Source organism: Medicago truncatula, chromosome 2, assembly GCF_003473485.1.
Source record: "Medicago truncatula cultivar Jemalong A17 chromosome 2, MtrunA17r5.0-ANR, whole genome shotgun sequence".
NCBI lineage: Eukaryota > Viridiplantae > Streptophyta > Magnoliopsida > Fabales > Fabaceae > Medicago > Medicago truncatula.
In genome coordinates, this window is record NC_053043.1 from 19,993,824 (window position 1) to 20,065,912 (window position 72,089).

General features: G+C 33.4%; 6 protein-coding genes, 2 long non-coding RNA genes and 1 pseudogene across 9 annotated transcripts; all 9 read right to left on the reverse strand.

Annotated features, from left to right (window-relative positions):
- Nucleotides 1–7,986: 7,986 nt before the first annotated feature.
- LOC112419371 (protein FAR1-RELATED SEQUENCE 5-like) lies at nucleotides 7,987–8,418 on the reverse strand. The gene has a single exon (XM_024776996.1). It carries the CDS (start codon nucleotides 8,416–8,418, stop codon nucleotides 7,987–7,989), a length of 432 nt encoding a protein of 143 aa, XP_024632764.1.
- A 4,208-nt stretch (nucleotides 8,419–12,626) lies between these two features.
- LOC11411728 (spermidine hydroxycinnamoyl transferase-like) lies at nucleotides 12,627–14,046 on the reverse strand (annotated as a pseudogene).
- Nucleotides 14,047–16,229: 2,183 nt separating this feature from the next.
- Nucleotides 16,230–19,281, reverse strand: LOC112419051 (light-inducible protein CPRF3). 2 transcript variants are annotated; one of them, XM_024775842.2, is made up of 9 exons: nucleotides 19,209–19,281; nucleotides 18,310–18,381; nucleotides 18,162–18,209; nucleotides 17,868–18,034; nucleotides 17,733–17,787; nucleotides 17,593–17,641; nucleotides 17,353–17,441; nucleotides 16,780–16,905; nucleotides 16,230–16,486 (listed from the first exon to the last, which is right to left on the reverse strand). In XM_024775842.2, exons 2-9 carry the CDS (start codon nucleotides 18,346–18,348, stop codon nucleotides 16,421–16,423), a joined length of 639 nt encoding a protein of 212 aa, XP_024631610.1. In that variant the 5' UTR covers nucleotides 18,349–18,381; nucleotides 19,209–19,281; the 3' UTR covers nucleotides 16,230–16,420. The 2 variants fall into 2 exon arrangements, with proteins under 2 accessions (XP_024631610.1, XP_039686053.1); XM_039830119.1 differs by having other exon boundaries at nucleotides 18,162–18,212.
- Nucleotides 19,282–20,180: 899 nt separating this feature from the next.
- LOC112419372 (uncharacterized) lies at nucleotides 20,181–20,666 on the reverse strand. Its single transcript, XM_024776997.1, has one exon. The coding sequence runs from the start codon at nucleotides 20,664–20,666 to the stop codon at nucleotides 20,181–20,183; it is 486 nt and encodes a 161-aa protein (XP_024632765.1).
- Nucleotides 20,667–25,529: 4,863 nt separating this feature from the next.
- LOC120578044 (uncharacterized) lies at nucleotides 25,530–26,395 on the reverse strand. Its single transcript, XR_005643993.1, has 3 exons — nucleotides 26,338–26,395; nucleotides 26,109–26,234; nucleotides 25,530–25,685 (listed from the first exon to the last, which is right to left on the reverse strand). It is a non-coding gene; the product is annotated as an uncharacterized lncRNA (long non-coding RNA).
- Nucleotides 26,396–27,053: 658 nt separating this feature from the next.
- Nucleotides 27,054–28,001, reverse strand: LOC11422904 (uncharacterized). The gene is made up of 4 exons (XM_024776998.2): nucleotides 27,910–28,001; nucleotides 27,715–27,789; nucleotides 27,288–27,454; nucleotides 27,054–27,207 (listed from the first exon to the last, which is right to left on the reverse strand). The coding sequence occupies exons 1-4, from the start codon at nucleotides 27,913–27,915 to the stop codon at nucleotides 27,054–27,056; spliced, it is 402 nt and encodes a 133-aa protein (XP_024632766.2). The 5' UTR covers nucleotides 27,916–28,001.
- A 6,586-nt stretch (nucleotides 28,002–34,587) lies between these two features.
- Nucleotides 34,588–38,349, reverse strand: LOC120578045 (G-box-binding factor 1). Its single transcript, XM_039830120.1, has 10 exons — nucleotides 38,240–38,349; nucleotides 37,475–37,566; nucleotides 37,327–37,374; nucleotides 36,689–36,855; nucleotides 36,554–36,608; nucleotides 36,391–36,439; nucleotides 36,155–36,243; nucleotides 35,529–35,606; nucleotides 35,187–35,312; nucleotides 34,588–34,786 (listed from the first exon to the last, which is right to left on the reverse strand). Exons 2-10 carry the CDS (start codon nucleotides 37,532–37,534, stop codon nucleotides 34,721–34,723), a joined length of 738 nt encoding a protein of 245 aa, XP_039686054.1. The 5' UTR covers nucleotides 37,535–37,566; nucleotides 38,240–38,349; the 3' UTR covers nucleotides 34,588–34,720.
- A 6,629-nt stretch (nucleotides 38,350–44,978) lies between these two features.
- LOC120578046 (uncharacterized) lies at nucleotides 44,979–45,839 on the reverse strand. The gene is made up of 3 exons (XR_005643994.1): nucleotides 45,732–45,839; nucleotides 45,448–45,573; nucleotides 44,979–45,177 (listed from the first exon to the last, which is right to left on the reverse strand). It is a non-coding gene; the product is annotated as an uncharacterized lncRNA (long non-coding RNA).
- A 292-nt stretch (nucleotides 45,840–46,131) lies between these two features.
- LOC11422905 (uncharacterized) lies at nucleotides 46,132–47,554 on the reverse strand. The gene is made up of 7 exons (XM_039830988.1): nucleotides 47,472–47,554; nucleotides 47,323–47,370; nucleotides 47,163–47,225; nucleotides 46,745–46,911; nucleotides 46,610–46,664; nucleotides 46,379–46,427; nucleotides 46,132–46,229 (listed from the first exon to the last, which is right to left on the reverse strand). Exons 1-7 carry the CDS (start codon nucleotides 47,529–47,531, stop codon nucleotides 46,132–46,134), a joined length of 540 nt encoding a protein of 179 aa, XP_039686922.1. The 5' UTR covers nucleotides 47,532–47,554.
- Between the last annotated feature and the right edge of the window lie 24,535 nt (nucleotides 47,555–72,089).

Below are 72,089 nucleotides of genomic sequence, written 5' to 3' on the forward strand. Positions count from 1 at the left end.
TTGACACTACAATATCATCTAAGTGTTGTCCTTTGGTTATTGTATAGGTTAATAAAGTTAGAGGGATTTTCATCACATGTGTCATGTTACTTCAACAAGGTCAACCCACGAAAAAAAACATGACTAATTTTAATAAAGAACTTTTCATGACTATTGTACAAGTTTTTTATTTTGACAAAATTAAATTGATTAAAAAGTTATGATTTTAAGTTACACCTATATTTCAATTTTCTTACTAGTTACACCTGTATGTCAATTATTGATTTTTTGTTTGTTTGAAGAAATTAGTGACTTTATTGTTTTTAAATTTTGAGTATTGTGGCGTTGCAATGCAGTAGGAAGATTATTCCGAGTAAAATTGTTGCATACTCTAGCCATTGATTTCATTGTATTAGAAATTTGTAACGGAGAAGTTGATGAAACCCAGTGTCATTCAATTTTTGGCTGTGATTAGGGGTGCGTTTCTTTCGGCTTTAAAAAAAAATAGATTTTGAGTTAAAAAAATTTAGAGATTTTTAAAAAAATCTAAAGTTATTTCTGTTTGTTTACTATCATAAAAATCATTTTCTTAAAAATATGAAACCCTTACAATTGAGTTCCTTGCATTTAGAAAAAAAAAAAAAAAAAACAGATTTTGAAAAAGCTACTTGAAATAAATTTTCATTTTGAGGCTAAAAATGATTTTATTAGCAAAATGGATTTTAAAAATCTAAAACAAACACGACAAAAATTAAAAAAGTGATTTTTTAGCTAAGGAGATGCACATATGTTCCGTTTTCCATTACATCTCCTCACGTCTAACACTATTAGGCTTGGTGCATGGATATTAATAATGGGTGAGCCGAAGTCGTTACATAATGATGGGCGAAGGAAAATGATTAAGCATTCAAAGCAGAAGCTATTACACAGACTATAACCATAACAACTCATTACACTCTTGATTAGTAGTTTTTCTTTTGGGCACTTGATTTTATTTTTTTGTGTAATAGATGTTCAATCTTAGACTTTTGATGTAATGCACGAACTTAGTATGTACTTACCTATAGATATAATTGAGTTCTCTTTGGTTTGACACGACTTATCACCAAATACTCTTTGTACTTGCATTGTTATTTGAATATAGTTTTTTTTTTTGTCTTTACTTTGTGCATTCACTTTATTTTTTTAGTTAAGCTCATCCTTATGATGAGTGAGTAGTTAGTTTTTCTTAGTCTTCGATCATGGAATGCAGTCTTATGATAGTCTTTTCATAATCTCTATTTCTTTCTTTTGCTTAGGAAATGCATTCACCTGATTTAACTTTATTGCTTTTTGAATTATGGTATAGTTATCCAAGTTATGTTGGTCTAAGCACAACAAGAACTAACACGCATTTTGTCAATGTTATCAACAAAGGAACAAAAATTGTAGTTGATAATGAGAGGATTGAAAGATCTCAGACGTCATAATTCACTAAAATCATAGACAAACTTCCGAGGTACGAAAGAGAATGGAGATTGCTAGAAATATAGAATTCTGCTCTTTATCAAAACAGTTTTGCTTATTCCTAATGTAAATGACCAAAATATCCTTGCCCAGCGTGAGTTAAGTCACGTTAGTTGAAAATTCACACCGAAATTCAACGTGAGTTAACTCACGTTATATTTGCTTTTGTTTTGATGATGAACTGCTGCTATTTCTTTTTCCTTGTTCCTTTGAAGCCTAGTATTAAAAGCAAACTTGAATAAACAAGGCATCGATTTATGGTGTTTCCTCCATAGAAACCTTCGATTCAAATTTTAAAAAGAAATGAGATTATTAAAAAAAATAGAAGGAAAAGATGTTGTTGTAATTACAATGCACATGGAATACAAAATCATGTTACAAAATAATAAGCAATCACTATAATTTCCATTTGTTTGTTTCTCTTCATCGCATGAATTGATTTCTTTCTTAGTTAAGGGCAGATAACATTGGAAAATCAATTGCACTCTCTATGTTGATTAAACATAAAAATAAAGAGGACTTGAAGAAAGAAGTTTGTGTGGCAATCATATTTCACCATCAACAACAAAAGCAAATATTGAAAAACAGTGAGTTTTTAACATGATTGCGTGAGTTAACTCACGCAGGGGTATTTTGGTCATTTACTTTAGAAACGAGCATAACCGTTTGGGTAAAGAGCAGAATTCGAAATATAAGGTTAGACAAAATGTTTGAAGCATGAGAATAGCCCAAGACTTTTCGGCATATAAAAATGGGTATTCAAGGGCCCATTGGGTCGCACCAACATGGTTAGCCACGAGAACAGGTAATATTGGTTGTAAGATACTTCTCTAGTACTAGAAATAGAGTAAATGATACAATAGAGGATACTTCATCCTTAGGCATGTATTACTAAAGCAAAAGAAAGGAATATGATATTGAGCGCTCATTATAATGATGAACTCCGATGATTCTGAGACACTTTTAATTATTGCATATTTTCAAAACAATCATCAAATTGTTTTTCAATCACCTTGCATCCTTTATAAAAAATACATTTTTTTTTCTTCATTTGCTTACCTAGGATAGAAAAAGGCTACCTTGAAGTGATATTTTTATTACGATGATAAAATCGTGCATTTGAGGTGATATCAAAGTCATATGTTAATATTATAGCACAAAGAGACAAAATAGAGACAAAATAATGCGTTGAATTAGTGTTTAGAAGTTAGATGTGTTCAAATGTCATTCTTAAAATTATTTACCCTTGATCTAAATAAACTTTGTGCATTTTTGGAATCAAACCGTAAACCTTCTCAAAACTTTTTCAACGCCTTTGCTCATCAACCTAAGTTTGTCGATAAATAAAACCAATTATTAATTAGTTGTTTTTGGTTGGTTTTTATAGATAGACGAAATAACAAAAATCATTAAAAACTCATATGCACAAATGGTGAAGCTGAGGTTTGAACCCCATTTAAGACATCCTATCTAACAATTTTGAGATATGATTTATGGACAAATCAATTAATTAGATATGAGGGTCATTTAAATAATAGACTTAATTTTATTTATTAGAACTGCATAAATTATCTTGATTAACATGCATATGTATCAATTATCATTCAAATTTTCCTAATATTTCATTTCAAAAGGAGCATAAATGATTTGCTATTAGTATATGTCCGCTTCTGCTTTCAACTAGTTGTGTTATCTGCTACTTTTATTCCAATTTTTTAATGGAAAATGTTAATCTGTTTTACGAAAATATTGTTTGTTGATTGGTACGTTAGTTTATCTTCTTGCCAGAAATTTAACTCTAAACTTTTAACTCTTCTACTCTACCTTTCAAGAAAATAACCTCTTCGACTCTTTTAACCCGTTGACTCAAACCAATTGTGCTACCCAACTGCTCCTTATTCAAAATTAATCTAATTCAACAAGATAAGATAGTTATAGTGGGTTTAATCAATAATGAATTGGTCCAATTAATAAAAGATTTAGATTTTTTAAGCAAGTAGTCAAAAATTGAAAATTTCAAATCTATGACATTATATGGTAAAAAAAAACTATTATAGGTTTTTCCTAACATTTTGTCAATGTAATTGTAAAGTGTGCATATTGAAAAAACTATTATAGGTTTCTCCTAACATTTTGTCAATGTAATAACACAAACATACAAACATATATTTCCCCATTTATTTTCAATATCAAGCATTTTCAACAAAATATAAGTACTATTATACTTATTCTAAAACTAAAACAATGGTTTTCTAATGCATATTTTAGCATATAAATTAAAGAATAAAATATGCATTGTTTTTGTACCCAAAAAAAAGAATGCATTGTTCTCATTGAATTATCATAATTGCTAAGGATGAAAAATCAATATTCATTAAAACTTTAAATATCAACCATTTTTTTTAATTAATTACTTCCATTTTATTAGTTAAAATATGCACCGTAGCTTTAGGAACACCCCTTAATAAAAAAAGAAAGAGAATACCATCCAATGAGTATCTATAATATCTTAATAAATTAACAGAAAAATCATACAATACATTTGATAGAACATACGTATCATTCAAAGAAGAAAAAGAATAATATTCACAGTCTTTTGAGATGATTGAAGGTATGGTGTTTACCTTACTAGCATAATTAGAGAACCAATCCAATTGTGGTCCTCACTACACTATCAGTCAATTTCAAAAGTGATGGCTTTTCCTCATTATGTGAATCTAATCTACCAAGTACAATATTGAATTTGAATTTTGTGGTTGAAGATAAGAGATAGAGTTGTGCAGTCCTGATTACCAGCACTTTTTATTGAAGCAAATGCTTTTTAAGTGAGAGGAGTAGCCAAGTAGGCCCATGATATATAATATGCTTCAATTGTTATATGAAAATCAACTTGTATTCTTCTTATTAGGAATTGATCGATCTTCCATCAATGAAAATTTCTTTTCTAACTTGAAGTTCCCCTAATGACACATGGAAATGGAGATGTTTAAAATACTCTTAGCGGTAGTTAGTCACCGCTAACTTATAACTACCACTGAGTTTTTGATCATTTCCATATGTTTCTAGGAAACAGTGGATGCAAAAAAAAAAACGATGATTTATCAATTGTCATGATCTATTAATCTTGTGACATCGTGTACATTGACTACAACAAATCTTCTAGTAAGTAGTAAAATCAAATAACCCAATTAGATGAATTAACCTTCATAATTAGCCTCATGTATAGAAATGTATCTTCCACATATTTTTAACGAAATTTACCTTATAAGTTAAACACATGATACCCCACATGTCTCTTTATTGATAAGAAGAAGAGAGGGGACGAGGGGTATCCAAAGGAAAATTCAATTTTGCGATTTTCACCCTTGTTTTTTTGTCTAGTTTTGAATAGTATAGGAATTTACACTTTAAAGTAATTAATCACGTTTTATATGAGAAAATTGCTCTTCTCACGAACAAATATGCTCATTTCCATTCAAATTGACGAAAATACTCTTACGTGACTTAAGTCGCATTCTGTATATATCAATGTGAGTTAAGTCACGTTGAAGGCAACGTGAGTTAAGTCACGTACAAAGCCAACATGAGTTAATTCATGTTGCGATGCAGTACTTTTTTGGGACACATTTTCTTTCCCTCTTCACCTTCAAAAACTCAAAAAGTGGGAAAATTTGGAGCAAAATCTTGAGCTGAAATCATCGCAAATTGTCAGGAAGCAAGTTTCTACGCTCATGAAACGTAAAAAATTAGGTAATGTATCATCTAAGCTCTTTTGATCTTGCTGGTTTTTGAGCTTAGTTCATCAGTTTGGGAAGCATGTCTGGGCATGACTTAACTTATGCTAGAGCTCAACGAGAGTTAACTCACGCAGGTGTTAAGGCAACGTGAGTTAAGTCACATTGGTGCCCAAGATTTGAATTTTTGCACCATTTTTTTCTTAGCTTGTTGCATAAGTTATTTATATTTTTTTCCTTATTACTTTTTTATTCAATAGACATAGTGATGGTTGAAAATGTTGTGGATGATGGCGTTGAACCAAAACCGACCATAATTGAAGTTTCTGTCGAAGCTTTCTTTGATGCCAAACCTACCGTTGAAGTGAAGGTTAATGTCAAAATTCCCTTTCAAGCTCACATTGAAGAAAAACATAAACCTAACGGTGTTGTCAAGCTTCGCGATTATGAAGTAAACACCGCCTCATTTTTTCAACAATTGATAGATGGAGAGAGCGAGATGATTTCCTTGGTTGGGTTCGTTGACAAGCGACAAGGGAAGGATTTACTATATCTATATATAAATATAGTATAAAAAAATATAATGATTACGTTGCAATGTGAAAGGAGTAATGTATACAAACCACCAAAGAGGAGGAAGAAGTTGAATCTTGAAGGCACAGGCTCAAGGAAATGTGATTGTCCGTTTAGGTTGCGTGGTTACTTTGAGAAGAATACAAATGATTGGTGGTTGGTCATGCTTAATTGAATTCACAACTATGAGTAGGAGCCAAATTTAGGTGGTCACCTTCTTGCGGGTAGAATAAAAGTGGAGGAGAAGAAAAGAGTTGTCGACATGACAAAGAGCTCGGCGTTGCCTAGGAATAATCTCACGGATTTGAAGGAAAAAAAAAAGTGTGACGTGAACTAGTTGGAAAAATGGAAAAAGGGGATACGAGGTGACAAGATGGAGATGCAATACTTGATTGTCAAGTTGGAGGAGCATAAACAAATATTTCTGACCATTTTGGTCATGGATTCCACTTACAAAACCAATTTTTACAAAATGCCATTATTTGAGATTGTTGGTGTCACCTCTACCAACATAACATATTTTGTTGGTTTTGCATTTCTCGCCTCTGAAAAAGAGGATGCACATGAGATGTTGGTTGGTCTTTTATCCTCAAAACTCAACATTCATAAGGTGGTTGTCACTGACAGGGATGAATGTCGTTGCCAAAGTTCTCCCTGATACTTCTGCTTTACTTTGTTATTTTCATATCGTGAAGAATGTAAGAGCTAAGTGCATCATAGATCGCAGAGTCAAAGCGAAGCCGAAGGATGTAAAAGTTGATGGGAAAGAAGTGAAGAAGGAGAAGGAAAGTGATGTTGTTGACAATACCATTAGCGGTTGGAAATATTTGGTTGAATCTCATACGAAGGATTCATATGAAAGTGCGGTAAAGCGATTCAAAAATGTGTGCAAACCATTTCCAAAGTTCCTTGCACAATATTGAACACCGTTAAGGAAAAATTTGTAGGGGCATGGAGAGATAAAGTCTTGCATCTAGGGTGCAGAACCACCAACATTGTTGAATCGGCTCATGGAAAGTTAAAAAAAATATCTGAGGAGTAGTGTGAGAGATATGGCATCATGTTGGCACGAAATAGACAAAATGTTGGCTATCCAGCTTGTGAGATACAAGCAAGTTTTATGAGGAGTCGTACCGTGTTAGAACACAGATACAAATGCAACTTTTTGTACTCTGAGTTGGAGGGTTATGTATCTTCACCCACATTGAGTTTTATCTTTGAGGATGAAAAACGGTCCAAGACATTCGGCTTTGATAAGAAAGATTGTGGTTGTGTGCAAAAGACATCGTACGGGTTGCCTTGTGCATGTATTCTTTCCATGAAGAGAAAAGTAAATTTTCCTATTCAATTAGATGACATAGACCCTCATTTGCAAAGGTTAAATGTATGTGGAGAAGAGGTTGATACTGATTTTTCCTGTGATGGAGGAGTGGAATGGCATTCAAGAACATCTCAAAAAAGTCCTTTACAAAATGAAACTCCACATCAAAGAGGTGATGCGTCAACTAGCATTTCAACAAGACATAATGTTGTCTTCATCTCCAAGAAAAGTTGTAGCAAAGGGAGCACCTAAAAGGGTATGACTTACAAATAAAGAGTCATCCACATGTCAAATTATCTCTACGTGGGAGCGTGTTGAATCTCAATTTCCTGATAGCCAATTGATGCCAGGAAATACAGCTTCAAAAGTCTTAACTAGACTTTAGCTTTTTGTTAGGGACTTTTTCCTTTGCTTTGCTTTTGCTCTTAAAAGGGGAACTGTTTGTAATATTTTAAATTATTAAATGAAACAATGTTCTTTATGCTGTTTACAATTACTTTGACAACTCCTTCGATAAAATAAAAATTTTCCATTTTTGCATAAGCGTCATGCATCATTTTGCATTCATAGTTTCAAGTCTGAGTCTCACACATTGTTTTTCCAATCCAAAGGTCAATCCGTCTCAAAAGTGGCCCGACGTCCTCGTTCGAAGCCAACTCGCACTTACAACACTCGGTGATACTCACACAACAGAACAGTAGCCTCAGGGAAAACGGTATCCACAACATTCATCAAAGCATTTTCCCGATCCATGACAACTACTCTGAGGTAAAGATCTTTGGAATGCAACAATTCAAGACACCTCTCAAGAGCTCAAGTAACATTATCTTCCTTATCAGACATCATATAAGCTAGTCCAATGGAGAACGTCAGCTAGGTAGAAGTGTTACCGACAAACTCAAGAAACAGAAGACGGTACTTGTTGGTCTTATATGTGGAATCCAACACAAGCACCGTAAAGAACGTGTTAAACAACTTGATACCATCTGGACGCACCCAAAATATGTCACCGACATCATCGGAATCATGATAATTCCTACAATGGTACACATACTCATTCTCAACCAACAACTTCAAGAGATGTTGCATGTTATTTCTCGAACCCCTAATGGATTTCCTATATCTGTAACAAGAATTATAAACATGCTTGATTGTAGTTGAAGTGTTTATGTTCCTCTTCCTTAAGTTGGTAATCATTTGCCTCGGAGGAACGTTTGACTCATCAATCTCATAAAGGTGCACACATTCATTTGGGTTTAGACGTCTGAAAGTTTTATGACCTTTCAACACGTTTGACTCATCCATCTCTTAAAGGTGCACACATTCATTTGGGTTTAGACGTCCGAAAGTTTTATGACCTTTCAACACATTTGCCATGTCATGGTAGTGTTTACCATCACCAACTTGGAGGATCCAACCACCAACAATCAACAAATAACCTCTTAGCCGAAACAAACCCACTCTAACAAATCGTTCCGTGTAACAAATTTTTGCTTGGTGGTAAAATGTTCTCCATGATCAATACAAACAGCACGAGGAATATGAGGAGGAGCATCATCTACTTTTGCATCACCTAAGGAAATATCAAGTTTCGGTTGGGGGGGGGGGGGGGGGGGGGGGGGGATCCTCGGCTTTGGCATTTTTGGGATCATCTACAACTTCAAGTGAAACAACCTGCAACACATTAGGAGGTTCAATATCAGGTGGAAATTCAATGGAGGCATCAACGGGAACATCCATTACTGAAACAGTGCGAGAGAAGGGTCAGAAAATGCACACATTTTTTGTACTGGTACTATTCGGATTCCACAATCCAAACTATATTGCTAGTTTTCGGATTTCATAATCCAAATTGCTCCAGTACAGATTTGTTGATCTGGTCAAAACGAAAACGCCTAGAAATCGAATGAGGCAAGGTTTATATACACATTACCTTTGCATTCATTCGAAAATGATGATGTTAACGCATCTTGATGACCAGATTGCTGCTCCAAATCACATTTTCGCTCAAAATGGTGTGTTTCTAAGGGTGAAGGGAGTCTTTGGAGAGAAAGGTGGTGAATTGCAACTAGGTTCTGGGTGAACCTTATATAATCAGGGTTTTTGGATTACGTAATCCGAAAAATCCCGTTACTTTTCCCGCTTTTTTTAAAAGTAGGGCTTTCAGAATATATAATCCCAAACATGTATATTTTGTCCGGAAGTTGTTATACCCTAATCTTGTCTAGGATTGAACGCATACATAGCCCAACACATGTTTTGATTGGTTTCGAATTTCACGATCGTAAACGTGTCCGGATTGTATAATCCGGACAAAGGTTATTTTGGTAAAGTACATAAGGCGCGTGAGAATGGACAAGGGTGGGAAAAGTAATATTTTAAAAGGTTCCTACAAAATGTTTGGGTAATATGACAAAAGGTTCCCACAAAATGGATGGGGCTGTTTAGGCCCCCATTTTTGCTTGAAAGCCTCCCAATTTATTACAATGTATCTTTTAAATAGGGGTGTGCATGTTTTAAAAACCTGAACCAAACCTAATTAAATATATGGTTCAATTATTAAACCCATTTCATGATTTTTTTTTTGATTTTTGCAAAAAAAATAGTCCGGATGTGGGTTAGAACCACGTCGAAATCATATAAGACCAGGTTTACAATAAAAATTGATTTCAACCCAAATCTCTTCTATCACCATTTCAATTTTGCAATCCATCACAAACATCAACATAGTTCTCCTTCACCAATTCACCAAATCAACAACAAAATAAAAATCTGAACCTCTAAATCCCAAACCATATTCAACAATTTAAATTTTCGCATATTTTCTCAAAAACCTTCTTTACATTCCCTCTCCTCCGTCTCCACTGCCTCACTCAGCGGCCTCATCCACTGTCTTCATTCCACCTCGTCGTTATCTTCTCTTTATGCTTCTACTGTGATTTCATCAAGATGAGTTAGAAGAATATTTTGAACTGCGATTTCATCAAGATGAGTTAAAAGAAAATTTCATCAAGATGAATTCAAAGGTGAGATTGAATAGCGAAAAGGGGCAGTAAACCACGATTAGCAATAATTACGTTTGTGACAAAATAGATTTTTCAGAGAAGCTCGTTTGTAGAAAGAGAACATAAATATCTGAATGAGTTGAGAAATGTGACTTTTCAAAACCGGTTTGGTACCAAATAAATTAAATGGAAAACCGGTTTATTGTTTTTGTTCTTAGGGTCTTGCTAACCTAGTGCCTTAGGACACCGGTTAAGGAAGCCAAAACAAAAATGTTTAGGATTATTAATAATTTCTTGCTTATGTTTTCTGTATGATGTGAGAATGTTTAGGATTTGTAATTAAGTGAATTGACATTTGATTGTGAAATATTACATCAATTGCGAGTCTCCTGTTCAAAATTGATATTGTTGTATTCATTGTTTTAGTTTGGTAATCTTAGTACTTAAATTCACATTTCAAATAGTCATAGTATTTTTGAAAAACCATTTTTGGGCATAATTTTTAGATGGAATCTATTCAACCCCCCCTAGATTCATAGTGTTCTCGTCATATTGATAAACACTAATGGTTGAAAAATATATGCATGTAAAATTTGATGATAAAATCCCGACCATAAAAAGTTAGAGTAAGGAGAAACTTTTGTAGATTTGAAAATAAAAGCAAATTGTACATCATCTGCACCTAGTGACCTTGGAGATCAACAAGTTACTCTAGAAGTACTTCATCCATTGCTGATCAAGAAGGTAACTCCTGAAGGTGTCACTTCTTTTGATGGTCAAAAAGATTGAAATAAAGATAATTGTCAAAAGGAGGAGGGGTTTGGATTTTGACCCATTAAAAATTTTGTCAGCTTATCAAACCTTGATAACATTTTTAAATTTGAGAGATTAAAGTATGTAACAAAATGAATTTGATACAAGATGAGATTGGTTGAATGTGCTTGCTTATGAACTGTCAAATATAAAAGTTAAGGGATAGAGAAGATGACTCAAAACAATTTATCCTAATTCACCTAACTATGCTAGTCTAGTATATATACTGAATGTGAGATTGTCTAATCTAGTGCCTGAGATACCCTCTCATAATCTACACACTTTCTCTTCTTTTCTGGTCTACCTAACAATACAAGATTTAGACAACCTCTTCAGATTTTAGCTACCACACAATCCACCTTAATACCCTAAAGAGGATTAGTGAAGCTTTACATCTTATTATACAATTGTTCTTGTGATCTTGATCTTTAAAAAGAATCAATTAGATCTCACAATGACCCCTCCCCCTCTCTCTCCCTCTCTCTCTCTCTCTATATATATATATATATGTTCAAATCGATCATACAAGGCGAGTATGAAATTTTGTTTCTCTAAGTTCAATCTAATTACGCAAAGGTGAATCTGAACTTTTGTTTCTCTAAGTTCAATCTGATCACACAAGACATATAGGTGAATCTGATCTTTTCAAATACACTATAAAATATATTCTAAAGAACATGTCAACATTTTTCGATATTAAGATCCCACAAAATACCAAAACTGGAGGAATTTGAAATAATAGAGGTTGAATTTTTTTATTTTTTTTTGCATGAAAGCGAATGACATTCGAAAACTAAATTGGGTTGTATTATAACATTAAACTAAGAGCAATCACACAAGTGAGATTGACATTAACATCTTCTTTCAAAGTCTTAAGGCATTGTATATACGAGTCATCTCACTTATATATTGCTCACATCTACTCTTGCATACAATTTGAAATTTTAACTCACACTTGGGATAACACTTGACACATTAGCATCTCTCCATTAAGTGTCAGACTCTTCGTGTCCATGATCCACCATCAAAAACTACTTCCGCTCCTCCACAATGTTGAACCAGGATGTTATACCATTGTTGGGCTTTCCGGGGGAAGCTACATTCGTGTAGATCGACAAATCGGAGAAAGAACACCCACCTAAGTGAGAATGATACCACTACATACATCTAAAATTTTAAGGCTTAAGTATCTAAGTTTTTTTAACTGACACTATACATCACAATATTTTCTCCTTCAAATAGGACGAAATTCTAACATGTACTTGATACGGATATTTATATTAAGTTGGTCAATATTGAAAAATATCACCAAATATCTAGTAAAATGCGTGTAGAAAAAAAAAAAATCTAGTATAATACTTGTGAACTAGTGCCCCGGGGCACTGGTTAAAGAATCCAAAAATAGAAAAATTATCTTGGAAATATAAACTGTTACTTTTGACTAACTAATTATTACATCACTTTTTAATAAATGCTTACCTCTTTTAACTGCTTAACCGATGCCCCGGGAACACCGGTTAACATTGTCCTAAAAACAAATCTTGAATAGGAAATTAAACTCGTGCAAGTCAATAGAAAAATAGCCAAGTGAAACAATAAAAATAAAATTGAACAACATCACTTAGTAAAAAACAAAACAATGAAAGAAAAAAAACGAACGCAACACTATTAACATCGTATTTCACATAAGAAAAAAACAACTTTTTGAAAAAAAAAAATCATATATCCCAACAGAAGAACTTATGGAAAAGCTCCAAAAGTGTAATCTGAAAATGCAAACACACAAGAACTTATCCATCTCCATCAGGATTAAGGAAGAATCAATGTGGAGACAGGAAAGCTAATCCAACACACAACTAAATTATTGATAAATGGAAAGAAAACAAAAAACAAATTTCATATATCTCCATAGAAGAACTTCTTGAAAAGCTCCAAACATGCAATCTGGAAATGCAAACACACAAGAATAGATCCATCTCCATCAGGAGTAAGAATCCAAGTCAAAAAAGGATGGTCAAAGTTGATGTGATTTCTCCTATATACCCTTTTGCTGCTGCTTGTGCCAAAGCATTCCCAAAATAGTTTTTGGGAAGAGGTGGTATCATTCTTGCTCTAATATCAGAATTAAATCTAACAACACTTTGTTGATTCTCTTCAAGTTTACGTGCCTTAGATGCACATCTCCATATATATATGTGCACCTATTGCTTCAAATCTACTAAAAGGCCTCGATCCTTTTTTCTTCGTTGCAAAATTACCATTTTCATTTGCTTTTTTCTTCAACTTATCAACTTGTTCCGGTGAAAGCCTCAATAATGTTGATGAAGTTTTCTTCTTTTTTTCTTCACTTGTGTCGGTTCTTCCTAGAATGAGTGGTAGTGGCTTCAACTCCATGTGTTCAAAACGTGGTTCCGATGGGGGTGTGTGAGAATTTGAGCATTGTTATGTCCAAAAATGGTAACTCATTAGCCTCATGTGTTTCACCTCTTGCTATTTTGGCCCATGTGTTGATGAATCTAATGGCTCCTAGTCCATCTGATAAAGAGTGAGATCAAGCAATACTAATTGCAAGATGTTCATCTTTGTTTTGGAATTTTGTGAGTTGAACCAGAAACAATGGAATATCTTCCACAGGTTGACTGTAATCAATTTTTGGAACAAGCTCCATGGTGGAGTCAGAAGGTGAAAAGTCACCATAATCATGAATTGTTTTTGTGGTTTCAACTTCAAGCAAAATTGCACCTTTTGCATTGCGATTCAGTTCTCTTCGACCACCTCTTGTGTAACAATAATGACCAGCTAATGGATAGTAGTGAACTAGGATTTTAATTTCTATGGCTTTTCCTGTATTCTGTTTCGGTTTGTAAATGTAAATGGTTCGTGTGTGGCGGGGACGTACCACTTGATCCATATCAGAAAGCCATAAACAACCTTGTGGAGTTGGTTCTTCTGGAATCACAGTGTAAGAAGCTGTAATGGTTACCATTGACATGTCATAACTTCTTTATCTAAGACAACAAATGACGAAAAACATGTAAAACACTCACACCATCTTCAATCATTTTATTGATTGAGAGATAATCTCTTTGTACAGTAACTTAATGAAATCCATGTTGTTTGCATATCAAAAGACCTTAAGAAAATTACAAGATGGAGATTATTTTATTAGAAGAAAATGTTGTATTTATATTTGTTTGACAACATTAACTTTGGGCATATCTTATAATTTCTTAATTTTTTTCATAAGTTGTACATTTAAAAATTTATTTTTTTCTTTAATAAATTGCAATTTTAAGTTTAGTTCCCCCTAACCCTAATTTCCGGCTCCGTATCTGAGTTTCATTAAGTATTAATTAATTATTAAGTAATATGGCATGAACACAAATTCATATTTCTGAATTTTAAACACAACTAGGTATTTTACATAAAATATGGAGCCTGGATTTTAAATACAACTAGCTATTTACATAAAATCATATTTGAAGATTTTTCTAATCCACTGCTTGTTTTATTTTTGTACTCTCATTCTACTCAATACTCATGTATATTTTCTCCATGCATACTTGCTCTACTCATTAATATTTTTCTAAGAAAAGTTATTGGATACACCGTTGCTTAACATGTTTCAACTGCTAGCTATACATACACCATTGCTTGACACACAAGAAACAAACAAGTCAATCAATTTGGGATTTGTTACTAAGAGTATTTAAGCTGTCAAGGCCTGAAAAGTTAATTGTCTCTTTGAAAAGGGTCATAGCATCTTGAAGACTAATAAATAGGTCATTGCATCCAAATGTATGCCAAATAGACTTGAAAGCCTGTCCAATGGAAGATAAATAGATATTGCGGCCTATAGCGGCTGACATAAAATTCATCATGCCATAACACCATAGCACCACCATATGGAAATTTGACAAAATGTTATAAGTCAAACATTTAGACCAATGTGGTGGTTTCGGCTTTGGCATGTGAAGTGGCAGAATCCCTTTTGCATATTTTGTTCTGCAGGTTCTTGACTGATAAATCTAGCTTGTGTTGGGTGTGCACTACTACATTTATGACTTTTAGTAACACTCACCTTTTAGCATATATAAAATCGTTACTAATATGTGATTTCGTAACATTTTTCAAAAGGAAGTGTTTCATACTTTGTATGTGTTATGCAACTATGCTATTATGCGAACTATATATGTTTATGAATTGTGGAATGTGAAGCTTATGCATTTTATGTGGAGGTTCAATATGAAAGACACCCCCCTTTCTGCACTCACTTCAATTTTTAGGGCATGCATGCAATTTAACAATGTACGAAACTGGCTTCTTCAAATGGGAAGGATAAAATGGCACCATCAAAAAAGAGTAATATGCAGGGAGCTTCCGAATAGAAATAATTCGCACTCTAATCCTCCAGTTGAATTTTTCAGGCTGAATGTCATCGATGACATTTCTATAGCAGTGATGCTGGAACCACTAAACAGTAGTAAGTAGTTATTACTAATTAATTAAGTGTGTGAATTATTTGCAATATGCCAATGCTGATTTCATGTAATAATTCAACCTGACTTATCAAAATAACAATGATAATTTGGATAACAAAGTACGCAGCTTACATCTGCAAAGATTTTAATGAGAAAAAGAAAAAGAACTTTTTTATTTCGATAACATAGTATGACAACAATACTATGCGGATGGTAGTTTGGGTAACTGGGTTCAACAGCTTTCTGGGTATTGCCAATAATACTTATGCGGAGCTTATGGCATTGTTTCTTTTTCTGAAGCTTGCTAAGAATATTGGTTGCAATCAAATTTGTTGCCATTCAGACTCAAAAACTATTATTGATATTGTTACTAAGCCAGTTAACAAGTACCATTGCTATGCTTCTATCATTACTTGTGTTCAAAAGTTATTGAGAATGGATTGAGAGTGCAGTTATGTCACTCTCTCAAAGAAGGGAATGCAAGCACATATTTTTTCGCTAAATTGGGTGCCGCTTGGGACGGAAGGCTTGAATTCTTTTCTTTTAAGTGACTACTTGAGGGTTCTTTATCCTATGGGCTAAGCTTCTCGTTTCTTTTCTTTTTCACTTTTTAAGAATATGTACCAAAAAGAAATACAATATAGTGTGACACAAATGGTAAATAAATATGGCCCTTGACTATTGGTCAAATAAACACATTTGTTGTGAGGTCAACCCCTTAAATGAATTTCAATTACCTCAATGAAATTAGTCTTTGTAGTTGTATAAATTTTTAAAATCTCAAAACTTGATTTTACTAATGAAAGATATGTTGATGTTCATTTAAAAATGTAATCATGTTAAATGTCTAATATTGATTAACAACTTAAAAGCAGGGTCAAAATTCAAGTTCAGGCCAAATAAAAAAAATTATACATTCTGATATGCTTCCTATCTTAAACTATATCTTGGCTATAATTCTGATATGCTTCCTATCATAACCTGTTTCTTAGCTCCACCACAAAAGTTTCAAGTAGGCTTCATGTGCAATAGATCTGCAATTGATTCTGGTCCAAACATCCTAACTAGCTCTTCCTGTTCCACCAACAAATCACACTCAAATTAGGAGCAATCTTGGAAAATAGAGCTTTAAGATATTATCTTTGTAAACAAATATTAAAAGCTTTGAATAAATAATTGTCATCTAACAAGATGAACTTGGCCACATTCATGTTATGTAACTTAGATAATTTGTTGCATTTCAAGTTTATTTAATTGTTTCTCATACAAATATTAGAAAACAAGATGGCCTTTTTCTAATTGAAAAAATATTTTCTCAAATCAAACAAGTATATATATCTTAATTTAATGAATGGTATAAGATTTACCTCAAGAGAGTCGTTTTCATTGGTGAGCTCCAGACATTTCTCAGAAAGCTTAGCGAGCCTTTGTGTTAGGACGGAATTTTCTTCCTTAAGAGTGTCCCTCACTTTACATAGCTCTTCGTATTCTTGCTGGCAAGGCATATATAATGAGGACATCAAATAAAATACATAGTTGAATAGATCATCATATCATAACATTCAATAATTTATTAAATAACATTAGAGTAAGGAGTTGAAAACAAAAAACTTTCTTGGACAGAACAATTACATCCAATAATCAAATATTTCTACAGATTATACAAAATTGCAGTTGAATCAAATTCCGATTAGCAATACTTCTACAGTGCAGCTATAGCTGCTAGCATATCACGGACAATAGTGATTTATTTAAAAAAATTATTACGGTATTGATAAGGCGCTGCCTATAACATGTTTGTATGAGAGAACATGTAAAGTGAGATTTTCCAAGTATGTGCACATCCTAATGAATCAAAAGAGATTTTACAAGTTTAGCTAATCCAACAAAAAATAAAACTTTTCAAACATGCTACGAAAACAAACAATTTTTATAATTACCCTAAATTCAGTGTCAGAGTCATATTCAGATTCATATTCAGATTCAGAGACGACTTTCCCTAAATTCTGAGCCAGCCCAGATGGATTTTCTACAAAGAAACAAGATGCAAGACTGTTAGCCACATGAACGGCAGTCCATGGTGTTTGGTACTAGTCATTCTGAACATTCAAATTATTGATCAAAATAAAACATGAATTTTTATTATATGATAGTCAAAAGAGAAAAATCCATAATCTTACCATCCTCAGAAATTATGTTAGATTTCTGCTTCTTACTTAAAGGAGAATCCTGTCACAGAAAGGATGTAATTAGACTTTTTTGCCGAACACGTTATATTCATCAACCACATATTTATGTAAAAAATAATCGATAAACATACTTTGTTACTGTCATCTTGATCTCCATCTGTTGATCTCTTGCTTCGACTTGCTGCACTGCACACATAAATTTTTTTGTTCAGTCTTTGGGAAAATGCTATTAACAAGTTTACCAGAAGAAAAAGAACAAACTGTACCTCATTGAGGTTCCATCCCTATCATTTTTCGGTGCAGCAGACTGGTTTGCATATTTTTTTGATTCGCCAGTAATTAAACATACACCAGGCTGTGAGTTTCCAGCAAATAATTTGTTGAAATCTGGGTTTCTTCTGTGTACCATTTCTGAAAAAGCCTGCGCAGCATCCTGACCAAAATGCATAAACATTTTTATATGAAAATGAGTCAGTTTTTTTTTTCCTACGTAAAAGGCGCAAGTTACATGACCACAGATAACCATCACAAATTGGTTCAGAGCAGAAAATGTTTTACACCTGCCTAGTTGTATACCAATGTGGTAGCATAGGTTTGTTTGGAGTTTGCTGCTAGAGAGAAAAATCAAAGAAAAATAGATCATATCAGCTATAAGAAGACTTCACATAAGGAAAATTAATTAAGACTGCCATAACATGATTTACTGACATCTTGACTGCCAAATGGATTGGACTCTTTCTTTTCCATTAAACTTGAGAAACTTGTGAATCCCGTAGTTTCCTGAATAAAATATTTGCATTCAAATCAAACATCAAGATAATGTTCATAATGTCAAAGAACAAGCCTATTCTATATAAAGATAATTATGAACATAATGTTAAAGAATATTTGGCAGACTATCTGGATATTTACATTAAAAGTTCATTAACTATACCACACCAGATAATGGTTTTATCAAGTTTGATAGGTTTAAACTTCGAAAAACAAAGAGATTTCATGTATAAATAAATAAAACCGATCTATTTCTTTTCAATCAATACCAAATTGAAAAATCTTGACCCTAATCCTTTTCTGCCAATCGCAATCGCAAACAATAGAGATCTGACAATCATAAATTATTTTCAACACTCTTGTAACATTAAAAAAAAAACTATTTTCTTACTATGCTTAATTTTTAGTACTTACTGCTAAACTAGTGTTCTACAATTACAAATCTCTCGATATTGGAGAAAAATCAAAATTGAATAGACATTATAAAAACTCTATAATCGCCTATATAATCTTCCACCAATCAAGCAAAATTTAATTTAAACCCAGTATCCAATTACACAATCCACTATCATTATCTACACGGAAACCCTATAAAGTAGCATAATCCTATTCCATTTGAAACCGATTTTTTTAGATAAAACACGTATACATAATGAGTACAGTATTGTCATAACACATCTCTAACTATTTTGTGAAGTGTTAACCCTCCGATTTCGAGGAGAAAAGGTCCGGACAGTTCGGTGTTTATCCCATATGAAAGTAATAATAATAGGGTTGTAACCCCGACATATACAATAAAAGCAAATTGAATAAAAAAGAAAAAGGTTGTAAATTACCGGAAGTGAACGTGAAGGAGTTGGCAAAAGTGAAAGGCCTCAACAATATAGGGGGTTTCAATAAAGAACAAAGAGACGGTTAGGTTTATAATAAGATAACAATAGCATTACTGGTCAACATATATAATGGACTACTAACTTGAATTATAAAAGCCCAATAACTTAAGCTCAATAACTTTATATATCCTCCTTTCTTTAAAAAAAAAAAAAAAACTTTATATATCACACACACGATCTTCTTAATTTTATGTATCTAATGCTCATTTTATAAAATATAAAACAAATTTACTTATCTATTAACAATATATATCTACTAATAGTATATAAAAATTGTACTCCACCAAAATTACATAATTGTTCTTTTAATCCATGATCTTCTTAAATTTTTTTTGAAGGACGGTCTTCTTAATTTTATGTGTCTAATGCTTGTTTAATAAAATATAAAATTAACTTACTTATTTTTTAATTTTTTTTTTGTCTTTATCATCATAATTTATGGATAACTACAAAGTGTAACAAACTTCATTTTTCTAACTTTTTTTTTTGAATAAAAGACAGACTTATATTAATTCAATAAATCTTGAAAGTACACCTCATTAATAGAGGGGGGTATATCTTCAATCCATACGTTATCTGGATCGGATATAGCAAGTTGAGCCAATTGATGGGCCGGAACATTGTTTTCTCTATGGGTAAACATGAATTGACAGATGTCAAATTCTAATTGAATCCTTTGGATTTCCAGGATAACACTACCAAGGTAGGTTCTATCTTCAGTATTGGACTTACGAACCATTTTCCAGATTGTTTCGTTGTCTCCTTCAAAAACAACTTTTCTGAATCCACACTCGCGAGCCATTGTCATAGATTTAAGCAGACCAAAAGCTTCTGCAAGCATAGCATTTTCGGATCCTGGAACCTTCCATGTAGCAGCGGCCATAACAAGGCCCTCAGAGTTACAAACAATGGCGCCTAAACCCCACCAGCCTTGAACTTGAAGATTTGCATCGTGTTTACCTTCACAAGGTGCGTTTCTGGCTTCCTCCAACTAGTTGATTTAGTTCGTCTATTGGATTGGGAGATTGGAGCATCACGATCAGCTTCATTAGAGTTTGTACTATTTGCTTGGCGGTAATCTGAGATGCTGGTGTAAGCCCGTTGAATAATCTCTACTTCAGGTAAGCTTCTATCTTTAAAGACGCTGAGATTGCGTGCATACCAAATATAGTATGTAATAGATACAATCTGGATGAGAACTTCTGGTTTAGCGTGTTGAATTTTGTCAATTAACCGCTCAGGAAAATTTTTAATGCGTTGGTCAAGAATTTTAAGGTTTAGAGAAGAACCAAACCAAACTCTGGACACCAAGGGGCATTCCATAAAAGCATGAGTAGAAGTTTCAATTTTAGAATAACATCTAGGGCAAAGTGGAGGACCATGAATGCCTCTTTTTTCCATTTTTTGGTAGTGATATATTAGGATAACTGACTATAACTAATCTTCTGCTAACAATATATTAGCCTAAAAAATTTATTTGCATCAATTCTATTGTGAAATGCGGCGGTGACCAAAATAACCTTAGTTTATTTATTTCTAATAACAATATATATATTTTTTAGCAAAATAAAATGAGATATATTACGAACAACAAAGTATCCTTAATAGCACAAAATGTGCCAATAAGGACCTCAATAGTATACAAGCGATCGAGCCACAAAGAAAGCAAAAATACAACAAATTAGCTAATGTCCAAACAAACAAACGGGCTCAACCACCACATATGAAAATTTAGACGAATATTACTATTAGTAGTCTTCATCCACCAAAAGGAATGTAGCTTCAATTTATCTAGCAACTGATGGATAGGACTTTCGATGTTCTTAAATTTTTGGTTGTTCCATTCATTCCACAAAACTCAAACGCGACAAAGCTAAACAAGTTGCAAAAAGGAACGACAAGATCTCAAACCACCTGAAGAATAAGTAAACTAAATAACATGCTCTTGAAGATGAGATGGACCGTCCGTAGAAATGCCAAGCCAAGACCGTGTAAGGCCCTAGAGAGAAGCAAAGCAAGGACAAGACAAGAACATATGTTGAGAAGTCTCTAACCCTTCACACCCAGTCACTCATAGCTGATCATCGTTAGAAATAATGTCGTGCGCCATCATATTATCCTTCGTCGATAACTTGTTCCGAAGGAGTTTCCAAGCCAAAATCGAAACCTTCAACGAAAACTGTTTTTGCCAAATAAAATTTGTAATAACATCAGAGCTTGGGGCTTCCTGGCTAGTGAGCATCCTGTACAAACCCGTGTGCGAGTAACCACCAATAGGATCAAGCCGCCACTTTGATATGTAGAATTATACTGCAAAGAAATATCTTGAAGTAAAATCTTGCACTCCCTTAACAAATCATCTACCCATGCCCATAACCGACGATGCCACTGCCAAGCTGCCCCGCCTTCCTCCCAACCTAAATCACACATTGCCTCCGGCGAAATCAACATATTCATAGCTAAGTCGAAAAGGCAGCTATACCGCGCAGACAAGGAAGAATCTCCCAACCACAGATTCGTCCAGAAGAAATTATCCACACCACTACCAACACTTCTCGTTTCTCCTCAAACTACTCACCCCCATCAACACCTCTACCAACACGAATTTTCACAACCTCCCACCACCACGAAGAACAACTCCAACCCCCCATCCTCCAACCTCCCTACATCCTCACCGTAACCAGCCACCAATACCCTATACCACAAATCTCCCCTATCAACTAACATCCTCCAACACCATTTTTCTAACAAAGCAGTGTTAAACTCCCTCATCTTCCTAACCCCCAAACCTCCATGATCCTTATCTAAACAAACATTTTTCCAAACAATCCGAAAAAAAAATTTATGTTCCTGACTCCCTCCTTCAAAAAAATTATTTAGAAGAGATTATACCTGATAGAGCTTTGAAGAAGGAGAGAGTATAGACAGGTAACGAAGTCAGGACAATCTTAAGGAAAATCAAACGACCACCAAAAGACAAAAAGTGAATCTTCCAACCAGACAATCTAGATTTAATGTGATTTAGAACCAGCTCCCAAAACTTCAAACGCCGCAGCTCACCACCTATATGAAGATCCAAATACAAAAAAGACACCTTTCCCACCTTACACCCCAAAACCGCAGCAGCCTCTCCCAACCAAGAATCGACAGCCTCCCCTAACAATATATTGAAATCGTTCTCTAGCAAAATTTCATAATTGTCATTTTTTTAAACCCATGATCTTCTTAATTTTGTGTCAAATGGTCATTTTGTAAAATAAAATATAATTTACTTATTTTTTGAAAACTTAATATATATATTTTTCTGTTTATGACAATAATTACGGATAACTATGAAGTGCAACAAATTCTATTTTGCAAAATATAAGCTAGTATATTAGGATAACTGAGTGCAAGTATTGATTAAAAATTACACGTGGTCTGTCACATAGGCATTGACTAAGTCAAAATTTTCCAAAAAACTATTATTGCAAAAGGGCTAATTCTTGAGGAATCAAATTTTTCATTTTTTTCACATGTATACAAAATGACAATTTCTTGAAACTTAAGGGGGAAAATGCACTTTAGCCTATATAAAAATCATAAGGCTAAATTTTTTGTTTGCATTAATAGTGTGCTATTGTGAAATGCGGTGGTGACCAAAATCACCTTAGTTTAACCTGATTCCATCTGTAATCATTAATTATTTTTTTTTTTGAATAAACTAAGCGAATTATATTAAATGAATAACTAACAGCCCCTCAAGAACAAGTCGTGCTAGAGGTAACTGTAACACCCTATTTTATTATTTATTTATTTTATCGAGTTTAGTGTCTTTTTGTATAATTTATTTGAATAATTGTGATGTGTTATATGTTGGTAATTATTAGTAGCTTAATATGAGCATTATTAGTGAGGGAATATAATTAAATTAGATTAATGAGGCATAAGGGCAGAATTGGAATAAGAGAGAATATGTAAGTTAAGAATAGGAGAGGTTAGGAATAGAGATGCATAACACGTAAAAACAGTTTCTGGGAGAAAAAGAGAAAGTGAGAAGTCAGAGAAGAGAAGAGCTTTGTGAGAAGAAGGGAAAACTTGTAGAATTCAAAATTTAACCAATCTAAGGTAAGGGTGGGACTAGCCTTCTTTAATCATGAGTCTATAATTCTGAAAAAGGGTTTAATTTTGTTGTTGTTAATAATTTTGATGTTATAGAAGTTAGGTTTGAATTGCAATTTGATTGTTGAAAGTGTAGGTAATCGAATGAATTAATATAAAAAAAATGATGTTCATGTTGTAGAATAACAATAGGTAATGTTTCCTATCAAATTTGGGATTTGGGTAGTTGTAATTGGGGTTTTTGAGTGAAAATTGGTTTCTGCCCGTAGAGCTATCTATCATCGCTCGCCACGACGAGTGAATCTTGCTCGCCTAGCGAGTGGCTTAGATGTCAACTCGCAACGGCGAGTGTTGTTACTCGCCTAGCGAACTGTTCAGTGGTAAAAATAGTGATTTTGTAGAAATGATGTTTTGGTCCAAGTTTTATATGAATTCGAGTGCCTTTTCATGTTTAGAAATGTTCAGACAAGTTTTGGAATCAAATTTGGGCATTGAGAAGTTAAAATTAGGATTTTTGGGTGAAAAATGTTGAGTTCCCGAGAGCTACCTATTCCAGCCCGCCACGGCGAGTGACTTGGTCGCCATGGCGAGTAGTTCAGATGGGAGCTCGGCACGGCAAGTGTTCATGCTCGCCTCGCGAATTGTTCAGTGGCAGCTTGCCCTGTTTCGCGTTCTTGCGTCTGCTTCACACGTTCTGTTTTGAGTTGGTCTTTGGTGTAAACATGAAAGTTGTTAATAATTGTATTATCTTTCTAGTAGTCTTGGTTTGACGGGAAAATCTTTTGTGGATAATTTAACATGTTTTTACGAAGATGTATGAATGAATTATTGTTGTTAAATATGATGTTTATATGATGTTATTCATGTTAATGAATTGTGAGATTATGATGCGAAGTTGATGTTGTTGTTGTTGCATTTAGTTGTATCATTGCATAATCATTGTCAAGAGAAGGGGGTTGTAGCCTGTCAAGCCGAATCACGGCAATAGCAAAGGGAGTTATAGCTCTGTTGTTTATAAGCGAAGGGGTTGTAGCTTGTCAAAGCCGAATTACGGCATTAGCGAAGGGAGTTGTAGCTCTGTTGGTACCACATGCGTAATCGCATGACATTGCATTTGTTGAGTCGTTGTTGTTGCATTGTTGAGTTGTTTTTGCTGCATTGTTGAGCGAAGTTAATTGATGAAGCAAAAAAATCAGGCTACCAACAACCAAAGAAGCAAAAAATAAAATTACATCACAGCTTGAAAACAACATAAAGGATTTTGCCTCCAAAAGGGCTAGTCAAAGGCTTTCAACCACCAATATGTTTGGAGTTTATCCTTCTCAAGAAGTCCTGTAAACTAATCTAAATGATTATAAAGAATTCTATTGTTACGGTCTTTCCAGATAACAAATAAGACCGAAATCCAAATAATAGAGAATGTTATCCTTGAATTTTTTGAGAACCCTCCAAGAACACAAAATTGATTTGAATGAGCATATAAGTCGCCATGAAGAACTATATCGATACCAAGCCAATGGGATATCAGAAGCCACAAACAACCGTAGTGATCACACTTAAAAACAAATGGTCTCTATCCTCTACAGAACCCACATGAAGCTACACAAGATACCTGTGAAACATCTAGAACATTTATTTGTGTTTATTTCTTTAATTAAAATAAAAAGTGGGAATGGATCACGAAAAAAATGTAAAGTACATTACTGGCGAGAAAATTTCCGTCAATAAAGCAAATCTGCATAATCATTACTGGTGGAAATTTCTCTCAGTAATGAAGAGGTGGTTTTGACAAAACATTAATGAGGGATTATTTCGCCTGACGGATTGTTCAGCAGGGAATTACTAAAGGATTATTCCCTCAGTAATGCTTCGTCAGAACCATCTAATCATTACAGAGGGAAAATTCCGCCAGTAACATTACTGACGCCAGTATTACTAAGGGGTTTATTTTGTCACCAATCCGTCAGTAATGTGTATTACTGCGGGATTTTTTTTCATTATTGAGGGTTTAATTCCGCCAGTAAAACACATAATTCTTGTGGTGTAAGTGATAAGATATTAAGATATGTATTATGTTAAATGTCTAATATTGATTAACAACTTAAAGCTTCCTATCTTAAACTGTTTCCTAAATATTTTAAATGTATAATTTCTTGAATAGGTTCAAAAATCAAGTTCAGCTCAAATAAAAAAATTACACATTCTGATATGCTTCCCATCTTAAACTGTGTCTTGGCTCCACCAAAAAAAGTTTCAAATAGGCTTCATGTGCAATAGATCCGCAATTGATTCTGGTCCATACTCCTTAACGAGCTCTTCCTGTTCCACCACCAAATTACCCTCAAATTAGCAACAATCTTGGAAAATAGAGCATTCAGAACCACAACACAATACTGAGAATTAACTTTTTTATAAACCAATATCAAAAGCTTTGAATAAATAATTATCATCTAACAAGATGAGCTTGGATAATTTATGTTAGGTAACTTAGATAATTTGTTGCACTAGTTTATTAGAAAGTTTGTTACAAAGAGAGATCAATAGAATCGTTTACATTAATGGACGTCTTCTGATTTTTGGATTCATAAGCATCTTAGTTTATTTAATTGTTTCTCATACAAATATTAGAATACAAGATGGCCTTTTTTTAATTGAAAAAATTATTTCTTAAATCAAATAAGTATCTTGTTTATTGAATGATAAAAAATTCAACAAGTAAGAAGGGGAGTTAAAATGATTGACCTCAATAGAATCGTTTTCATTGGTGAGCTCGAGACATTTCTCTGAAAGCTCAGCGAGCGTTTGTGTTAGGACCGAATTTCCATCCTTAAGAGTGTTTATCTTTTGACATTGCTCTTCACATTCTTTCTGACAAGGCACAAATAATGATAACATCAAATGAAATACAAGTTAAATAGATCAACGGACAAACACATCAGAAGTTAGATAATCAGATCATCTTTTTCTTTACCTTTGATCTTTGAGCTGATTTCCTGTTTGACAGTCTTTTTCTTTCTTTTCTTATTTCATCTACTTCCTGTCAAAAGAAATGCTACTAAATAGGAAATGCTAGACATTGTGCAAGAGAGTTAAGAATTAAACTTGTCAACATTAAGAAGGGATTTACTTTCTGAAATGTTTTTACCATACATATTTAGCTACGAAGTTAAGAAGGGATTTACTTTCTGAAATGTATGCACAAAAACTGATTTTAACTATGTGCACATCATAATGATTCAAAAAAGATTTTACAGGGTTGGCTGTTCTTCTAGTCTAGCTAATTCACAAAAAAAAAAAACTTTTCATTTATGCTACGAAAGCACATAAAACTTTATAATACCATATTTTTTAGTTGAGCATCAACATCAATGTCATTGTCAGATTCCTTGACGACTGTCCCTAAATTCTGAGCCATCCCAGATGGATTTTCTACAAAGAAACAAGGTGCAAGACTGTTAGCCAGATGAACTGCAGTTCATGTGTTTTGTATTATAGATCAAATAAAGAATGAATTCTTATTATAAAATAATTAAAAGAAAAATCGATAATCTTACCATCACCAATAATCATGTTAGATCTTTTCTTCATACTTAAAGGAGAATCCTGCTAAAGAAAGGATGTAATTAGACATTTTTGTCGAAATTTTATATAACCTGTACTAAAGAAAAATTTCAAAGCTTTAATAAACTACTCATTTCCTAAGTGTTCTAACTTCTTAAGATAACAGTGGCAGAACACATTACATTCATCAACCACATTTATATGAAAATTTATCGATAAACATACTTCGTTACTATCATCTTGATCTGCATTTGTTGATCTCTTGCTTCCACTTGCGGCACTGCGCACATTAAGGATTTTGTTCAGGCCTTAGAAAAATGCTATTAACAAGTTTACCAGAAGAACAAGAACAAACTGTACCTCATTAAGGTTCCATCCCTATCATGTTTTGGTGCCGAAGACTGGTTTCCATATTTAGTGAATTCCCCAGTCATTAAACTTAAGACAGGCTCTGAGTTTATAGTACCTAATATGTTGAATTCTAGGTTTCTTTCACGCACAATTCCTGAAAAAGCCTTTGCAGCATCCTGACCAAAATGCATAAACATTTGTATATGAATATACAAACTCGTACACAATTAAGTATGTAAGTTTCTCTAAGATGAAGAAACGCTCATCGAATCATTTCACTAGTAATTCTTAAGTACCCCAACCCCACCCCTAAAAAAATATGAAAATTCCACTAAATCCGCTAAATATATACTAACTATAATTTCGTAGAAATTATGATAGAAAAAATAAATGAATGTAGTGCAATGAATGTATCAGTTGAAAGGTTTTGACCCACCTTTGCTACACGAGGATTATAGGAGAGCTCCGTGGGATCATGTAGAGCATCATATTGAAGTAGTGCATTATTTGCCTACACCAAACAAAAAAGAGTGTGAAAACCAACCTAAAAACTAGTTACGGATCCTTTTGTCGTAGTTTAAAAACCAGCTGGCCATAAAAAGCAGTAATCTATGAAAACCAGCCCAAAAACCTGCATAGTTGTCTCCCAATGTGGTAGCAGAGCTTTGTTTGAAGTTCGTTGTTAGAGAGAAAAATCAAAGTAAAATAGATCATATCAGCTATGAGCAGTCTGCACATAAATAAAATTAGTTAAGACAGACATAACATCTTGCGGCGAAGATATTGGAAGGTCTGCCAAATGGATTGGATTCTTTCTTCCCCATTGAGAAACTTGGGAATACCGTTATCAAAATACATTAAAAAATAATATCTGTAATTAATTATACAGTTCATCTTCCACCAATCAAACACAATGTAATTTAAATCCTGTATTCATTTACACAATACACTATCAACAAGGAAACCCTAAAAAATATCATAATCCTTTTTTTGAAGAAGCAAAAAAATATCATAATCCTATTCCAATTGAAACTGAATTTTTAAAAATATAAAACGTATACATATTGAGTACAGCATAGTCACGAATTTTTCTAAAAAAATAAAATCTGCTACTATTTTCTTAAATCTTAAACATCCAATTCGACGTGAAAAGGTCCTAGTAATCCGGTGTTCATCTCTGATGAAAGTAAAATCTTACTAAGAGTTGTTTTCGGTCAGCAGGTAAGTAGAGTCTTACAAATAATTGTTACAGACAGGTTGCAACTTGAAATCAATCAATAACAATAAGAAAACAGACCAAAAACTATAACACATAATAATATAAAAGCAAACAGAATATAAAAGAAAAAGGATGAAAATTACCAGAAGCAAAAGTGAAGGGAAGAAACTGTGAGAGAGTGTTTTTAGGAGAAGAGAAATCCTTCTGACTTTGTAGGTAATGTAAAAAAGAACAAAACTTAGCTGCATTTTTTATAAGCTCTTCGATTAGGGCTGGTCAAAATTTTTGAACCAGCCCAAGCCACCCAAACTTCATGGCCCATTACGACTCATTTGGGTCAATAGCATAAAATTAGCCCAACAGGTTGGCAAAAGCTTTCGGATGCGCAAATCCAGGTCAAATAAAACCGAACCCAACTAATAGCAGAGCAGTTCTATTTAGACCCGTCAATGTCTTTTAGATCTTCTAAAACATTCACCAAAGAATGTTATGTGGCGAAGAAAAGAGAAATTGTTGTGGCGTCAATGACACCTCAATTTTTTGAGCCTGAAAAATTAAAATTAAAATTGACCCATGGACTTTTTTTATAGAGACAAATTTGTTCTTGTATTACAATGAATCATATTATTATTTTTTCCTACCTAATAAAAAAAAGAGACTAATTTGAATTTTATTTTTGTCAAAAAAATATTGGGAATGTCAAAATATTTGTCGGTTGTATCATTTTTCAAGAGTGTTCGACACTTTTGAAAAATATAGTGAGAGATTATGAGACAAAAAATATAGTGAGATTATGGAGTTTGCTTATGTTTGTTGAAGAGATTGATTGAGAAAATGATTGTTTAGAGAGATGGAAGCTTTTGTATCTCAAACTCTTAATGTTTCCATTCAATTGTTCCTCTATTTATAGAAGATGTGAAACTTGGTGACCACTTCATAAAATAGTTGTTGGGACACGTTTTTCTATGTAGCATGTGCTTCATTTAGTTGTCTTTAGAGGAGGTGGGGGGCTCAAATTGGTTCAAACAAAGGGTAGTGAGAAAATTGGGAAACGGAAGAAAAGCTAGTTTTTGGAAGGATATTATTTGGGTGGGAAATAAATAGGTGTCCTTTTGTTAGGAGATGGTATTGTGTCTTAGAGCCTAACATGACATAGGTGTCCTTTTAACTGGGAGAGAGATAAATAAGTGTTGCGGCCTAAAGTGGCTAACACAAAATTCATCATACCATAACGCCATAGCACCAACATAGTGGAAATTTGACAACATGTTCTAAGTTAAGGAATGTGAAGTGGTAGAATCCATTTTTATATTTTTGTCTCTAGGTTCTTGATTGATAAGTCTAGGTTGTGTGTGGTTCCAAACATATGGATATGTACTACAATAATTTAGTTACTATATTTCTTGAAGAAATGTTTGCAACTAAAAACTTTTCACGGTTTTAATTATTGTAATCAAACTTGAACCGCGACGAAATTCCATTCTCACAACTATGAAACAAACTCTAAAGCTTTATTATAGATTTGGAAGGTATGAAGAGATTCGAAGCATACGGGGATATTTTGACTTATATAAAATCAAAAGTGACCCTTAACTATACTGAAAAATTCATAAACAGAAGTATGGACTATATCCCTGAAACAACAGTATGCATAACCAGCAACAATCCTTTCCATATCAAATACTTGCAAGAAGAGAAGGCATCTGAAGCAAATGAGATTACACTAAAGCATAAAAAGTCGCAATTGGATGGAAAGGACTCTCGCAAATTAATGGTTATCAGTCTGATACCTTGAACTCACTTTTTCTTGTTAATTGTCAAGACACTTGAGAACCTTCTTTGCTGATCAACTTGAGAACCTAATATACTAAGTGTACAGTGTAACGCTCCTATTTCTATTAAAGCAATTAAACATGCGGATAATACATTTATTCAAGAAATAGAGATTACGTCTTATTCAAAATTCAAAAACCGATAGACATGTATGTAAACCTTAACAGTTACAGCGGAATATAAATCAGAGTGATCAAATATATACATGCCATGAGCAAATAAATCATATCCCAAAGATAAATCTCAAAACCCAAACATACGGGTAGTCATCAACAAAATAATAATCCAAACGAAAATATAAACAACCTAATCTAGACCGACACGACAAGCCTAGATCAGAGCCGACACGACACCGATATCGGAGGAAGCTCCCGATATCCCAAGCAAAGACTCACCGAGACTACTCCTGCACAACGTCTACTCCCCCATACAGGCAAGTAGGCGGTTAAAACCACTGGGGGTAAGCATTACATTATCATAATCCAGATAATAATCAAATTCAATAATATCATGTACTTGAATAATAATAGTCATGCATAAATACTTATATCACAACTTGCTAGTTCATATCCACATATATCAATCACATGAATAATTATCCAATCATAAATATTCATTCACAACATCAGTCATAGACAATCATTAGCAACATTCATTCATCTCAATTCATCACCAATCACATAATTCACATAGGACTCATGCTATGATATGCACTTATGGACACATAAATGCATGCGGTACCAAATCTCAACAAGGTCGTCACCTCCGATGGACAAGTCAACATCGCATGTAAGGCTCACCTCTGCCTTACAATAATCTCGAAGTAAAAGAGTCATCCCTTTTACAGCAACAACGACTATGATGCATGGACATGTGTAAGGACTCGATAATGCGACAACAATCACCATTTCAAACTCAATATATAGGACAACACCCAATTATATTGATTATCTCCACAACATTGCATTATCAAGAAAACATGCCCATACACAATTAAATCATAGTATTCACCATCACACTTCAACATAATTATCAATAGTCAACAATGTCATGCAACATCAACTATATCATATAGTTTCACCATTTCAAGCATTCTCATATTCCAAGTAATAGGGAAAAACATCTCATGATAAACATCATATCCAAAATATAATCACTCCTTCATACAAATTCACTTAGTCATACAAGAATAATCACAATAACTCATAAAACAATTTGCTAAAGAAACATTTCCGACAAAAATCCAAATCATGTGGTAAACGGCCAACATTGATAATTTTCAAAGCTAGGCAACTTATTCAAGTTTGAAATCCTACAATTCAATCTTAATCAATCATATGAGTATGAGCATAGGCCACTTACGAACTATCGATAATTAGTTCAAAGGTTAGCCTAAGTTCGTATGAGAAAATCCCAAGTTTATACATTCCACATTCCCACCCGAAAATCAAGTTTGACATGATTAAGACATTGTACCAACCTTACAAGCATTGCCTAAGCCCATAAGAACTGTAGACTAAGCTTGCAACTCCTTTTGTTCACCAAGACCGAGTTCCAACAATTTCCGAAAAACCGAAACGACACAAACTCAAGTTTCAAACCAATTAGAAAATTGAAGTTCCGACAAAGCCAAATGTGTTCCAGTAGAAAAGTAGGTGAAAACAGCAAAGGAACACTTCAAAACGATCGCCTAGGACCCCTGCACGACCACCCCCAAGCACCCGGACACGGAACAACGTTCCCGTTGTCCTGTCATGGGCGCCTGGCGCTAGAGGTGCAGCGCCCAAGCGCTGACTCCCTGTAAGTGGGCGCCCAGCGCTCCACTATAGGCGCAGCGCTCCGTAAACGTGCGTTTTCGCGTGTCTCGGCCGCGGGTTTTCGCCAATTTCGATCAAAAACCGAACGTTTAAAATCCTCAATCATCAAAAGTGATCCGAGGCATAACCCGAGGCTCTAACACATCGAACTCGCTCGTTTCGGGGCATTTGTACAAGTTATGAAATTGTTTAAAATAATTTTTCTCAAAACAATAAGTTCTCAAACAACCACAATTCATCTCTTCAAATTCAACACAATTCTCAACAACATCTCAACATAAATCATACCTAAGTCATGAAATGAGATCAACATCATCAATCAACTACAATCATAACATATAATCATACCCTCCATCATAATTCAACAACAACATGTCAAATTCATCCATTTTGCACAATTTTCATAACTTTTCATTTTCACATATTCAAACATGTAATTTAACCAACAATCACACAATTATTATCAATTCATGCATGCAAACATATCATCAAAGTTGGAGCACGAATTTAGCAACAATTATCCATTCATTCATTTCAACCAATTTCATCTAAATCATGAAAAATTGCAAAGAATGAACATGATCATGATAAAGACTAACCCCCTTACCTTAGATGAAGATTAGACCAAACCTAGGCTTCAATTTAGCTCCTAAGTTTTCCCAATTGGATTCTTCAAGTTCTTCTCTCCAAACCCTTATCTTCTCTTCCCACTTTCTCTCTCTAGAAATGTTTTGTGAAATGAAAATGATTTGGTTCTTCTAACACTACCCTAGTGTTATCTCTACTAATGGGCTTACTTAGTTTCTAGTGGGCTTAACCCGTTTCTATTCAAACCAAAAATATTATACACTCCAAACGATATTTTAATTAATAACGGTAAAATGTCACTAACGGTAAAATGTCACTAACGGTAAAATCTCGACTTTCTCTAGTAACTTAATGAAATAACCACTCTCACTAATTACTAAAAGCAATTCCCACTAAAAATTATAATTTTACTCATCCTCACAAAATTACCAAAATACCCTTCTAATACGAAAACCCATGAAAATGCACTCGATGACAATTAAATACACACAAGCACAAATAATCACACACAAACACATAATAAAAGTAATTAAAATAAACCTAGCTAAAAATCGGGCTGTTACATACAGGACCTGAGATCTAAGAACAAACATATGCAAAGTTAAATGCATTATTGGAGCATCAGTCACTAATGGTATTTCCTTTGTCTTGATTGTCTATTGTTTTTTAAATTTATGGTTATCATGCACTATTTAGGGTAACTTGCTATAACTTTCATAGGTAAGCAAAGAGAATCGTTCATGTAATGTTTTTCCCTTTTCTAGGGTTTAAAGGTACTAGAAGCAGCTCACACTTGTTTGTTCCAAGAGAAGAGCAATGTAATAGGTATGTGTTTGGACTTTTAGACTCATTTAGGTTTGTTTCCCAAAAAAAGTTACTTTTATTGTTTTATATTCTTTAATATGCTCAACAAGAAGTTACGTCATTCTGTCATAGCCATATTAATGTTTGCAAAAACTTCTTCAGTAACCTGCTTTGCACACCGGATAGCTATCTGTAAGTACCATGACACTATGTTATTTTCAATTCCCATTTTTAGGGACTTATCATATCTAATTTATTCAGTTTCTTGATGGTTTATTACATGAAGATAAGCAAAGCAGAGTTTAAGTGTCCAAATTGTTTCCCAATATTTTTAGGGAAGCTATTGTGTAAGATGTTGGATTCAAATCCTAACCCTAGGATTTCTGTAGATAAAATTAAACAGATTTTTTTTTTTTTTTATATAAGTATTGACTAGAAACAAAGAAATAAGCAAAAAGATTGCTAAGAGATTAGACGAACTTAGACGAACATAGCTGAAAATAAAGAAAAAGACTGCATATTTGTTGACATTATACGAGAGGAATTATTGCCTCGCTTCTTTTTCAAGCAAAAGAAACAACATAATAGTTTTTTATGAGACCTGCAGCAAAGCACAAAGTACTCCTAGAAATAGTAGCTGTACTTTCATGTTGCTCATGTTTCTGTTAGGGTACCCTTATCATTAATTAGACCCTGATAAATGGTCATGTCTTATTCTACAAATTAGATACTTGGAAGAGCAATATGGCTATCATCTCTACATGTTTCCCTTATCACCACATGAAAATGTATCAGAGATATGTAAGTTTCATTATGTTTTAATTAATGTTATTGTGTAATATGACATGAACACAAATTCATATTTCTGGATTTTAAATACAGCTAGCTATACATTTTTTTTGGGTGGTGGCCGAGATTTGAACTCCGGACCTTGCATATATAATGCAATGTCCTTACCAGCTGAGCTAAGCTCACGAGGACAGCTAGCTGTACATATGTTCATAAAGATAGATTTACTTACCTTTTAGTAATATTAGTAATATGGAAATCAATTTTTGTGATAAGATATTATCTTAAATGTGTAATATTGATTAACAAATTAAAGCAGGGCCAAAATACAAGTCCAGCCCAAATAAAAAAAAACATTATACATTCTGATATGCTTCTTATCATAAACTGTTTCAGGTAGGCTTCATGTGCAAGAGATCTGCAATTGATTCTGGTCCATACATCCTAACTAGCTCTTCCTGTCCACCACAAAATCACACTCAAATTAGTAGCAATATTGGAAAATAGAGCATTGAATACTACAATAAAAAAAATATGAAAAGCTTTAAATAAATAACTGTCATCTAACAAGATGAACTTGGCTACATTCATGTTATGTAACTTAGATAATTTGTTGAACTAGCTTATTAGAAAGTCTGTTACAAATAAAGATCAAAGGATATAATGTCCCGTATACTATTTTGATTCCTCGCTTAACCATCGTTTCTTTGTTTAATTAAATATTTCTCATACAACTATTAGAAAACAAGACGGTCTTTTTCTAATTGAACAAAAATATTTTCTCAAATCAAACAAGTATCTTAATTTAATGAATGATATAAAATTGAACAAATAAGTAGCGGAGTTAAAATGATTGACCTCAATAGAATCGTTTTCATCGGTGAGCTCGAGACATTTCTCTGAAAGCTCAGTAAGCGTATGTGTTAGGACCGAATTTTCATCCTTAAGAGTGTTTATCTTTTGACATTGCTCTTCATATTCTTTCTGAGAAGGCACAAATAATGAGAACATCAAATGAAATACAAGTTAAATAGAGCAACGAACAAACACATCAGAAGTTAGATAATCAGATCATATTAAACATTTAATAATTTAAAAAATCAGAGTAGGGAAAAAAAAAACTAGTTGGGAAAGAAGAAAAACAACATCTTTTTCTTTTTACATTTTAATCATATGCATCCAAAGCATTGTCGTATGTACCTGTTTCTTTATCTTTGATCTTTTAGCTGATTTCCTGTTCGACAGTCTTTTTCTTTCTTTTCTTCTTTCATCATCTTCCTGTCAAAAGAAATGCAACAAAACTTAGCAACATTAAGAAAGTAGGATTAATAAATGGTGGTAACATTTTAACATAAAAGACTCATATATGACAGGAATGAAGCGTAGAAAGAAAAATATGCAAAATAAAACAAACGAAAAATTTTAGACAAGTTGAAAATTTATGTTCTTACAAGTTGAAAAACTAACACAGGAATATGATTATAACTATAGTGGCCAACAAAGCTAAGCATATCTTGTCAATAAGTGCTGCGCATCATTGCTACGGCGCAGCTATAGCAACTAGCATATCACAAACAATAGCGATTTGTTTAAAAATTTAACTACTGTATAGGGCTACAGCGCCGCTATTTAACAACACTGCCTATCACATATTTGTTTTAGAGACCATGTTAAAGTGGCCTTTTCTAAGTATATGGACATCATAATGATTCAAAAGGGATTTTACAAGTTATCTTAATAAAAGACGGATTGTTCCTCTAGTTTAGCTAATCCACAAAAAAAAACTTTTCATTTATACTATGAAAACGCATAAAACTTTATAATACCATATTTTTTAGTTGAGTATCAACATCAAGGTCAGTGTCAGATTCCTTGACGGCTGTCCCCAAATTCTGTGCCAGTCCAGATGGATTTTCTACAACAAACCATGATGCAAGACTGTTAGCCACATAAAATGCAGTTCATGTGTTTGGTACTAGTCATTCTTAACATTCAAATTATAAATCATGATAATACATGAAATTTTATTATAAGATAGCAAAAGAAATATCCATATTTTTACCATCCTCAGTAATCATGTTAGATTTCTGCTTCTTGCTTAAAGGAGAATCCTGCCACAAAAAGGATTTAATTAGACTTTTTTGCCGAAAATTTTATATTGCAACTGCAGAGCACATTATATTCATAAACCAAATATTTATATAAAAACTAATCGATAAACATACTTTGTTACTGTCATCTTGATCTCCATCTGCCGATCTCATGCTTCCACTTGTTGCACTGCGCACATAAAGTTTTTTGTTTAGTCTTTGGGAAAAGGCTGTTAACAAGTTTAGCAGAAGAACAAGAACAATCTGTACCTCATTGAGGTTCCATCCCTATCATTTTTTGGTGAAGAAGACTGGTTTCCATATTCTCTTGATTCGCCAGTCATTAAACTTGAATCAGGCTTTGAGTTTCTAGCAAATAATTTGTTGAAATCTGGGTTTCTTCTGTGTACCATTTCTGAAAAAGCCTGTGCAGCAACCTGAACAAAATGCATAAACACTTTTCTATGAACATACAAATTCATAATACACAATTCAATATGGAAGTTGCTCTAAGATGAAAAAACCATCATCGAATCATCTCACTAATAATTGCAAATATACAGTAAATATACACTAACAATAAGGAAATATGAATTCCATAGAAAATATGAAAAATCCCTAAAGTAATATGAAAATTCCACTAAATAAATATGCCCTAAAGAAATATGAAAATTCCACTAAATATATACACTAACTATAAAATGAATACCCAAGAAAATATGATAAAAAAAATTATTTAATGAAGTGCAATAAATATATCTATTAATGAAGTGAATAATTGTGATAAAAGGTAATTCGAACGAAGATAAAATGAGTCAGTTTTTTTTTTTTTTTTCTACGCAAAAGGTGCAAGTTACATGACCAAAGATGCCATCACAAACTGGTTCAGAGAAGAAAAAGTTTTGCACCTGCATAGTTGTATCACAATGTGGTAGCATAGGGTTGTTTGGAGTTTGCTGTTAGAGAGAAAAATCAAATTAAAATAGATTATATCAGCTAAAAGCAGACTGCACGTAAACAAAATTAGTTAAGACGGTCATAACATGATTTACTGACATCTTGAGGCACCAAGAAATTGTAAGCTCTGCCAAATGGAATGGATTCTTTCTTCCCCATCAAGCTCGTGAAACTTGTGAATCCCGAGCTTCCTGAAATTTGAATACCATCAAGCATGAAATATTGTACATAATGTCAAAGAATATATGGCAGACTATCTGGATACCATACCAGATAATGGTTTATTAGGTTTGATAGGTTTAAATTTTGAAAAAAAAAAGATTTTATTTATAAATAAATAAAAGTGATTTATTTCTTTTCAGCCCTTGATACACTAAATTTTTTAGAATTTAACTATACTAGAAATTAAAAAATAATCTATCCTTCATTTCCACCAATCAAACACAACGGAATTTAAACCGTGTATTCAATTACACAATCTGCTATCAACAAGGAAACCCTAAAAAATATAATAATCCTACTCAATTTGAACAATTTTTTTTTTTTAAACTAAAAACATATATATCATGAGTACAGTATGGTTATCAATTTTTCCAATCTGCTACTGTTTCTTCAAGTCTTAACACTACGATTCCAAGAAACTATATTAACTGTGTACTATTTCTTGAAGTCTTAAGGCTCTGATTCCTAACCATCAGGTGTTCATCAAAAAATAATTGTTTCATGTCAAAACTAAGTAAACTAACAAATAACTGTTACATTTAGGGTTGGAACTCGACAACGATCAATAAGGAGAATAGACCAAAAACTAAATCACATAATATTCAAGCAAACAGAACATAAAAGAAAAAGGTTGTAAATTACCAGAAGTGAAAGTGAAAGAGAAAGAGTCGGCAAAAGAGAAGGGAACGACCGTGAGAATTGTTTTTAGAAGAAGAGAAATCGTTTGACGCAAAAGACACCTTTGTGTCTAATGTAACTCGCTCGTGAAAGTAGGGCTGGAAAAAATATAGTGCATTTCCTTATATGCTTTTCGTGTAAGGCTGTACATAATTTGCCAAACCGGCCCAAACCACCCGCACTGCACGGCCCATTACCAATCAGTCGGGTCAATTGGGTAAAACGAGTACTTTGTACCCCTACACTTATACTTTTACCCCTATAAATTATATAAATTTTCAATTTTATCCTTTTGTCATTTAACTTAATTCCATAAAATATTTTCGACTAAAAGTGTTTCCCATTTTCCTCCAATTAATCCTAATATTATTGTTCATGAGTACATGGATGCTTGTAGCGGATCATAGGTCACGGTTTTTTCATATCAATTCTCATTTTTGTTTTGGTTTTGGTTTTATCTGATGCTATTTGATTAAGGATTGTTTGAGGTTCGAGCAATTGAATGTATTATTAGATATTGTTGTGTCTTTGATACTTGCGGTCGGATATATGTATCATCATTTATAATTATAATCCTACGAGTTCTTCCGAAAATTTCCCTACGAACTTTCCCACCATATCATTTAATTAATCAAATAAAAAATAAAAAGAAAAAACACATCACCCATATTTCAGTCCACAACTCTATTTCTACTAATTTACCTATTAATTAATTAATTAATTAATTGTTTAAATAGGAAATATCTATCATTCTATTAATTAAATTAAAAAATGAAAAGAAAAAAAAACCATTACAGATGTATCCCTCCAAACCTCTCTTTTTAATGAATTCATCTATTAATTATTGATTAATTAAATAAAAAATGAAAAGAAAAACACTCACTGTAACGCCATACTTCTATTAAAGCGATAAAACACGTGAATAATACAAATATTCAAGAAATAGACATTACGTCTTCAAAATCCTCAAAAACATACATACGGAAAATTTCACAAATCTATTTCTCTCCACAAATCTATTTCAACTAATTCTCCTATTAATTAATTAATAATGAAAATGGAAAATAATTATCATTCTATTAATTAAATTAAAAAATGAAAAAAAAATGGTGTAGCTCACTCCCATGAAGTGAAATGAAATATTCCCACTAATGCATAACATCCACACACACACCAACGGAAAAAGGCTATTTTGCAAATAGCAAATTCCACTAACCCAATAAAAATTAAATTAAAGAAATAGAAGTGTTTCAATTAATTAACTACATAAAAAAGTAGAATTTTTTTTTTTTTTGAGAGAAGTAGAAATACAAAATAATGGAGAGAAAAGACTAGAGCCACACCACATCATCATCCAAATCATACTAACTACCCCTTAATATTGTTAACCGACCCACCTTCCCATTTTATCCTGCACATAAGTTAAACACTAGACCACTTTGGCACAATATATTTGTTCATTGCTACCTCACCTTATTTGTAGGTTTTCTTCCATCTCTCAATATACTTCTCCCTTTATTTGGTTCTTAGTTAACTAATAAATTTCATTTGAATTGCAATTTACAATCATATTACATGATTTTTTTTGCTATGACAATATTTTCTAGTTTATTTTATTTTATTATTATAATCGTACAAGTTCTCTAATAAATCTTTCTAATCTTATGGTGTTTTGACTCTACTTTAATTTAATTATGGTTTTTGACTCTACTTTTTGGTTCCTATTTTCTTCTATTCTTAATTTTGTTGTTACTTTCTAATTTATTGTTATGTTTTTTTCTTCTATTGGTTCAGACTTTGAAGCATCACAAAATGATTCGATAGAAATTTGTTCTCTAATTTTCTCTACTTGATTTCCGTAGAAATAAAGACAAATAGCCAAATAAGAAAAGTTAAAAGGCAATAAAAACCTCATGGCGAGGTCTTCCCTAAAAAAGGTCACCGACAACCCATATAGCGAGGTCTTACCTAAAAATAGGTCGCTGAAAAACCTCATAGCGATGTCCTCCATAAAAAGGGTCAAACAGACAACAATTCAGTTACTTGATTATAAATTATTTTATATGATTTGTAGATTCCATATATATTTGATACTATTATTTGATAAAAAAAAAAAAATTAAATTAGTGTAGATATTGGTGCATGGTATTTGGCGGGTATCTATTAAAAGATTCATGCACGAGAAATTTATGGTTACTTGTCATAAAACGAATTTATTTGATAAACAAAACGTATGAAATATTTTTATAAAATTTTCATAAATAATTATCAAAGATTTGTTTTATTTTGATAATAATTCAAAGTATAATAATGATGATGGTAAAAGAATGAGAATGATGAACGGAGAGAGAAGATTGTATAAAATTTTGAAAAATGTAAAGATTGAATCGGCCAGTTGAATCAGTCCGACAGTGTGCTTGAGGGGTAAAATTTACTAGAGATCAAAATATCTCTAAGGAAAAATGTTCAGACAAGAGTTCATGTATTATGTACACATTTATTAAATTGTACGTGAGTGATTTTTTATTTTTTTTTAAACCAAAAGTAGGAAGCTAAGGTGCTGACCTACCAAAATATATAGATAGAAAAGAGAGAAGTAAATACAACATGGAGGGACCAAACCAAAACTCCATTAGTAATATTTAAATCTGAAAGAAGGCATGCCTAATTTGTTCTTAACAAAGTTAGCCCTAATAAAGCTAGGAATATTCTGCAAAACAGTTAACTCTTGAAGAGATAACCCAAAATTTGCTAAGGTATCTACAACTTCATTCCCTTCTCTGTATATGTGAGTTACCTGCAATACATCTGCTTTATCTTTGTCTTGATGTTGTGCCATCTATTCCTTAAGAGACCAAGGGATCTAGCCCTCCTTATGAAACGCTAAGACCACCAAGGAAGAATCTGTTTCTAACCAAATGATGTGCCAGTTATTTTGATAAGCCAGCTCTATAGCTCTTAAAGCACCACTGATTTCAGCAAGGAAAGAGTTTGTGTAACCATGAGGCTCAGCAAAGCAGCAAAGAAAATCTGCTTCATTGTTTCTATATATTTGTAAATGTTTCCAACCAAGTAAAAATATTTCAAAAGAAAATCAAACGTTGTAAAGAGATGGAATCAGAAATAACGTTTAAACGAAGTGTATACAAATCAATTTAGTGAAAATAATAATAATGAGTGAACCGATAGCTAGATCTATCTCGTTGATAGCTCTTTCATCTTAAGAGAGGCCTTTCCCTTAGAGTTATCTCCATCTAACGAGTGGCTCTTTTCTATTCTCAAAACAGAAATGTAAAATATTTTTCAATTAGAGAGTTCACATCTCATTGATAGCCTTCTCTTTCTAATGTCGGCCTTCCTAGAGGGGTGACTCCATCTAACAGAAACTCTCCCTAATCGTAATCTCATACTAGGTGCACCTGGTCGTCACAAATATATTCGTACTTGTCAAAATGCACAATTCAAAATCATGCTTTGTAAAATATCAAAATTGTGTGTCAAATGCAAACAATCAAATCTCAATTTTTTAATCATTTGCTTTATAAATTATAAGCAATCCAAATAGAATACATAGTAATAACAATGTCTTTAAAATAATTAACGATGAGGAGGAAATGTTAAAAGGTGGTTTTTCCTCATTTTTAATAAATACTTTAACAAAGAAAATAATCAAAATATCAATAATATTTTTTAAAGGTTGTGTTTCCTTGGAATATCAATATAATAATCAAAATAACCAAGATTTTTTAAACAATGTGTTCCTCAATTTTTTAAAGGTTGTGTTTCCTCGAAATATCAATATTAATCAAAATAACCAAGATTTTTTACTTTTTTTCTATAGTTGTATGCTATATTTTTTTTTAGTCTATAATTTTTTGTGAACTTAATGATGAAAATGTTAAAAGCACGTATATAACATTTCCTCCTGTTCTCCTGAGTATATTGAGTCTTAAACACTTAATTTTAAACTTCTTTTTTGTAAACAAAATGATGAAAATGTTAAAAGCAAATAAGAAACCTTTAGGAAAAGAAATACAAGTTTAGTTCCAAAGATGAGCATGGGTAGGAAATTCAGAACTAAATATACATCTTTAAAGGGAACTGATCGACTAAGATACACGTATATAACGAAAACTAGATGACAAATGACATAACATCTTAATTAATCTGAGACAACAAAATGATGAAAAACACGTAAAACACTCAAGAGAGAAAATCTATTTGTACAATAACTTAATAAAATCCATGTTGTTTGTCTATCAAGAGACAATTGTAAATACCCCCACAAAAGTCTTTTAATTAAGCAAAATATAAAACAAACATGAAGATTAATTTATCAGAAGAAAATGTTAGTTGTATTTATATTTGTTTGACAATATTAACTTAGGGCGTATCTTATACTTTCTTAATTTTTTTCATATGTTCTGCATTTGAAATTCCCCCCGTTTTTTTTTTACTAAATTACAATCCGTCCCTGAGTTTCATCAAGTATTAATTAAAATTTCGGTTTGATTTGCACCCTCGTACAATTTTTATTTTCCGGAAAACATCCTTAATAGGCCATTCAAAAACCAAAATTTATTGAAAAAAAATTCTGAAAATGGCCTATTAGGGGTGTTTTCCGGAAATTTTATTTTTTACGAGGGTGCAAATCAAACTGAAAATTTTATAGGGGCGAAAACCGGAAATGGCATATATTACAAGGGTGAAAAACACTATTAACCCTTATAATTTCTGGATTTTAAATACAACTGGTTATTTAGTAATATTTGATGATTTTTCAAATTGACATGTTTCTATAGTTTGACATAATGTGCTTTCCACTGCTTGTTTTATTTCTGTACTCTCATTTTACTCATGCATATTTTCTCCATATTTTCTCTACACGTTAAAAATTTCTAAGAAAAGCTGTCGGATACACAGTTGCTTAAAATGGTTCCATTGCTTGACACACAACAAACAAACAAGTCAATCAAATTGGATTTGTTACTAAGAGTATTTAAGCTGTCAAGATGTCTGAAAATTTAATCGTCTCTCTTGAATAGGGTTAAATTAAGACTACAGAACCATGAAGGTCATAGCATCTTGAAAATCTAAAATAGGTTATTGCATGACAGCTTAAGACGAAAGATTGAAATAGTACATCGACATTCTTGAAGGTAAATAACAAACTTAAGTTTTACATTTCTTACGTCAGTATGAAAATTGTAACGTACTTCGTTCACAATTCTCTATTGTTTGTAAAATATGTTTCTGTTTTGTTTTATTTCATATATTAGGCGTCTCCTAAAATAGATCCAATGTGACAGAAATAATTTCAAGTTTTCTTCTCAACAATTACTTTACATAATATTTAAAGAACCTTTGGATGCATTTGACCTTTTTTTTTTTTTTTTTTTTTTTTAGTGTAAGCATAAGCTCTAGTTGTATGCACAGGGTATATGCTGCAAACTATTTCCCTCATTTAGACACAGACAATTGACTAAGTTTTAATTGTCCTTTGACAGGTCAGGATATCCTGGATTATATCAAGTCAGTGTTATCAATAGTATGCCAAACAGACTTGGCATTGTGTCAGATAAATAGGTGTTGCAGCCTACAGTGGCTGACACAAAATTAGCAATGCAATAACACCATAGCCCTACCATAGTGGAAATTTTACAACATGTTCTAAGTAAAAGATAATGGATTGTCCAAGCTTGCAAAATAATTAATTGCTGAAGCAATCCATTAATTTTTACTCTAATTGTGCAACCCGTAAGATCCCATAAGATGGGTTCCAAAACTTACCCGACATATATTGTTAAGGTCGAATTGCTTCAGCAAGCAATTGTCTTGCAAGTTGCCACAACGTCAATCTTTTTCGATGGTGGTCGTTGTAATTTTTCGATGGTCATAAAAAATGTAAGTACTGTGACACTACATTATATTCAATTCCCATTTTTAGGGACTTGTTATCTCTAGTTTATTCATTTATTCCTTTTATTTCATTTTAGGTTGCAACCATCTCTAGTTTAGTGATTCTAGGAAGAGCAATAGTAAGGTACTACTCTAACCATCTTTACATGTTTCCCTTTATCACCTCAAGACGATGTATCAACATATGTTAGCAGTACCGTATCAGAGATATGTAAGTTTCATTATGTATTAATTAATGTATTGTGTAATATGAACACAAATGATCATACTCCCTCCGTCCTAGATTAAGTGAGTTATTTGCTCATTTCAGACATATTAAGAAAAGTATATAAGCGAATGAGAGAGAAAAATAGTTTTTAAGTGTTTTTGTCAAGTATTGCTGCATTCACCATTATCATAAATACAAAGTGGAGGATATTGAATTGGAAGTGATGAATTTAGTATTATTTATAAATATAATTGGAAAAAAGTAATTAACATTTTTAGTACAATATTGTTTTTACAAAAGACTCACTTATTATGTGCTGGAGGGAGTATTTGTATTTAAAATCCAAAAATACTCCCTCTAGCACATAATAAGTGAGCCTTTTGTAAAAACAACTTATTATGTTCTGGAGGGAGTATTTTTGGGATTTTATTAAATACAACCAGCTATATAGTCATGTGTTCACAAAGATAGATTTAATTACTTTTAGGTAATATGGATATCAATTTTTGTGCTAAGATATTAATTAAGATATATCTCAAAAACTGTATAAATTTTAAAATTCGTTAAAAACTGCATTATGTTAAATGTCTAATATTGATTAACAACTTAAAGCAGGGTCAAAATTCAAATCTAGCCCAAATGACAAATATTATACATACTGAAATGCTTGCCATCTTAAACTGTATCTTGGCTCCACCCGAAAAAAATTTCAAGTAGGCTTCATGTGCAATAGATCTGCAATTGATTCTTGTCCATACTCTTTAACTAGCTCTTCCTGTTCCACCACCAAATCACATTCAAATTAGGAGCAATCTTGGAAAATGTTAAAAACTTCAAATAAATAATTGTCATCTACCAAAGAGAGATCAAAGGATATAAGTATCTTAGTTTATTTAATTGTTTCTCATATAAATACTAGAAAACAAGATGGCCTTTTTGTAATTAATAGTGAAAACAGAAAATATTTTCTCAAATCAAACAATTATCTTAGTTTAATGAATGATATATAATTGAACAAATAAGAAGGGGAGTTAAAATTATTGACCTTAATAGAATCGTTTTCATTGGTGAGTTCTAGATATTTCATAGAAAGCTCAGCGAGCGTTTGTGCTAGGACGGAATTTTCATCCTTAAGAGTGTCTATCTTTTGACATAGCTCTTCACATTCTTTCTGACAAGGCACAAATAATGAGAATATCAAATGAAATACAAAGATAAATAGATCCAAACAAAAACATCTGTTTTATTTATCATGTGCAACCTAACCATTGTCCATTTCATAGACATCTCAATACTGTTGAATTGCACCGATCATGGTCTAGTACGTACCTGTTTCTTTATCTTTGATCTTTTAGCTGATTTCCTGTTTGACAGTCTTTTTCTTTCTTTTCTTATTTCATCACCTTCCTGTCAAAAGAAATGAAACTAAATAGGAAATGGTAGTAGACATTGTGCTTGAAATGAAACTTAAGAAATGCAACTACATAGCATTAAGAAGGGTATAAGTTTATTTTCCATCTCCAATTTTCCGGCAGACATCATTGCTATTGTGCCTCTATAACGGCTAGCGTGTCAAAAACAATAACGATTTGTTTAAAAATTCTATTCTACTACGGTATGGTGCTACAGCAACACTACTTAAGAACACTTCCTATCACATGTTCTTCTAGTTTAGCTAATTCACAAAAAAAATAAACTTTTCATTTATGCTACCAAAATGCATAAAACATTATAATACCATATTTTTTAGTTGAGCATCAACATCAATGTCAGTGTCAGATTCCTTGACGACTGTCACCAAATTCTGAGCCAGCCCAGATGGATTTTCTACAAAGAAACAAGGAGCAAGATTGTTAGTCATATGAACTTCAGTTCATGTGTTTTGTATTAGTCACCTTCTGAACCTTCAAATTATAGATAAAAAAAAGCATGAATTCTTATTATAAGATAATCAAAAGAAAAATCCATAATCTTACCATCACCAATAATAATGTTAGATCTCTGCTTCATACTTGAAGGAGAGTCCTGCCAAAGAAAGGATGTAATTAAACATTTTTTCCGACATTTTATGTAACCTATACTAAAGAAAATTTTAAAGCTTTAATAAACTGCTCATTTCCTAAGTGTTCTAACTTCTTAAGATAACAGTGGCAGAAAACAATACATTCATCAACCACATTTATATAAAAATTAATCGATAAACATACTTTGTTACTATCATCTTGATCTCCATCTGTTGATCTCTTACTTCCACTTGCTTCCCTGCGCAGATAAACGATTTTGTTCAAGCTTTAGAAAAATGCTATTAACAAGTTTACCAGAAGAACAAGAACAAACTGTACCTCCTTGAGGTTCCATCCCTATCATGTTTTGATGCAGAAGACTGGTTTGCATATTCTCTTGATTCACCAGTCATTAAACTTAAAACAGGCTCTGAGTTTCGAGCAAATAGTTTGTTGAAATCAGGGTTTCTTTTGTGTACCATTTCTGAAAAGGCCAGTGCAGCATCCTGACCAAAATGCATAAACATTTCTATATGAATGTACAAACTCATAATACAAAATTTAATATTAAGTTGCTCTAAGATGAAGAAACGTTCATGGTATCATTTCACTAGTAATTCTTAAGTACCCCCAACCCCACCCCTAAAAAAATATGAAAAATACACTAAATAACTAACTATAATTTCATAGAAATTATGATAGACAAAATAAATGAATGATGTGCAATGAATATATCTATTGAAAGGTTTCGACCCACCTCTGCTACATGAGGATTATAGGAGAGATCCGTGGGATCACATTGAAGTAGTGCATTATTTTCCTACACCAAACAATAAAGAGTGTGAAAACCAGGTACTGATCCTTTTGTCATAGTTTAAAGCATCTCAAATTGGTTCAGATCAGAAAATGTTTTACACCTGCATAGTTGTATCCCAATGTGGTATCATAGGTTTGTTTGGAGTTTGCTGCTAGAAAGAAAAATCAAAGTAAAATATATCATATCAGCTATAAGCAGTTTGCACATAAAGGAAAATTAGTTAAGACATGGTTTACATGATTTACTGACATCTTGCGGCGCCGAGAAATTGTAAGGTCTGCCAAATGGATTGGATTCTTTCTTCCCCATTAAGCTCGAGAAACTTGTGAATACCTTAGCTTCATGAATAAATATTTGCTTTTAAATCAAACACCGAGATAATGTACATAATGGCAAAGAACAAGCATATTCTACATAAAGATAATTATTATGAACATAATGTCAATGAATATTTGGCAGGCTATCTGGATAGTTAAATTAGATGTTTATAAATTACTGGACCAACCATACCATACCAGATGATGGTTTATCAGGTTTGATAGAAATCTCCCAATTTTGGGGAAAATCAAAATTGAATAGACATTAAAAAATAATCTCTGTAATCGCTTATACCCTTCAACTCCCACCAATTAAACAGTGTAATTGAAATCCTGAATTCAATAGCACAATCTACTATCAACAAGGAAACCCTAAAAAATATCATAATCCTACTCCAATTGAAACTGAATTTTTGAAAACAAAAAACGTATACATAATGAGTACAGGATAGTCATAAAATTTTCCAAAAAAAATTAAATTCGCTACTATTTTTTTAAATCTTAAACATCCAGTGTTCATCTCTGATGAAAGTAAAATCTAACTAAGAGTTTTTTCTGTCAGCATGTAAGTAAGGTCTGATAAATAATTGTTACAGACAGGTTGCAACTCGACATCAATCAACAAAAGAAAAAGGATTAGGGCTGGAGTGAAATTACCAGAAGCGAAAAAGAAGGAGTTGGCAAAAGTGAATGGAACAAACGGTAAGAGAATCTTTTTAGGAGAAGAGAAATTCTTGTGACTTTGTAGGAAATGTAAAAGAACAGAACTTGGGTGCATTTTTTATGTGCTTTTCGATTAGGGCTGGACAAAATTTGTCAAACCAGCTCAAACCACCCAAATTGAATGGCCCGTTACAAGTCATTCGAGTCAGGAATTTTTACCACATACCCCTACATCTATAACTTCAAACCTTACAAATTAACTAAAATTTCAATTTTACCATTTTTGCATTTCACTTTTTTTTTCACCCATACTTTCAACAATTCCGTCCGGCATGAGTTCACCCCACATTGTGCTCCAATGGTGTTTTACATTGATTACTATGTGCTATTACTATGTTCATGTGAATGGTTTCCATAATAATGATTACTATGCCCTAACGGGTTGGCAAAAGTTTTCGGATGCGCAAATCCAACATAAAGAAAACCGAACCCAACTGCATAATGACCTATAGTAGAGAAATTCTATTTAGACCCTGCCAATGTCTTTTAGGTCTCCTAAAATATTCATGGAAGTTTAAATCCCTCAAAAAAATTCAGGCAGAAAAAAGTTAAAATTAAAATTGATCCATGGCATTTTTGTATATCGAGACAAATTTGCTCTTCTATTACAATGAATAAGATAATTATTTTTGTCTACGCAATAAAAATATAAGAGACTAATTTAAATTTTATTTTTGTCAAAAAAAGATTTTGGAATGTCAAAATATTATAAACCAGCAAAATAGTTATCGGTTTTATCATTTTTCAAAAGATTGTTCATCTCTTTCAACCTGCATCCTGGCATGTGCTACGAAACAGATATCATTGTGAACGTAGTTTTTCCGTTGTTTTGTCTTTATTTTCCCTAGATGAAAAAAAGGATCTTCACTATTTTATCTATCTTCAAAGTTTGTTAACATGAGTTATACTATGACACACTCTCTAACACACTCCTTCCAACATATTTTCTAATTGGTTGGATTTTGAATAGGTCCTACTAAATTGTTGTGGATCCTTCATGATTTAGATGGATCCATTTAAATTTTAACTAATTAGAGTGTTAGAAAATCTGTAGATAGCAATACTCTTTTTTAGTATTGGAGATTGATTTTATACACTTGCACCCTTTTTCGCAACGAGTATTAAAACAATTTTCTTTTTGGTGCTAACCTCCGCTTCCATAGGAAAAGGGCCCTTATGACTTCCGCCGGGAGGTAAGTAACCTGGCCAAGAATCGTTTCACCTGAAAATCGAATTCATGTTCTCCTGAACACTCTGTCCTTTTATGTGGCTCATTAACCACTTTTAGACTAATTACTTGGTCCTAAACAAAATATTTACAACTTGTCATTTCCCATAATAAAATATTCCATGTTAGAAAAAGTTAAAACGTTTTCAACCAATAACTCATATTCCTACAAAAAGATAATTTTGGACTTTAAATGCCTTGTTGAGAGGTTTTGAAATGATATCGGGGTTGAAAGTTAATTTTTATAAAAGTTGTTTGATAGGTGTAAATGTTTGTGCAACATTTATAGAGATGGCTTGTAATTTTCTAAATTATAGTGAAAAAAAAATCCCGTTTACTTATTTGGGGTGCTAATCATCGGAAACCTTCAACTTGGGAGCCGTTGTTGGAAAGGTTGAGATATAGACTAAACTCTTAGGGAAATAAATATGTGGGTTTAGGTGGGCGTGTGGGGTTTCTAACCTCGGTCTCAAACTCGGTTCTTATTTTCTATCTTGCTTTCTTGAAAATGACAGAAAGGGTGGTAAAGAAGATAGTTCACATTCAACGTGAGTTCCTTTGAGGGACGTGTGAGAGACGAACTAAACGTTTGTTGCGTTAAATGGAGGAAGGTTGGCCAACCTTAATGTAATGGGGGTTTAGGAGTTATAGATGTGAGGTTGATGAATTTGAGTCTTCAAGAAAAATGGCGATGGCAGTTGATCTAAGATGGTAATCCACTTTGGAAGAATTTTTTGGAAGACAAATACGGGTCTAGGATAGGATATATGGCAAAAGTGACGTGGTCACAATATACAATCCACTTTGGAGGAAGTGGGGGGCTCAAATTAGTTAAAATAAAGGGTAGTGAGAAAATTTTGGAAATGGAAGGAAAGCTAGTTTTTGGAAGGATGTTTGGGTTGGAAATTCACCTCTTCGTGTGATGTTTTCACGCCTGTAATGAATCTCAAACCAAAACGAAGCAATGGTGGGAGATATTGGCTTGAGGAGTGATAGTAAAGGGTAGTGTCTTTGAGCCAGACGTGGCATATGTTCCCTTTTAATTAGGAGAGAGAGATAAATAGGTGTCGCGGCCTAAAGTGGCTGACACAAAATTCATCATGCCATAACTCCATAACACAAACATAGTTGAAATTTTACAACATGTTCTAAGTTAAGGATTTAGACCAATGTGGTGGCTTTGGCTATGGCTATGGCATGCGAAGTGGTAGAATCCATTTTGCATATTTTTGTCTCTAGATTCTTGATTGATAAATGTAGGTTATGTTGTGTGTGGTTCCAAACATATGGACATCGACTACAACGATTTAGTTAATTACTAGATTTCTTTGATGAAATGTTTGCAGCTAAAAAAATTTCACGGCTTTAAATATTGTAATCAAACTTGAACCGCGACGAAACCCCATTCTTACAACTCTGAAACCGCGACGACAACTTATTATTGCAAACCCCGAAACCCGTCCGTGATACCCTTTCGATCGCTGAAGACATAATGAATTCATCACTTACTGTGAGAAGCCTAAATATTCTGTATGCACTGGTTCGTTTATTTTTAGCATTGCTACGTACTATTTCTGTTTAACTACTATTAATATAGTTATCTTTGTTTAGTCTGTAAGCAGAAATAAACGATACTAGTTTAGAGTAATAGTTATGTAACCAGCTAGATAGCTAGGTTGGTTTATTTTAAGTGAAACAAGAATGTTAATTCCTGCTTTGTTACATAACTACTACTCTAAACTAGTATTGATAATATCTGCTTTATATTTTTCAAAACAAGAATGTTTCTCTTTCTTTTAGATTAACTGAAACAAGATTACAGATACAATACTTCTACGCCGTTTTTTTTTTCATGCATCCATTCCCTTGTTTCTTATTCATATTCTTATCCATGTACTACCAAAGTTATCAAAATCGGGACTTTACTTCAAGTCGAAAGGGAGTAGCAAAATCGAGACTCGTAAAATCGCAATCAAAATTGAAGGATTTTACTCAAGGACTTTTGTAGAATCGATGTAGAATAGCAAAGTCGGGACTCGTAAAATCGCAATCAAAATCGAGGATTCTACCAAAACAAAAATAATGTTAAATATATGTTATAAATTGCATATACTCATAAATGACTAAAGTTCAAAATCCACAAAATACATTACATAAATGTGGGGGAAGTGAAAAAAAGAAATTTTTTGGCCTTTTGGGTATTTATAGAACGGGTCATGGATTCAAATCGGGTAAATTTATGAACCGGGTCAAAAATTGACCCTTAACAAAAAAATGAACAAAATCCATCCAAATCCTGCGATTTTGAATGGATTTCACGATTTTGATAGGATTTTGCCTGTTTTTGGGACTTTGATATGGATTTGAGTCGTTGAAGCTACGCAAAGTCGCAAAAACCAGGATTTTGAGACTTAAGTTGGGTTTTTGATAACAATGTGAACTACACAATGGTATTGTGCTAGAATCTTTGCAAACTGATAATAAACCAATTCATATCGCATGCCATATTTATTATACTTGTTTCCAGGGGATTTATAGCTTTGAAACAAAATGTAAAGCTTTATTATAGACTTGGAACGTATAAAGAGTAATGGAAGCCTACAGGGAGATGCTGACTTAAATGTAATCAAAAGTGACCCATAACTATATTGAAAAATGCATAAACTGCAGTATGGAGTATGACCATATCTCTGAAATAATAAGGTTAATTCTTTTTCCCTTAGCTTTTCTGAGGCACTTTGTTTATTCTGTTGCAACCATCCTTCCATATCAAATATTTGTAAAAAAAGAGGGCATCTGAAGCAAATGAGTTTACAATAAAGCATAGAATCACAAATTAATGGTTATCAGACTGATAGACACACCCGCAAATCACAAATTAATTGTCAAGGAAGATTCTTTGCTGATCAGCTTGAGTTCCTAGCAAACTCAAGTGTGCAGGACTTAGATTTAAGAACAAATGAAATTTTGGAGCAGAAGGAACTGGTGGTAATTCTTTTGTTTTCTGAGGTGTTTTTTATTTTATTTTTATTTTGATTGTCTATTGTATTTTTAAATGTATGGTTATCGTGCACTATTTAGGGTAACTCGCTATAACTTGCTTAGGTCAGCAAAGGGAATCGTTCATGTCTAATATTTTCCCTTTGCTTGGACTATTTCAAGAGTTTTTATTCCTTTGTCTATTCCAAGAGAAGAGCAATGTAATAGGTATGCGTTTGGAATTTTAGACTCATTTAGGTTTGTTTCCCAAAAAAAGATACTTTTATTGTTTTATATTCTTTAATATGCTCAACCAGTTAAGTCATACTGTCATAGCCATATTAATGTTTGCAACATCATCTTCTATAACCGTGTAGCACAGTTCAGAATCAAAATGGTAAATAAAAAAAAGGCTGAAAAGATACAACCTGCATCATCACCCATCATCTCTACGTTGGAAGAGATTGCTAAGAGAAGCCGAAAATAAAGAAAAAGGCTGCAAGATTATTGAAATTAGGAACTTGATTAAGGTAGGAAGAGATTGTCACTACTACATAAAGGATTTTTTACATCAGTTGAAAAGCACTTTTCGCATCAGGTGGCAACTGATGTAAGGTGTCATGATGTGGCAACTATGCAAATTATTTCAAGCATAAGAAACACCATGTTAGTTTTTGACGAGGTCTGCAATCAAAGCACAAAGTATTCTTTGGCATAGTAGTTGTTGTACTTTAATGTTACTCGTGTTTCGGTTAGGGTACCCTTATTGTTATTTAGACCTTAGTAAATGGTCATGTTGTCTGATTCTACATAATTAGATACTAGGAACTGCAATATTAATACTGTGTCAATATTTGTTAGTAGTACTGTGTCTGAGATATGTAAGAGAGTTATTTCGAATCCAGTAAAAGGATAAAAAAATAGGCAGAGAAGTACAAAATATCTGCGAGTTAATAAGAGAAGACAAAGACTAGTTAGTTGAATATGATTGCATAAGATTAAAGAATTGTTTATTTAATCGAAAGTAATGTTATATTTCAGATAAATCATGGACAGGATGCAGACAAGCTCGCAAAGGGAGAAATTAAAAAAGATATCACCTAAACAATGCTCCAGATTCAAACTGTGGAACAAGAAGGCATATGGAAGCATGAAGATGAAAGATGGAGTTATATTATCCTTTCTCGACCTTTTTGATTTTTTTTGCATGTTTTTAATGAGGCACCCTACTTTCTGAAGAATATTGTTCTCCAATTTTCTCTAGTTCATTTCCGCAGAAATAAGGATAAAACGCCAAAGAAAAAAAACTAAAAGGCCAGAAAAACCTCATGGTGAGGTCCTCCCTAATAAAGTTGCCGAAAAACCTCATAGCGAAGTCCTCCCGAAAAAGTGGTCGCTAAAAAACCTCACAGCGATGTCTTCCCGAAAAAATGGCATTGATTAGTGCGACGTTGTTTCGTTGTTTGTCTTTCTTGTTTCGTTCAGGTATTTGTTCAGTTCAGATTGTCAGATTGGCTTCGATCCAGTGCAGATCCAATCAATGACTTTGGCGCCGTCAACGTTGCAGATCCGAAGACATGGGTATTCCGTAGACTTGGATATAGTCTAATGTGTAGGCTTCTGTACTTTACCGTTTTATGCTATTAACATGGATGTTGTGAGTTTATTCTCGGATTCATCCTTTTCTTTTTTAGAGAATTTGCAGTGTATCATGTAGTTTATCAATTTGAATGAATAAATCTCATTTATTTTTGTCAAAAAATAATTTTTTATAAAAATTTCATAAACGATTATCAAAGATTTGTTTTATTTTGATAATTCAAAGTATAATAATGATGATGGTAAAAGAATGAGAATTACGAACAGAGAGAGAATTTATATAAAATTTTGAAATATGTGTAGGTTTTTTATGATCAAAGTTTAAAGTAAGGTTTTTTACACTGTTTTGATCATAGTTTTAAAAACCAAACCGGACCGGCCGATTGAATAGGTCCCACCGTAAACTTGAGGCGTAAAATTTACTAGAGATCAAAATATCTTAAAGGAATAATGTTCAGACAAAAGTTCCTGTTATGTACACATTTATTAAATTGTATGTGCGTGATGGATATACGAGAGTATGTAATTGATGTAATTTGTTCGGTCTGGATTGTTTATGCGGAAAATTGTTGTATCCGGTACTAAGTTTAACGCTTATGCTAAATATGCCAAACAAATTTAGTATGAGTGTTACAAATATAAAAAATCAAATGTAACATGTTTAAACTTCAGATCAAATACATTTCACTTTTTTAATCGTCTTTGCTTATATTATTTTTTTATCTTTGTTATATAACCTTATATGAAAATTGTTTTATAATGAATATGATAAATAAATGAATCAAAAAATTTAGTCATAATAATTAATATGTTCACACTGACATAAATACATTCACATTCAATTAATCACTTAATAGTGATTTATAAATACCCTACTAGTATTGAACTTCTTGTGAAATAGTTTCATGGTTGTAGTAATTCAATGACGTTAAGGCTTACATGGCTTTCCCAATTTTATATCAACATTGTATTCCTCTTCCCACACCTTTGTTTTGCCTATTTAAAAAACCACCATCAATAACATTATTTGGATATCCTCTAATCAAAACAACAAAGTAGCAATCAATGCCACCATGTCTTAGGTAATTTGTTTCTTTACTTAAATTGCATATTATAATATATGTCAAATTATTATTACTTGTGTTTGGGTTTTATTTTAGTTTATGTTTGCATTTCGTTATCCATAACTCACATGAACAATTTTTCTTTATCTAATGATTTGTGTATAAATTTAAAAACATATTCATTAACCATGTGCATATGAGAAATGTTACTCTAGATCAACGGATTTATGTTGTAGGTCCTTATATGATTTTTTTTAATTTCTTCAATTGAACTGGTAGTAAAACAATTTTGAGCTTTTAATATACAATTTTCACATTTTGTTTATTTAATTGACAATAATGTATTTTGTGGGTCTTATTTTGCAACTTTCATTTGTTGATATGTTTGCATTTAGTTATCCATAATTTTTTTAACTAATAGTTAGTTGGTGTTGTAGATTTACCCTTGGAGCCACAGGTCCCGAGCACCACATAAGAGTTTTTCATGTCGTGCAATTAAAATTTGTGTAGAATCTGGTTGGATCAGATGGATGAGCTCGTCTGCGGAGTCGTCCTGCGCCCAATGGCGTCTCTTGCTCGTCACAAACATGGAAATAATCATGAAAGTACATTGGTGGAGCATCAACCAAAATTGAGATAGCAGCAGTTGGACCAACAACAATTAGTTGGACTTCCATCTGATCGTTGTTTGCAATTGAATCACTTACGTTCATCCCCTGTTAACAAGCATTGTTACTTTTTTAGTGTATTTGAGTTGTTACCATTTGATTATTTGAATAAAAATAAGTACACAATCATTTCCTTTATTTATTTAAAATCATATAATAACACTGTTCAATTTTGTATGTTAATTAATCTACCGTAAATTAAGTCTCTGACCTTTAGTAGGCACCCTCAGATTTCCCACCATTTATTGGGTCCATAAGATTTGGTATGAGACTTCCCTCAAAAAAAAAAAAAGATTTGGTATGAGACTAAATATCAAAGTCAAGAAACATAATTTTTACTCACATGAGGATTAAATTGCATCATGACAAGAAAATTCTAAGAAAAATAATGGAAAAAATCCAAATCACATGTAGAGAGACAAAATATAAAATGAGTTTATAGGAGAGTGAAGTTTCCAACTTGGCTTCGTAGCCCCCAGACGTAGGTGAAGTTGCATTGAATTGGGTCAACAAATAACTTGTGTCTTTTACTTCTTGTCTTTTTATAGTTATTTGTTTACTATGTTATCACGAAGTTTTGACATCGTTCTTGGCATCTCACTTGTCTCAACATCGTGTATAACATCTTTACTACATACCATAATTACTATTGTCATCAGAGCTGGCACCCTGTTATGTTTCTGCGTGAGCTCCAGGGAAAATATTTTCTTGTACTATGGAAGGGGAAGGAGGTTAACAGACCACCTATTATGGATGGGTCCAACTATGATTACTGAAAGGTACGCATGAAGGCATTCCTTAAGTCTATTGATAGTGGGACGTGGAAAGCCGTCCTAAAAGGTTGGGATCACCCTCGTGAAGGAAAGAGATGGTAAGAACACAACTGAGTTAAAGTCGAAAAAAGAGTGGTCAAAGGAAAAAGATGATCTTGCTCTTGGAAATTCCAAGGCATTAAATGCATTGTTCAATGGAGTTGATAAAAACTTGTTTAGACTAATAAACAATTGCACTGTAGCGAAGGAAGCTTCAGTTGATCACCACGAAAACTGAAGATCAACCTAGGGAGAGGTTTACAATGTTTTGGCTGTGATGGATATGGTCATCTCAACTCCGAGTGTCCTACTTATCTCAAGAAACAATAAAAAGGTCAATATGTCTCAACTGAGATGAGGTAAGGTTCTTAATTTCTCAACTGAAAAATTTGGCCAAACCAGCTAGCAAAGAATAACTCATGGGTTTACCCAAATTTAATAATTTAGCATCCTCCATAAATCATAATAAAAATCAAAGGAAAAATCAACATTCAATTCCAACAACTCATGAATAAAGCGAAATCAGTGCAAAAACTTGCTTGTTGAAACCTCTTGTTTCTCGTAGTTTCACTTTCAAAGATACATATACCTCTTGTTTGAAATTTATTAAAAATAAATGATTAAACAGAACATATGAACTCATTCCATCAAATTTATGGGTTTTCCGGTCATCTCCTCTGCATGGACATCGATTGCTGAGGTATTTCTATTATGTGTTTTCTCAATTGCCGCTCTACTTTTTTCTTTCATCTTGTTCCGTTCACAAATTATGCAGAATTGAAAAAAAAAATTTGATTTTGTTCCCCTCTTTTGACTATATTTTAAAATGAATGTTGACCCTTTGATAATTTTTTCTTCCATGAAATGGGTTTGAGGTTGAAGATAATATTTGAATTAATAATGAGTTTGTAGCTGTACAAAGAGCTAAAGGTGGTGGCGATGCAGCAGTTGTAGATGATGAGAAAAGTTTGGAGAGAAGCCATTAAGATTAGGTGTGGGAGAACATGATAAGATTTAATAGAAGTGCACAATCTAACCATTTATCCTATGTGATCCATGATGGAAAATGATTCACCTTTCCCATGTTAAATCTTAAAGTTCACCATTAACATGGTGGAATCAGAGAAAGTGGAAGCTTAGAGAAGAAAGAACACAGAGAAAAGAATATCTTTTTCTTTATTGAATGAATCAAAGTTAGTTACAATGTAGCTATATATAAAACCTTGGATCTCTAACTAACTCAACTAGTTCTAACAAACTAGTAGTTATTACAAGGCTTTGTTACTCTAAGAGCAGTACTACAGTAACTATGATGTGTAACGGATAACTTTGCTGAACAAGCTATTGAATGAATGTAGACTTTAACACCCTCCCTCAAGCTTAGCATGATACAAATCAAGCATGTTAAGTTTGGAAGTGAATGAATGGAAATTCTTAGGAGCTAGAGGCTTGGTAAAGAAATCTGCAAGTTGTGCTTGTGATTTGACAGGTAGCAATTTGAAGATGCCTTGTTGAAGTTTCTCTCTAACAAAATGGCAGTCAATCTCCAAATGTTTTGTTCTCTCATGAAATACAGGGTTGCCTGCAATGTGAATTGCGCTCTGATTATCACAATAAAGCACAGGGGGCTTAGAACACTTGACTCTTAAGTCTTGTAATAGGTATAAAAGCCACTGTAGTTCACAACTTGCAAAGGATAGAGCCCTGTATTCAGCTTCAGAAGAACTTCTGGAGACAGTGTGTTGTTTCTTTGCTCTCCATGATATGAGAGAAGTGCCAAGGAAGAAACAATATCCTGATGTAGATCTTCTGGTGTCTACACATCCTGCCCAATCTGCATCTGTGAAACCAAGTAACTGGAGATTTGCATCTCTTCTGAACATTAAACCATGACCTGGTGAACCTTTGAGGTATCTGACAACTCTACAGGCTGATTCATAATGAGTGGTGGTTGGTGCAGTAAGGAACTGGCTGAGTTGTTGAGTGACAAAAGCAATGTCTGGTCTTGTGGTAGTAAGATATATGAGCTTTCCTACCAATCTTCTGTAACTGAGAATATCAGTAAATGGCTTGCTAGTGTCTTGATGCAATTTAATGGAAGGATCAAGAGGTGTTGGTAAAGGTTTGGAACCAAGTAGGCCAGTATCCTTCAAGAGGTCTAAACAATATTTTCTTTGGCAAATGCTTATTCCAGTTTTGGAGTGAGCCACCTCTATGCCTAGAAAATACTTGAGCTTGCCAAGATCTTTGATTTTAAACTGACTATCAAGCATGAATTTGATTCTATCAATTTCATTCATGGAGGTGCCTGCTAATATCACATCATCTACATATACTAGTAAAGCAGTGAAATCAGTGTCTGTGTGAAGAGTAAATAGAGAGTGATCTGAATTTGATTGTTTATATCCTTGAGTGATGAGGAAACCAGTTAGTTTTTCATACCACTTCCTACTGGCTTGTTTCAAACCATAAAGAGACTTCAACAATTTACAAACTTGGTTTGGTTTTGAACATTGAACTCCTTGAGGCACTGACATGTATACTTCTTCTTGTAGGTCACCATGTAAAAAGGCGTTGTTTACATCCAACTGATGTAGATGCCATGAATTGATAGAAGCCAAAGCCAATAAAGTTCTGATGGTTGTAATTTTAGCTACAGGTGAGAAAGTTTCAAAGAAGTCAAGACCCTCCACTTGGTTGTATCCCTTAGCAACCAGTCTTGCTTTGTACCTTTCAATAGTTCCATCTGCTCTATGTTTCACCTTATAGACCCATTTACTCCCAATAGGTTTGATGTTGGGTGGTGTGTCAATAAGAATCCAGGTTTTATTCTGTTTTAGGGCATTTAACTCAGTTTCCATAGCTTTAACCCAACATTCTTGTGTGCTTGCTTCTTTGTAGCTACTAGGTTCAGATACATCAGTGATAGCTAAAGCAAATTTTTGATGAGAAGCAGAAATATTGCTTAATGAATGGAAATGAGTGATAGGATAGAGACTACCTGAAGATCCTTGACTGACTGAATTATTTGAAAGACTGCAGATATAGTCTGAAAGGTGTTTGGGCTTATGATGTGGTCTGGTGGATTTTCTATGTGCTTGGTCTTGAGGCTCAGATTCAATTGTAGGTTCAGGTTCATGTATGTGATCATCAGGTAAAGGGTTGATGTGTATGTGATGATCAAGTTCAGGAGTAGTAGAAATGTTTAAATTCATGTCTTGAGGTTCAGGTTCAATAGTAGGTTCAGGTACATTGTCTGTGATAATGGGGTGATTGGAATGGTATGTCCATTCAAAAGGGGAATTTGAATTGTAATAGGGTAAAATGTGTTCATGATAAGTAACATCTCTAGAAGCAAATATGGATTTGTTAAGTAAATCAAAAAGGACAGCTCCTTTAACACTTTGCTTGTATCCTAAAAAAATGCATTTTCTGGCTCTAACATCAAACTTAGTTCTATGATTTTGTAGAGTAGATGCATAACATAAACACCCAAAAACTTTTAAGTCATTAAGATCAGGTACATGTCCAAATCTATGAAAGAAAGGAGACTGATTTTGAAGTAGAGGACTAGGAATTCTATTGATAAGATAAACAGCATGAGAAACTGCATAACTCCAAAATTGTTTAGGTAATTTTGATTGGAAAAGAAGTGCTCTAGCAACATTCAAAATATGCTGATGTTTTCTTTCCACCCTCCCATTTTGTTGGGGGGTTTCAACACAACTAGTTTGATGTTCTATGCCTTTGGAAGAATAAAAGTCAGGCATGAGAAACTCTGGCCCATTATCAGTTCTAACAGTTTTGACTTTGCAGTTATATTGATTTTCTATCATAAGAATGAATTTCTGAACATGATTTTGAACTTCTGATTTAGATTTACAAAGAATAATCCAAGTAAATCTACTAAAATCATCAAGAGCAGTAACAAAATATCTTTGATTATGAATAGATTGGGTGGAAAAGGGACCCCATATATCAAAGTGAAACAATTCATAACATTTGGAAGCTCTATTTGTACTAAGCTGAAAAGGTAACTTTTTATGTCTGGAATAATGACATATGTCACAAACAGAATTTTGATCTATAGTTATAAAAGGAAAATTACTATGTAAGCTAAGCAATTTTCTATTGGATAAATGTCCCAATCTAAAGTGCCAAAGGGCTTCTTGAGGTAGAAAAGTAGGTTGAGGTTGAGGTTGAACTTGAGAAGATGCTATGGTGGCAGAGGGTGTATCTTGTGTGGTAAGGAAATACAGTCCTTCAAATAATTCACCCGAACCAATCATCTTCAAGCTCCTCTTTTCCTGTATAACACATTTACCATCATCAAAAGTTACTAAGCAATTATTATCTTTGCATAATTCAGGTACAGATAACAAATTGAGACTGAATTCAGGCACAAACAGAACATTTTTGCCAACAAGTCCTGGTGAAAACTTAACAATACCAGAAAATCTTGCTACAACTAAATGTCCATTAGGTAATTTGATATTGACAGGTGATATAGAGTTATACGAATCATAGAACTTCAGTGATGAACATATGTGGTCACTAGCACCAGAATCCACAATCCAAGAACCAATTTTGGAATGATGTAATGAGTAAGAAATTCTAGAGATACCTGAATTAGTATGACTTGTAACGTGTGAAACCACCTTACTTGTGGAACCAGAAGGAGTAGCCAGCAGATTCACCAAGTGTTCATATTGCTCCTTGGTAAAACCATAAGACTCAGTACCCCTACAACTCTTTGAATCATCAAGTTCCTCTCTTCCTTCATGCATCTCAAGAGAAGAATTGTTGGCCATAGCTTGAGTCTTGCCAAAATTTGGAGGAAAACCATGTTTCTTATAGCAAGTGTCAATGGTGTGGTTACTTCTTCCACAGAAAGAACAAGTACGTCCATTGCCACGCCCTTTTCCTTGAAACTTGCGGGAATCCACAGAATTAAGAAGAATTTTGGATTCGTCATTAAAACTTGAAGAAGATTTAAACTGTCTTTCATGTTGCATTACCATGGAGAAAATTTTATTCATGTTTGGTAACGGATTCATAAGCAAGATCTGAGAACGTACCAAATCAAAAGAGTCATTGAGACCGGTGAGAAAACGAATAGAACGCGTGATCTCATGTTGGTGCCTCGCATTGCTCAATCCAGTAGCACATACACAGCGATGTGGACATGAGCAAATAGGTACAGGAAGATAAGCTTCAAGTTCTTCCCAAAGAACCTTCAAAGCAGTAAAGAATTCAGAAACCGAACGCGAATCTTGCTTCAAACCAAAGATTTCACACTGCAATTCAGAAATCCGAATGTAATCTCCTTGTGAAAAACATTCTTTGAGTTCGTTCCAAACATCAATTGCGTTATCTAGAAAAACAATACTTTGTGCAATTGGAGTTTCAACAGAATTCATGATCCAGGAGTGGATTAACATGTTGCAACGGTTCCACGCCTTGAAACTAGGATCAAACTCCGTGGGAACCGGAATGGATCCATCAACGAAATCGAATTTGTTCTTCGCTCCCAAAGCTCTTCGCATCGAACGAGCCCAAGAATGGTAATTTGAATGCGTAAGAACGGGAGTAATCGCAACGGAGGAAGGTCCGTCAGAAGAGTGAACATAGTAAACACTACCGGGTTGTTGAGAAGGATCGGTAACTAGAGGAGCACCACCGTTGGCCGCGCCGTTAACTGCGGTGTTGTTGCGAACCATCGCGAACAGGGAGAAGAGAAAACGAAAAGCGAAACAAAGAACAAAAGAAAGATAACGATGCGCAACAGAGCTTAGAAAAGCTCTGATACCATCTTAAAGTTCACCATTAACATGGTGGAATCAGAGAAAGTGGAAGCTTAGAGAAGAAAGAACACAGAGAAAAGAATATCTTTTTCTTTATTGAATGAATCAAAGTTAGTTACAATGTAGCTATATATAAAACCTTGGATCTCTAACTAACTCAACTAGTTCTAACAAACTAGTAGTTATTACAAGGCTTTGTTACTCTAAGAGCAGTACTACAGTAACTATGATGTGTAACGGATAACTTTGCTGAACAAGCTATTGAATGAATGTAGACTTTAACATTAAACTCCACTCAATTAATGGAATATTGTTTGATTGTTGATGTTGTATGAAAATGTATGAATTCTATGTATTAAGCCTCTTTTGAGAAGTTAAATATATGTTCATGATATCATTTTTATTTCCCTTTATAATAAGTACAATTTTTAAACCCACTAGCTAGAGTGCCTTCTCATAATAGAAGTTGTTTTTTTTTTTTTTTTTTAAACTTAAAATGGAAGTTGTTGTAGAGAAGTGCAACATTCAATGAATTGGTAAAACTAAAGTAGTCACTCGATTTCTACTTTGATCATACTTTGCTACTAATATCTAAAAACAAGTTTCAGTGTATAATATGTTGTTTGATTTGTTTAAATGAATATTTTAAAATATTAATTTATAATTTTTACTATAAATAATTAAATATATTAATAATCAAAGTTTATAAATTGACATTGTGAAGTGATCAACCGCGATATGTACTTAAAAACAGAGAGAAAGCATTGAACAATTTTTTTTTTAAATGGTCCACATATGTTACGTTCTTCCCTTATATATTATTTAAAATCTCGAACAGAAGCACTTTTTTTTTCTTCCCCGTCGTTTTCCCTCCCCAATAATACCTAATCTAAACTTACATTAAAAAAACCACTTCTTACATGTAACTGATGCAAATGTATATTGTAAAGAAAAGCATAAAATAATATTGCAACTACAGCTCAAATTCATGGTGATAAAAATATCGCAAATATAAAACTCATCATAATTTCCCACTGGACATATTAATTTAAAGAGTGGTACAAGATGATCATTTTGAAATTGGAGAAGATGTTAATTGATGTATTATAACACTATTCATTATCTTGTAAAAAATTGCGTGCATGGCTAATGCTAACAATTCACAACTAACATGAACATCCAAATCAATCTCCTTTGTCAAGTGAAAGTGGACCAAGTTGAAGATGGTGTGCACAGTACAGTTATATATATATATATATATATATATATATATATATATATATATATATATATATATATATATATATTGATTCATTTAAACTTTGTCCAGTTTTGGTTACGAACAGCTACAACTTGTCCTTTTTACTTTTATTTTATGGAGCAACAACAACCTTGTTTTTGTCACAACTAGTAGCATAACACATTTTATATAGATTTTTATATAATAGAAAATGGGTAAGTATCTAAGTCATACAAGATAAGAAATATTGTGTACTTTGGAAGAACAAGAAACCTAGTTGGATAGAAGAGTCTTCGCGGTACCAACCTAGTTGTGATGTAAACGACTGTTCTTGATGCCTGTTCTTTCTCCTGGCTTAGCAAAAAAAAAAAAAATAACAAGAAATCTTCCAGAACTAACAATGGGTGTGGAGCTAAAAGAGCACTTATAAATGAATGGTTCGTGTAAGGTAGGAAAGATTTTAAGGCTAAAAGAGTACTTTTTTTTTTTGATGGGAAGGCTAAAAGAGTACTTATAAATGAATTTACATTTATCTTATTTTAAAGAAATTAATGATACTCAAGCCCGAACTCTTTAGATTTTCTTTTTTGACAAAAATAAAATGATATTCATTCATTTAAATCGAGAGATTACATCATTCAACACCGCTAAAAACGTAAAGGATGAATCTGCGAACAAAATCACAGCATCCAAGTTAATAAGATATAACGACATAATGCCTACAAAAATATATGATAAAATTAAAGTCACCGGAATATTCATGGCCTCCGGATCTGCAACGTTGATGTCCAAATCTTTGATTGAATAATCGATCTTTCAATAGGAATAAAATGAACACCGTAAGAAGACATGAAATCAAACAACGCCGCACAAGACGACGAACAACAAACCACCACACTTAGATGATGAAATCACAATGAAAAAAACCTAAATCTATGTAAAAGTCACTTATTTAGATTGAAAAAGAGAGAAAAAGATGAATAGGGTGATTTCAGGTCAAGAATTGATCCAAAACTACCCCCCAATGAAGAAACGGTAAGAGAAAACCTAGAGAGAGAAAATTATGGCCGTCTTGTTGGAGATGGTGATTTTACCCCGAACTCTTTAGATTTAATGTGCGATTTTGACAAAAAATAAAATAAAATAAAAAAAATCTCAGTAGTAATTAGGGATGAAAAAAAATTCATACCCACGAATATATACGAATAAAATCCACCACATGCAAAATAAACAAATATTTCTATTACCCATACGAATTTAATAGTAACCTATGCCTATGGCTTCTCGTATCCGCTAATTGATTAATAAAATTACTTACATGTCTCTTACTAGTATTAAATATGAAGAGACTTGAGTATTCCTCAAAAAAAAAAAATGAAGAGACTTGAGTAAAAAACACCATTTCTTAGGATTTTAGAAGGCCTAATTTGATTGATGAATTTAAAATATTATGTAGTAAAAGGGGAAAGGAAATGAGTGTGATGTATTTTTTATTTTTTAAAATTGAGAGTGAAATTATTTTAAAGGAGGATGAAAAAATTCATGTTAATTACAAAACAATAATAATAATCTTTTCAAAAAACCCATTTTTCTTACGCTATGTTATCCATACAAATATTCATAGAAACTATCAAATCCGTGAATTACCTATTTAGAGGATATGTTTATTTATACGAGACCGATACATATATCATATTATCTATGTCTATGATAGTCATTCACATCCCCACATCCCTAATAGTAGAGCAGGAGTAATAAATATAATAGAAAAAATAATATTAATATTTCGTTGATATTACAAAGCGACGTACAATTTACAACGTATCATATTATCTATGCCTATGGTAAAACTAAAGTACTAAACAATGTATTTTCTTGAATAGGTCTACATGTGGTACGTTTCTATGTTTGACTCAATATTGAAAAGCCACTTGTTACATGCCCCCATGCAAATGTATATTCTATAGAAAAACATAAACGCCTCTATCAAAAAATAAAAACCTATGTATGCTTGACATAAAAAATAACACATAAATGAATGTTGCAACTATATATATAGCTTAAAGAAAAACATTCGTCATAATTTTCCATTGGGCTTCCCCTAAGAAGAAAAAAAATCCATTGGGTATATTTATTTAAGAGTGGTACAAGATCATTTCAATGCCATATATATTTTTTCACAAAATATAGATAGTAGTATAGTACTAGTGTTTTCTCATAATGCCATATTTATTTCACAAAAAAGGACGTTGTTGATGAGACTTGATCCAGTAGATCGAGTACTAAACAATATATATTTTTGGTTCACGTGTGTTACGTTTTTAATGTCTCACTCGTTACAAGTAACCAATACGAATGTATATTCTAAACAAAAACAAATAGTCAAATAGTCGAATTCATGATGACAAAAGACATTAAATAATATTGCAATTTGCAACTATATAGCTCCTCCCAAAAAAAAGAAAAACTGCGGCTATATAACTTAAAGAAAAACACTTGTCATAATTTCTACTTGGGCATATTAATTTGAAGGGTGGTACAAGGTCAATTTTAAATTGGAGAAGATCTTGATTGATGTATTTCTATAAACAACAAATATTCATTGCTCATCATGCTAATATTATTTTTATTTACAAAAAATGCCATATATGTAGAGAAAAAGGGACATGGATTTGGTTATGTATTAATGCATGCAGTTTTTTATCTCAGCAAATCATGCGAGATCGAACAGTTCAGATTTAAAACTACATTTTTTATTAAAACGATCCCTACCGTACAACTTAGATCGGAGGGTTAATATTGATTACAATACCTTGTTGTAACCATAGAAAATCTCATTTTGAAATGACAATGCCACTAAAGTTAGAGCTTTAGACCTCGAATATTTTTAGGCTGAGTATTAAAAATCTAAATCGTTTTTGCTTTAAATATATTCTTGCAAGTCAAATTCTTTAAACATTTTTGCGTATAGCTCGGTTGATTCTAAAATAGAAAGTTGTAGACTTGTAGTTTATGTTACATATTTGAACCCAAAGATAACTATTTTATTGGTTATATCTATCTTTCATTCTTTTTACATATATTTTTTTAACGTTATCAGAAGTTCGTTCATTAAAAAATGAGCTCAACATTTACATTTTGATCTAAATTTTTATTACATTTATTTCTAGTTTTTTACACTTTAAAATATCATATTTACCCATTTGAGTTCATACTAATCAAAATCATTTATTTCTTTTCTCATATTTAGGTTATAGATTGTGAAAAACAAATGAAAGATTTTGATTCAGATGAATAATAACTTATATCTACACTCACTAAGAAAAATAAAACTTATATCTACACTTTGTTGATAAGTAAATAATATTAATGATTGATTAAAAGTGTAATTATTTAATACATTAAATGTTTATATAAATTAATATTAATATAAATAGCTTCCGCATACTTTATACCTATTCCTTTTTATAAAGACAAATGAGTCGATAAAATTTGATGTATTAGTTTTATAATATAGGCTAACCATATCAATTTTTATTCACTCATTTGTCTCTTATCAAAAGGACCAAGGAGAGTATGTAAACTCTCAAGTCTCAACCTGTTGTGAATTCGTTGAGAAAACCACACCAATAAAAAAACTTGATGCGTGGAGCAAATTAATACCAAGTAATCAAATCAATCGGATAGCAAATAATCCAAAACAAAAGTAAACAGCAAGAGATAAAAGGAAGAAGAAGAAGAAGAACACAAGAATTTGTTTACCCAGTTCGGTCTAATGATGACCTAGTCTGGGGGGAGAGAGCAGCTCTCCGATCCACTATAATGATATGAGTTTCTTTACAAAGAGATATTGAGTTACAAGAATCAGTCTTCAAACCTAATTATATCCAAGTCCTAGCCTCTTTCCGTGACCAAGAGACTCAATCCTAATAGTGTTTTGTTCAAGGTGAATCAAAACAATCCCAACCCTAGAGTTGTTGCAAAGAGAAATTTTCTATAAACCCTAGTTTGTATGTTGGTTTCTATACCCTGTTTTTCTACACACTTTATCATCTGATACAAGGCTTATATTTATAGTGGAAAGTAAACCCTTAAAAAACTGAAACAAATCTTTACTGAAAATACGTTTTAAAAGTATCTTCAGCGCGTCCATCGTGGCACGTTGCGGCTTCATCGTGGCACGAAAATTCCAGTAGCTTCCTCAGAATCTTGCTGCAACAATCGTGGCACGATGCTTCTCCATCGTGGCACGATTCTCCAGAATTTTGATTTTAAGTTAACTCTCACAATTCTCCACCTTGACTTCAAATCAGTGATGATGCCAATTTAACCATCAATCACTTTGCTGCTCTATACAATCCTTCATTTATGCTTCAATGAAGTTAATCAAGTCCAAGCAATGCTTGAATCTTGATCTTGGTAATGATTTGGTGAACATGTCTTCTGGATTTTCTTCCGATGCCACTTTCTCTACCATGATCTCCTTTGTCTCAATCATGTCTCTGACGAAGTGCAAACGAATGTCAATGTGTTTTGTTCTTTCATGATATACCTGATGATTTGCCAAATGAATGGCACTTTGGCTATCACAATGTATCTTCACACACCCTTGACTAATCCCCATTTCTCCAATCATACCTTTCAACCATATGGCTTCCTTGACCCCTTCAACAAGGGCTATGTACTCTGCTTGAGTTGTTGAAAGAGCTACAACTGATTGTTGATTTGCCTTCCAAGTTACTGCTGTACCGAACAATGTAAACACAAAACCTGACAAAGATTTTCTAGTGTCTACATTACCTGCATAGTCCGCATCCACATATCCCTCCAAAGCATCCCTACCTGGTTGTGACCTTTTATACCTTAGACCACCTTTCAAAGATCCATTCAAATATCTCAGAACCCACTTCAAAGCTTGCCAGTGCACTTGACCCGGATTTGCCATAAACCGACTTATCACACTAATTGCGTAGGATAAGTCCAGTCTACTGCAAACCATACCATACATGATGCTTCCAACCCCACTTTCATAGGGAGTACCCTCCATCTTGCTTTTCTCTTCATCGGATTGAGGACCCTGCTTTATTGATAGCTTTGTATGGTGACCAAGAGGAGTGCCAACGACTTTAGAATCTTTCATTCTGAACCGCTTCACCACTTTCCTCAAGTACCCCTGCTGAGATAAGAACAACTCACCTTTGTTTCGGTCCCTCATGATATCCATACCAAGTATCTTCTTTGCATTACCAAGATCCTTCATCTCAAATTCATCATTCAATCTTTTCTTGAGCTTCTGAATCTCTTGCCTGTCAGAACTTGCCATAAGAATATCATCTACATAAAGGAGAAGATAGAGAATGACTTTCTCATTCCTTCTCATCATGTAGACACAACTATCATAGTTGCTTCTCACAAAACCAGCCTTTACTAGGAACTCATCAAACCGACGATACACTGCCTTGGACTTTGCTTCAACCGATACAAAGTTTTCTTCAACAAACACACTTTGGTATTATCTTCTACGAAACCTTCTGGTTGTTGCATATAGATAGTTTCTTCCAACTCTCCATGTAGAAATGCGGTCTTCACATCCATTTGTTCTAACTCAAGATCATACATGTTAACAATCGCCATAAGTACCCTTATAGAACAATGTTTTACCACCGGTGAAAAGATTTCATTATAATCAATCCCTTCCACCTGAGTAAAACCCTTTGCTACAAGTCTTGCCTTATACCTTGGTGCTTCGACCCCTGGTATACCTCCTTTCTTCTTAAACACCCACTTGCTTCCCACTACCCTTTGATTCTTAGGTAATGAAACAAGTTTCCAAGTCTGGTTCTTCTCCAATGAAAGCATTTCCTCATTCATTGCCTTCAGCCAGTCATTGTTTTCATTGCTTTCTAATGCTTCCCTGAAGTTCTTTGGTTCCGAGTCTTGCAATTCTTCAGCTGCATTCAAAGCATAATAAATAAGGTCAGCATAACCGTATCTCTCAGGTGGATTAATTTGTCTCCTCGTCCTATCTCTTGCTAGCTGATAGTCAGGATTAATTATCTCTTGGCCTTCACTCTCATCAGGTACTGGAGTCTGATCCTCCCCTTTCCTTTCATCAGTGGTAGGCTCCACCTCAAACTGAATTTTCTCTATCCCCGTTTCCGAGCTTGTATCCAGGTCTTTGCACTTCATCCCCATGCGGGTCTCATCAAAAGTAACATCCCTGCTTATAATAAATTTTGATTCTCCAGGTTCCATCTTCCACGGTCTGTAACCTTTCACACCTTCAGGATAACCCATGAAAATACACTTCACAGCTCTAGCATCAAGTTTGTCTTGTCTGACATGAGCAAACGCTAAAGCTCGAAAACTTTCAAGTTAGAGTAGTCTACCGGTCTCCCACTCCAAACCTCCATAGGTGTCTTGAGATCTATCCCTGTTGATGGACATCTGTTAATCAAATATGCTGCAGTACTAACAGCCTCTCCCCAGAAACTCTTGGACAATCCAGCTCCCAATAACATACACCTCACACGCTCCAACAAGGTCCTATTCATTCTTTCAGCAAGACCATTCTGTTGAGGTGTGTATGCCACGGTTTTATGCCTCTTTATACCTTTTTACCTGCTAAACTCATTAAACTGCTCTGAAACAAACTCCAGGCCATTGTCAGTTCTCAACACTTTCAGTTTAGTTCCAATCTGATTTTCTACAAGTATATCCCATTCTTTAAATTTTTCAAAAGCATCACTCTTCTTCTTCAGAATGTAAACCCATACTCTTCTAGAATAATCATCAATGATAGACATGAAATATGAACCTCCCTCATGAGTCTTAACTGATGCTGGACCCCAAAGATCCGAATGAACATACTCAAAAGGCCTACTAGATTTATGCACACCCACCCCAAACTTCACCTTGTGTTGTTTGCCTAATGTGCAGTTATCACAGAAATCTAGTTTGTTCAATTTTTCATTCCCTAGAAAACCTTGTTTAGCTAGCTCAACCAAACCCCTCTCACTAACATGACCTAACCTCAAATGCCATAGTTTAGTTACGTTCAGAGTGTCAACACTAGCAACCGATGCATGAGCTATTACGGTGGAACCTTCTAAAATATATAAGCCATGTATTTTAGACCCTTTAGCTATAACTAATGCACCATGAGAAATTCTCATCATACCACGTTCAATTCTAGTGCAATAGCCTAGACCATCAAACATGCTTATAGATATTAAATTTCTCCTAAGTTCAGGAATATACCTCACATCCTTCAAAAGGAAATCACGGTCATCAAACATTTTGAGACGGATAGTGCCCATACCTTGAATTTTACAAGCCTTATTATTTCCAAGGCGAACTAGTCCACCTTCTTCCAGCTCTAATGTTTCAAAGTACTCCTTTCTCGGACAGATGTGATAAGAGCACCCAGAGTCCAAGACCCAGCCCTTTTCAGGTTCCCAACTTGTCACAGTTAGTGCTCCAACACTCTCATAACCTTCCTCTTTACTTGCAAGCTGAACGGATGGATTACCACCTCCATTGTCCTTTCTCTCCGGACAATCCTTCTTGAAGTGACCTGGATTGTGACAAATAAAACATTTGTACTGTGTTTTATTGCCATCACCCTTCGACCTAGACTTTGACCTGGAATTCTTGCCTTTCCCTTTTCCTCTATTTTGACTTCTCCCCCTTGAGACATTCAAGCCTTCTCCACTATCATCAACCTTCAACTCTTTGAACTTGGTTAACTCTTTGGTTCTCAAAGTTGCTTGAACTTCCTCCAAAGTGATAGTGCCCTCTTTGCCATAAAGCATAGTATCCTTGAAATTCTCAAAGGACCTAGGTAAAGCACACAGTAGGTGTAAGGCTTTATGCTCGTCTTCCAGATTAACATCTATGTTCGCCAAATCATCAATAATCTTATTGAACTCCGTCAGTTGCTCCATTATAGGTTTTGACTCCACCATTCGGTAAAAGTAGAGTTGTTGTTTCAGACATTGTCTATGTGCCAAAGACTTGGTCATGTATAATGAATCAAGTTTATTCCACATAGACACAACAGTAGTCTCCCTTGATACTTCTCTCAACACCTTATCCCCAAGACACAGAATGATAGCGCTGACCGCTTTATCATTCATCTCCGTCTTCTCAGCAGGTGTCAGATGTGCAGACATCTGTGCTTCTCCCTTCAATGCTTCAACACACTTTTGTTGAATTAGAATTGCCCTCATCTTTACCTTCCACAACCCGAAGTCGTTACTACCGGTAAACTTTTCAATATCCCACTTCGAACCCATGATACCTGGTTATTGATTTGACCTTTGCCCCACGGTGGGCGCCAATTGTTGTGAATTCGTTGAGAAAACCACACCAATAAAAAAACTTGATGCGTGGAGCAAATTAATACCAAGTAATCAAATCAAGCGGATAGCA

Coding starts and splice junctions, on each gene's coding strand:
- LOC112419371 (XM_024776996.1), bottom strand. CDS start 8,418: ATGGATGAGTCAAACGTGTTGAAAGGTCATAAAACTTTCAGACGTCTA.
- LOC112419051 (XM_039830119.1), bottom strand. CDS start 18,348: ATGGAAAAGAAAGAGTCCAATCCATTTGGCAGTCAAGAT. Junction 18,213..18,309: donor ATCCATTTGGCAGTCAAGAT/GTCAGTAAATCA, acceptor TTTTCTCTCTAG/CAGCAAACTCCAAACAAACC. Junction 18,035..18,161: donor ATTGGTATACAACTAGGCAG/GTGTAAAACATT, acceptor CATTTTGGTCAG/GATGCTGCGCAGGCTTTTTC.
- LOC112419372 (XM_024776997.1), bottom strand. CDS start 20,666: ATGGAAAAAAGAGGCATTCATGGTCCTCCACTTTGCCCTAGATGTTAT.
- LOC11422904 (XM_024776998.2), bottom strand. Junction 27,455..27,714: donor ATAATCCTCGTGTAGCAAAG/GTGGGTCAAAAC, acceptor CATTTTGGTCAG/GATGCTGCAAAGGCTTTTTC. Junction 27,208..27,287: donor AGGGATGGAACCTTAATGAG/GTACAGTTTGTT, acceptor TAATGTGCGCAG/TGCCGCAAGTGGAAGCAAGA.
- LOC120578045 (XM_039830120.1), bottom strand. CDS start 37,534: ATGGGGAAGAAAGAATCCATTCCATTTGGCAGAGCTTACAATTTCTTG. Junction 36,856..37,326: donor ATTGTGATACAACTATGCAG/GTGCAAAACTTT, acceptor CATTTTGTTCAG/GTTGCTGCACAGGCTTTTTC. Junction 35,313..35,528: donor GATCAAAGATAAAGAAACAG/GTACATACGACA, acceptor GTGCCTTCTCAG/AAAGAATATGAAGAGCAATG.
- LOC11422905 (XM_039830988.1), bottom strand. CDS start 47,531: ATGGGGAAGAAAGAATCCAATCCATTTGGCAGACCTTACAATTTCTCG. Junction 47,226..47,322: donor ATTGGGATACAACTATGCAG/GTGTAAAACATT, acceptor TGTTTGGTGTAG/GAAAATAATGCACTACTTCA. Junction 46,428..46,609: donor ATCAAGATGATAGTAACAAA/GTATGTTTATCG, acceptor TTTCTTTGGCAG/GACTCTCCTTCAAGTATGAA.